Source organism: Pecten maximus, chromosome 3 (assembly GCF_902652985.1).
Source record: "Pecten maximus chromosome 3, xPecMax1.1, whole genome shotgun sequence".
Classification (NCBI taxonomy): Eukaryota; Metazoa; Mollusca; class Bivalvia; order Pectinida; family Pectinidae; genus Pecten; species Pecten maximus.
Window position 1 is genome coordinate 44,980,646 of NC_047017.1, and position 72,089 is coordinate 45,052,734.

The window sequence follows — 72,089 nt, forward strand, 5'->3', positions numbered from 1 at the left end:
CACCAGGGAAGTTCCCAGCAATCAATCTGATCATGATTCGTCCTCCACTATTGCTGTGTTTCCAGTACAAGGCAGCATGTGGCAAGTTTAACACTAATGTTTCTTAAGAAAATGTCGATCACAGAGGGTCTTAGAATCATATTTATATAACATATATAGTTTTGTAAGGGACAGTAGCTATATATGGCGCACATGCATAAAACACAGCAAATCTTCTCTGAACCTCCCAGTGTGTGGTTCCTTCTCCACCTCCGGTGTACGGATATACGCAGTGGTTATGGTTTGATTTCGTGTTCGTTTGAGATTGCCCGGAAGAGAATTTGTTTCACAGATTACCTGGATTATTTAACGGATTTTCCCGGTATACAGAATACAATTAATTTTACATTTTCCCCGGTATACAGAATACATTTAATTTTACAACATTCCCCGGTATACAAAATACAGTTTATTTAACGGATTCCCCGGTATACAGAATGCATTTAATTTTACAGATTCCCCGGTATACAGAACACAGTTTATTTTACTGATTCCCCGGAATACAGAAAACACTTTATTTAATAGATTCACCGGATACAAAATGCATTTTATCAAAGCGATTTGTCGATCCGACATTATCATCCTGTAGCTCTAAAACATCATTTATAAGCAGTTTCATAGGAACTAACCGAACTGATGACAGAATAACCGAACTGATGACAGAATAACCGAACTGATGAGTGACAGAATAACCGAACTGATGAGTGACAGAATAACCGAACTGATGAGTGACAGAATAACCGAACTGATGAGTGACAGAATAACCGAACTGATGACAGAATAACCGAACTGATGACAGAATAACCGTACTGATGACAGAATAACCGAACTGATGAGCGGCGGAATAACCGAACTGATGACAGAATAACCGAACTGATGACAGAATAACCGAACTGATGACAGAATAACCGTACTGATGACAGAATAACCGAACTGATGAGCGACAGAATAACCGAACTGATGACAGAATAACCGAACTGATGACAGAATAACCGAACTGATGAGCGACAGAATAACCGAACTGATGACAGAATAACCGAACTGATGACAGAATAACCGAACTGATGACAGAATAACCGAACTGATGACAGAATAACCGAATCGATGGCAGAAAAACCAAACGTATGAGAGACAGAATAACCGAACTGATGAGCGACAGAATAACCGAACTGATGACAGAATAACCGAACCGATGGCAGAAAAACCAAACGTATGAGAGACAGAATAACAGAACTGATGAGGGGCGGAATAACCGAACTGATGACAGACAGAATAACCGAACTGATGACAGACAGAATAACCGAACTGATGACAGAATAACCGAACTGATGACAGAATAACCGAACTGATGACAGAATAACCGAACTGATGACAGAATAACCGAACTGATGACAGAATAACCGAACTGATGAGGGGCGGAATAACCGAACTGATGAGTGACAGAATAACCGAAGTGATGAGCGGCGGAATAACCAAACTGATGAGCGACAGAATAACCGAACTGATGACAGAATAACCGAACTGATGGCAGAATAACCGAACTGATGACAGAATAACCGAACTGATGACAGAATAACCGAACTGATGACAGAATAACCGAACTGATGACAGAATAACCGTACTGATGACAGAATAACCGAACTGATGACAGAATAACCGAACTGATGACAGAATAACCGAACTGATGACAGACAGAATAACCGAACTGATGACAGAATAACCGAACTGATGAGTGACAGAATAACCGAAGTGATGAGCGGCGGAATAACCAAAATGATGAGCGACAGAATAACCGAACTGATGACAGAATAACCGAACTGATGACAGAATGACAGAATAACCGAACTGATGACAGAATAACCGAACTGATGACAGAATAACCGAACTGATGACAGAATAACCGAACTGATGACAGAATAACCGAACTGATGACAGAATAACCGAACTGGTGACAGAATAACCGAATCGATGGCAGAAAAACCAAACGTATGAGAGACAGAATAACAGAACTGATGAGGGGCGGAATAACCGAACTGATGAGTGACAGAATAACCGAAGTGATGAGCGGCGGAATAACCAAAATGATGAGCGACAGAATAACCGAACTGATGACAGAATAACCGAACTGATGACAGAATGACAGAATAACCGAACTGATGACAGAATAACCGAACTGATGACAGAATAACCGAACTGATGACAGAATAACCGAACTGATGACAGAATAACCGAACTGATGACAGAATAACCGAACTGGTGACAGAATAACCGAATCGATGGCAGAAAAACCAAACGTATGAGAGACAGAATAACAGAACTGATGAGGGGCGGAATAACCGAACTGATGAGTGACAGAATAACCGAAGTGATGAGCGGCGGAATAACCAAACTGATGAGCGACAGAATAACCGAACTGATGACAGAATAACCGAACTGATGACAGAATAACCGAAGTGATGAGAGACAGAATAACCGAACTGATGACAGAATAACAGAACTGATGAGCGGCGGAATAACCGAACTGTAGAGCGACAGAATAATACAGAGGACGCAGATTCATTAACAGGTAAAGGTAATAAAACTACCTTTATGTGGGAGTCTTTCCAGTAACGCGGAGAGTGACGTATATCCACCATATATGTCTAGTTTTGCTGATGTGTTAAAATCTCTACAATATCAGGATAATAGTAGGTCGCTAAAGGATGGAACTGATACTAGGAAGAACAGCCATTTTAAATGTCGAGAGATGTCAACAACGGGAAATTGGCTTAGTTATACCCCGTAAATATACGTAAATCAGGTCCTCGCTTCTAAAACGGTCTTTGATTCCTGGTCGAAATGGAAATAAAACATATTCTTGGCAGAAACACTGGTATAAAGAGAGCATCTTGCGTGAGTTTTCATTTCATAGGAGTTTTATAGTTTCAGAGGCTCGGCGAAATGGGGAAAATCATTACGGATTTCACTGAATATATACATTGTACATAATACTGAAATTAATAAAATATTACGTTGATTGCAATAGGTGTTCCGACACTGATAACAGGGTTGTTATGTTATAGGTGTTCCGACACTGATAACAGGGTAGTTATGTTATAGGTGTTACGACACTGATAACAGGGTTGTTATGTTATAGGTGTTCCGACACTGATAACAGGGTAGTTATGTTATAGGTGTCCCGACACTGATAACAGGGTTGTTATGTTATAGGTGTTCCGACACTGATAACAGGGTAGTTATGTTATAGGTGTTCCGACACTGATAACAGGGTTGTTATGTTATAGGTGTTACGACACTGATAACAGGGTAGTTTTGTTATAGGTGTTCCGACACTAATAACAGGGTAGCTCTGTTATAGGTGTTACGACACTGATAACAGGTTAGTTATGTTATAGGTGTTCCGACACTGATAACAGGGTTGTTATGTTATAGGTGTTCCGACACTGATAACAGGGTAGTTATGTTATAGGTGTTCCGCCACTGATAACAGGGTTGTTATATTATAGGTGTCCCGACACTGATAACAGGGTAGTTATGTTATAGGTGTTCCGACACTGATAACAGGGTAGTAATGTTATATGTGTTCCGACACTGATAACAGGGTTGTTATGTTATAGGTGTTCCGACACTGATAACAGGGTTGTTATGTTATAGGTGTTACGACAATGATAACAGGGTTATTATGTTATAGGTGTTCCGACACTGATAACAGGGTAGTTATGTTATAGGTGTTCCGACACTGATAACATGGTTGTTATGTTATAGGTGTTCCGACACTGATAACAGGGTAGTAATGTTATATGTGTTCCGACACTGATAACAGGGTAGTTATGTTATAGGTGTTCCGACACTGATAACAGGGTAGTTATGTTATAGGTGTTCCGACACTGATAACAGGGTAGTTATGTTATAGGTGTTCCGACACTGCTAACAGGGTTGTTATGTTATAGGTGTTCCGACACTGATAACAGGGTAGTTATGTTATTGGTGTTCCGACACCGATAACAGGGTAGTTATGTTATAGGTGTTCCGACACTCATGACAGGGTAATTATGTTATAGGTGTTCATACACTGATAACAGGGTAGTTATATAGGTGTTCCGACACTGATAACAGGGTTGCTATGTTATAGGTGTTCCGCCACTGCTAACAGGGTTGTTATGTTATAGGTGTTCCGACACTGATAACAGGGTAGTTATGTTATATGTGTTCTGACACTAAAAACAGGGTAGTTATGTTATAGGTGTTCCGACACTGATAACAGGGTTGCTATGTTATAGGTGTTCCGACACTGATAACAGGGTTGCTATGTTATAGGTGTACCGACACTGATGAAAAGGTAGTTTTGTAATGAGTGTGATGAAACAGGGTGGAGAGGGAATTTTACAAGCTGTGTGTTATTACGAGACTGAGAAGGAATATTACAAGCTGTGTGTTATTATGAGGCGGAGAGGGAGTATTACAAGCTGTGTGCTATTATGGAGCGGCGAGGGAATATTACAAGCCCTATGTTATTACGAGGCGACGCGGGAATATTACAAGCTTTGTGTTATTACGAGACTGAGAAGGAATATTACAAGCTGTGTGTTATTATGAGGCGACGAGGGAATATTACCAGCTGTGTGTTATTATGAGACTGAGAAGGAATATAACAAACTGTGTGTTATTATGAGGCGGAGAGGGAGTATTACAAGCTGTGTGTTATTACGAGGCGGCGAGGGAATATTACAAGCTGTGTGTTATGCGGAGCGGCGAGGGAATATTACAAGCTGTGTGTTATTACGAGACTGAGAAGGAATATTACAAGCTGTGTGTTATTACGAGGCGACGAGGGAATATTACAAGCTTTGTGTTATTACGAGACTGAGAAGGAATATTACAAGCTGTGTGTTATTACGAGAATGAGAAGGAATATTACAAGCTGTGTGTTATTATGAGGCGGAGAGGGAGTATTACAAGCTGTGTGTTTTTACGGAGCGGCGAGGGAATATTACAAGCCGTATGTTATTACGAGGCGACGAGGGAATATTACAAGCTTTGTGTTATTACGAGACTGAGAAGGAATATAACAAACTGTGTGTTATTATGAGGCGGAGAGGGAGTATTACAAGCTGTGTGTTATTACGAGGCGGCGAGGGAATATTACAAGCTGTGTGTTACAACGAGGCGACGAGGGAATATTACAAGCTGTGTGTTATTACGAGGCGGCGAGGGAATATTACAAGCTGCGTGTTATTACGAGGCGACGAGGGAATATTACAAGCTGCGTGTTATAGGTGTTCCGACACTGATAACAGGGTAGTTATGTTATAGGTGTTCCGACACTGATAACAGGGTTGTTATGTTATAGGTGTTACGACACTGATAACAGGGTAGTTTTGTTATAGGTGTTCCGACACTAATAACAGGGTAGCTCTGTTATAGGTGTTACGACACTGATAACAGGTTAGTTATGTTATAGGTGTTCCGACACTGATAACAGGGTTGTTATGTTATAGGTGTTCCGACACTGATAACAGGGTAGTTATGTTATAGGTGTTCCGCCACTGATAACAGGGTTGTTATATTATAGGTGTCCCGACACTGATAACAGGGTAGTTATGTTATAGGTGTTCCGACACTGATAACAGGGTAGTAATGTTATATGTGTTCCGACACTGATAACAGGGTTGTTATGTTATAGGTGTTCCGACACTGATAACAGGGTTGTTATGTTATAGGTGTTACGACAATGATAACAGGGTTATTATGTTATAGGTGTTCCGACACTGATAACAGGGTAGTTATGTTATAGGTGTTCCGACACTGATAACATGGTTGTTATGTTATAGGTGTTCCGACACTGATAACAGGGTAGTAATGTTATATGTGTTCCGACACTGATAACAGGGTAGTTATGTTATAGGTGTTCCGACACTGATAACAGGGTAGTTATGTTATAGGTGTTCCGACACTGATAACAGGGTAGTTATGTTATAGGTGTTCCGACACTGATAACAGGGTAGTTATGTTATTGGTGTTCCGACACCGATAACAGGGTAGTTATGTTATAGGTGTTCCGACACTCATGACAGGGTAATTATGTTATAGGTGTTCATACACTGATAACAGGGTAGTTATATAGGTGTTCCGACACTGATAACAGGGTTGCTATGTTATAGGTGTTCCGCCACTGCTAACAGGGTTGTTATGTTATAGGTGTTCCGACACTGATAACAGGGTAGTTATGTTATAGGTGTTCCGACACCGATAACAGGGAAGTTAAGTTATAGGTGTTCCGACACTGATAACAGGGTAGCTCTGTTATATGTGTTCTGACACTAAAAACAGGGTAGTTATGTTATAGGTGTTCCGACACTGATAACAGGGTTGCTATGTTATAGGTGTTCCGACACTGATAACAGGGTAGCTCTGTTATATGTGTTCTGACACTAAAAACAGGGTAGTTATGTTATAGGTGTTCCGACACTGATAACAGGGTTGCTATGTTATAGGTGTTCCGACACTGATAACAGGGTTGCTATGTTATAGGTGTACCGACACTGATGAAAAGGTAGTTTTGTAATGAGTGTGATGAAACAGGGTGGAGAGGGAATTTTACAAGCTGTGTGTTATTACGAGACTGAGAAGGAATATTACAAGCTGTGTGTTATTACGAGACTGAGAAGGAATATTACAAGCTGTGTGTTATTATGAGGCGGAGAGGGAGTATTACAAGCTGTGTGCTATTATGGAGCGGCGAGGGAATATTACAAGCCCTATGTTATTACGAGGCGACGCGGGAATATTACAAGCTTTGTGTTATTACGAGACTGAGAAGGAATATTACAAGCTGTGTGTTATTATGAGGCGACGAGGGAATATTACCAGCTGTGTGTTATTATGAGACTGAGAAGGAATATAACAAACTGTGTGTTATTATGAGGCGGAGAGGGAGTATTACAAGCTGTGTGTTATTACGAGGCGGCGAGGGAATATTACAAGCTGTGTGTTATGCGGAGCGGCGAGGGAATATTACAAGCTGTGTGTTATTACGAGACTGAGAAGGAATATTACAAGCTGTGTGTTATTACGAGAATGAGAAGGAATATTACAAGCTGTGTGTTATTATGAGGCGGAGAGGGAGTATTACAAGCTGTGTGTTTTTACGGAGCGGCGAGGGAATATTACAAGCCGTATGTTATTACGAGGCGACGAGGGAATATTACAAGCTTTGTGTTATTACGAGACTGAGAAGGAATATTACAAGCTGTGTGTTATTACGAGAATGAGAAGGAATATTACAAGCTGTGTGTTATTATGAGGCGGAGAGGGAGTATTACAAGCTGTGTGTTTTTACGGAGCGGCGAGGGAATATTACAAGCCGTATGTTATTACGAGGCGACGAGGGAATATTACAAGCTTTGTGTTATTACGAGACTGAGAAGGAATATAACAAACTGTGTGTTATTATGAGGCGGAGAGGGAGTATTACAAGCTGTGTGTTATTACGAGGCGGCGAGGGAATATTACAAGCTGTGTGTTACAACGAGGCGACGAGGGAATATTACAAGCTGTGTGTTATTACGAGGCGGCGAGGGAATATTACAAGCTGCGTGTTATTACGAGGCGACGAGGGAATATTACAAGCTGCGTGTTATTACGGAGCGGAGAGGGAATATTACAAGCCGTATGTTACTATGAGGCGGAAAGGGAATATTACAAGCTGTGTGTTATTACGAGGCGGCGAGGGAATATTACAAGCCGTATGTAATTACGAGGCGGCGAGGGAATATTACAAGCTGTGTGTTATTACGGAGCGGAAAGGGAATATTACAAGCTGTGTGTTATTACGAGGTGCGAGGGAGTATTACAAGCTGTGTGTTATTACGGAGCGCCGAGGGAATATAACAAGCTCTGTGTTATTACGAGGCGGCGAGGGAATATTACAAGCCGTATGTTATTACGAGGCGACGAGGGAATATTACAAGCTGTGTGTTATTACGGAGCGGAGAGGGAATATTAGAAGCTGTGTGTTATTACGAGGCGGTGAGGGAATATTACAAGCTGTGTGTTATTACGAGGTGGCGAGGAAGTATTACAAGCCGTATGTTATTACGAGGTGGCGAGGGAATATTACAAGCTGTGTGTTATTACGAGGCGGTGAGGGAATATGACAAGGTGTGTGTTATTACGAGGTGGCGAGGGAATATTACAAGCCGTATGTTATTACGAGGCGGCGAGGGATTATCAAAGCTGTGTGGTATTACGAGGCGACGAGGGAATATTACAAGCCGTATGTTATTACGAGGCGGCGAGGGAATATTACAAGCTGTGTGTTATTACGAGGTGGCGAGGGAATATTACAAGCTGTGTGTTATTACGAGGTGGCGAGGGAATATTGCAAGCTGTGTGTTATTACGAGGCGGCGAGGGAATATTACAAGCTGTGTGTTATTACGAGGCGGAGAGGGAATATTACAAGCCGTATGTTATTACGAGACTGAGAAGGAATATTGCAAGCTGTGTGTTATTACGAGACTGAGAAGGAATATTACAAGTTGTGTGTTATTACGAGGCGGAGAGAGAATATTAGAAGCCGTATGTTATTACGAGGCGGCGAGGGAATGTTACAAGCTACATGTTATTTTGAGAAGGTGAGGGAGTGTTACAAGCTGTATGTTATTACGAGGCGGCGAGGGAATATTACAAGCTACATGTTATTTTGAGAAGGTGAGGGAATGTTACACAAGCACTATTTACGAGAACCTTTATATGGTCATGCCATCGATTTATCGTGGCTGGTGCTATCAAACAACAGCAAACTTTAAGAGTCCTCGTGGCTTTTATTTTTATATTTCATTGACACATTTTATGCGACTGTTTTCCTCTTTAATTCTTAAAAACTAATGTTGAGTAGAGCGGCTTGATTCAATATTTTGAATGATTCTCTGTGTGAGCTGATTTGATGTGACAGACGGGCGGAAGTGGGCCCACGATCGAGGAGCCGTGTAGCTCCGCTCGCATCTTGTCAGATAGGATTAATTAATGAAGCCTTGTTAATGAGGTGGTGAAGACAGAAAGTGAAGACTTTTTACCTGTTGAAACCAGCGATAACGCCAAGGATATCAAGTAGTGTAAAAGTTACAAGGATTCGTTATACTTGAAACGAGACATGCGTGGATGCTTTAGAAAGAGCGATATGTGCAGGTCCCCATTTCATTTTATCTGTTTAAAGTAGCTAGCGTAGATACTAGTCTCTTTGACAAATACCGGCATCAAAGGAATAAAATCTGGAACAGATTCCATTCATTATAGGAATGGGCCTGGTAGATATTTCTGGTGCTTTTAAACCACTCCGAGATGCTAACTAAGACAGACATCAATGTACCGTAAAGGCCTCTACATAAATGTATCCACATCATTTTAGTATCACAACGTCGGAGGGTTTCCACACTAAACAGAGATTGTTATGAGAGACCTATAGTGTCTTATATCAATGCACCCTACACCATAGATAATTCACATGATTCACATTTAGGTGTGCACCATTTGTACATTTCATGGAGACAGGGGACAGGCATTGAATATTGATTAGTATAATCAGGGCAAAGCAAACAAATCTCAACCCGAGGGATGATGTACTTGATGGTCTGACCCAAGGGATGAGGTACTTGATGGTCTGACCCGAGGGATGAGGTACTTTATGGTCTGACCCAAGGGATGAGGTACTTGACTGTCTAACCCAAGGGATGAGGTACTTGATTGTCTGACCCAAGGGATGAGGTACTTGACTGTCTAACCCGAGGGATGAGGTACTTTATGGTCTGACCCAAGGGATGAGGTACTTGACTGTCTAACCCAAGGGATGAGGTACTTGATTGTCTAACCCGAGGGATGAGGTACTTGATTGTCTAACCCGAGGGATGAGGTACTTGATTGTCTAACCCGAGGGATGGGGTACTTGATGGTCTAACCCGAGGGATGAGGTACTTGATGGTCTGACCCGAGGGATGAGGTACTTGATGGTCTGACCCGAGGGATGAGGTACTTGATTGTCTAACCCGAGGGATGAGGTACTTGGTGGTCTGACCCGAGGGATGAGGTACTTGATGGTCTGACCCGAGGGATGGGGTACTTGATGGTCTGACCCGAGGGATGAGGTACTTGATGGTCTGACCCGAGGGATGGGGTACTTGATGGTCTAACCCGAGGGATGAGGTACTTGATGGTCTGACCCGAGGGATGAGGTACTTGATGGTCTGACCCGAGGGATGAGGTACTTGATTGTCTTACCCGAGAGATGAGGTACTTGGTGGTCTGACCCGAGGGATGAGGTACTTGATGGTCTGACCCGAGGGATGAGGTACTTGATGGTCTGACCCGAGGGATGAGGTACTTGATGGTCTGACCCGAGGGATGAGGTACTTGATGGTCTAACCCGAGGGATGAGGTACTTGGTGGTCTGACCCGAGGGATGAGGTACTTGGTGGTCTGACCCGAGGGATGAGGTACTTGGTGGTCTGACCCAAGGGATGAGGTACTTGATGGTCTGACCCGAGGGATGAGGTACTTGATGGTCTGACCCGAGGGATGAGGTACTTGATGGTCTGACCCGAGGGATGAGGTACTTGATGGTCTGACCCGAGGGATGAGGTTCATGACTGTCTAACCGGAGGGATGAGGTACTTGATGGTCTGACCCGAGGGATGAGGTACTTGATGGTCTAACCCGAGGGATGAGGTACTTGATGGTCTGACCCGAGGTGTGAGGTACTTGGTGGTCTGACCCGAGGGATGAGGTACTTGATGGTCTGACCCGAGGGATGAGGTACTTGGTGGTCTGATCCAAGGGATGATGTACTTGATGGTCTGACCCAAGGGATGAGGTACTTGATGGTCTGACCCAAGGGATGAGGTACTTGACTGGTCTAACCCGAGGGATGAGGTACTTGATGGTCTAACCCGAGGGATGAGACTCATGACTGTCTAACCCGAGGGATGAGGTACTTGATGGTCTGACCCGAGGGATGAGGTACTTGATGGTCTGACCCGAGGGATGAGGTACTTGATGGTCTAACCCGAGGGATGAGGTACTTGATGGTCTGACCCGAGGGATGGGGTACTTGATGGTCTAACCCGAGGGATGAGGTACTTGATGGTCTGACCCGAGGGATGAGGTACTTGATGGTCTAACCCGAGGGATGGGGTACTTGATGGTCTAACCCGAGGGATGAGGTACTTGATGGTCTGACCCGAGGGATGAGGTACTTGATGGTCTAACCCGAGGGATGAGGTACTTGATGGTCTGACCCAAGGGATGAGGTACTTGGTGGTCTAACCCGAGGGATGAGACTCATGACTGTCTAACCCGAGGGATGAGGTACTTGATGGTCTGACCCAAGGGATGAGGTACTTGATGGTCTAACCCGATGTGTGGTACTTGATGGTCTGACCCGAGGGATGAGGTACTTGGTGGCCTGACCCAAGGGATGATGTACTTGATGGTCTGACCCAAGGGATGAGGTACTTGATGGTCTGACCCAAGGGATGAGATACTTGACTGGTCTAACCCGAGGGATGAGGTACTTGATGGTCTAACCCGAGGGATGAGGTACTTGATGGTCTGACCCGAGGGATGATGTACTTGACTGTCTAACCCGAGGGATGAGGTACTTGATGGTCTAACCCGAGGGATGAGGTACTTGATGGTCTAACCCGAGGGATGAGGTACATGACTGTCTAACCCGAGGGATGAGGTACTTGACTGTCTAACCCGAGGGATGAGGTACTTGACTGTCTAACCCGAGGGATGAGGTACTTGACTGTCTAACCCGAGGGATGAGGTACTTGATGGTCTGACCCGAGGGATGAGGTACTTGATTGTCTAACCCGAGGGATGAGGTACTTGATGGTCTGACCCGAGGGATGAGGTACTTGACTGTCTAACCCGAGGGATGAGGTACTTGACTGTCTAACCCGAGGGATGAGGTACTTGACTGTCTAACCCGAGGGATGAGGTACTTGACTGGTCTAACCCGAGGGATGAGGTACTTGACTGGTCTAACCCGAGGGACGAGGTTCATGACTGTCTAACCCGAGGGACGAGGTTCATGACTGTCTAACCCGAGGGATGAGGTACTTGATGGTCTGACCCGAGGGATGAGGTACTTGATGGTCTGACCCGAGGGATGAGGTACTTGATGGTCTGACCCGAGGGATGAGGTACTTGGTGGTCTGACCCGAGGTGTGAGGTACTTGGTGGTCTGACCCGAGGGATGAGGTACTTGATGGTCTGACCCGAGGGATGAGGTACTTGATGGTCTGACCCGAGGGATGAGGTACTTGGTGGTCTGACCCGAGGGATGAGGTACTTGATGGTCTGACCCGAGGGATGAGGTACTTGGTGGTCTGACCCGAGGGATGAGGTACTTGATGGTCTGACCCGAGGGATGAGGTACTTGATTGTGATCTATCAGTTATTTCCCTTCGTTTCAGTCTGTCAGTGATAAGCTTGGCACTTGACGGTGGTCAATCACGGTCAACGAAAAGTATCAAACCCGGAGTGAGTTCGACTCGTCACAATGTTGGGGAAAATGATCACGTGATGATACAGAAACCACATGGTTATACATACATCACGTGTAATGATACAGATATCACATGGTTATACATACATCACGTGTAATAATACAGAGATCACATGGTTATACATACATCACGTGTAATAATACAGAGATCACATGGTTATACATACATCACGTGTAATAATACAGAGATCACATGGTTATACATACATCACGTGTAATGATACAAAGATGACATGGTTATGCACACAGGAACTTCCGAATCCCTGTGGTTATACATATACCATAGATATCTCAATATTTTAGAGAATCCGGGAGACACCCCGGTAGAGACCCCGGTAGAGACCACGGTAGAGACCCCGGTAGAGACCCCGGTAGAGACCCCGGTAGAGACCCCTGTATAAACCCCGGTAGAGACCACGGTAGAGACACCGGTAGAGACCACGGTAGAGACCCCGGTAGAGACCCCGGTAGAGACCCCGGTAGAGACCCCGGTAGAGACCCCGGTAGAGACCCCGGTAGAGACACCTGTATAAACCCCGGTAGAGACCACGGTAGAGACCCCGGTAGAGACACCGGTAGAGACCACGGTAGAACCCCGGTAGAGACACCGGTAGAGATCCCGGTAGAGACATCGGTAGAGACCCCGGTAGAGAAACCGATAGAGACCCCGGTAGAGAAACCGATAGAGACCCAGGTAGATACCCCGGTAGAGACTCCGGTAGAGACCCCGGTAGAGACCCCGGTAGAGACCCCGGTAGAGACACCGGTAGAGACCCCGGTAGAGACCCCGGTAGAGACCCCGGTAGAGACACCGGTAGAGACCCCGGTAGAGACCCCGGTAGAGACCCCGGTAGAGACCCCGGTAGAGACACCGGTAGAGACCCCGGTAGAGACCCCGGTAGAGACCACGGTAGAACCCCGGTAGAGACCCGGTAGAGACCCCGGTAGAGACCCCGGTAGAGACCCGGTAGAGACCCCGGTAGAGACACCGGTAGAGACCCCGGTAGAGACCCCGGTAGAGACCACGGTAGAGACCCCGGTAGAGACCCCGGTAGAGACCCCGGTAGAGACACCGGTAGAGACACCGGTAGAGACACCGGTAGAGACCCCGGTAGAGACCCCGGTAGAGACCCCGGTAGAGACACCGGTAGAGACACCGGTAGAGACCCCGGTAGAGACCACGGTAGAGACACCGGTAGAGACCCCGGTAGAGACCACGGTAGAAACATCGGTAGAGACCCCGGTAGAGACCCCGGTAGAGACCCCGGTAGAGACCCCGGTAGAGACCCCGGTAGAGACACCGGTAGAGATCCCGGTAGATACCCCGGTAGAGACCCCGGTAGAGACCACGGTAGAAACATCGGTAGAGACCCCGGTAGAGACCCCGGTAGAGACCCCGGTAGAGACACCGGTAGATACCCCGGTAGTTACCATGGTAGAGACACCGGTAGATACCCCGGTAGTTACCATGGTAGAGACCCCGGTAGAGACCCCGGTAGAGACACCGGTAGAGACACCGGTAGAGACCCCGGTAGAGACCACGGTAGAGACCCCGGTAGAGACCCCGGTAGAGACCCCGGTAGAGACACCGGTAGAGATCCCGGTAGATACCCCGGTAGAGACCCCGGTAGAGACCACGGTAGAAACATCGGTAGAGACCCCGGTAGAGACCCCGGTAGAGACCCCGGTAGAGACACCGGTAGAGACCCCGGGAGAGACCCCGGTAGAGACCCCGGTAGAGACACCGGTAGATACCCCGGTAGTTACCATGGTAGAGACACCGGTAGAGACCCCGGTAGAGACCCGGTAGAGACCCCCGGTAGATACCATGGTAGAGACACCGGTAGAGACCCCGGTAGAGACCCCGGTAGAGACCCCCGGTAGAGACCCCGGGAGAGACCCCGGTAGAGACACCGGTAGATACCCCGGTAGTTACCATGGTAGAGACACCGGTAGAGACCCCGGTAGAGGACCCCCGGGAGAGACCCTGTAGAGACCCGGTAGAAGACAACGGTAGATACCCCGGTAGGAGACCCCGGTAGGTACCATGGTAGAGACACCGGTAGAGAACCCGGTAGAGACACCGGTTAGAGACCCCGGTACAAGACCCCGGTAGAGACCACGGTAGAGACCCCGGTAGAGACCCCGGTAGAGACATCACCGGTAGAGACACCGGTAGAGACCCCGGTAAAGAGCCCCGGTAGAGACCCCGGTTAGAGACCACGGTAGAAACATCGGTAGAGACCCCGGTAGAGACCCCGGTAGAGACCCCGGTAGAGACCCCGGTAGAGACACCGGTAGAGACACCGGTAGAGACACCGGTAGAGACACCGGTAGATACCCCGGTAGAGACACCGGTAGAGACCCGGTAGAGACCCCGGTAGATACCATGGTAGAGACCCCGGTAGAGACACCGGTAGATACCCCGGTAGAGACCCCGGTAGAGACCCCGGTAGAGACCACGGTAGAGACCCCGGTAGAGACCCCGGTAGATACCATGGTAGAGACACCGGTAGAGACCCCGGTAGAGACCCCGGTAGAGACCCGGTAGAGACCCCGGTAGATACCATGGTAGAGACCCCGGTAGAGACACCGGTAGATACCCCGGTAGAGACCCCGGTAGAGACCACGGTAGAGACTCCGGTAGAGACCCCGGTAGAGACCACGGTAGAGACACCGGTAGAGACCACGGTAGAGACCCCGGTAGAGACACCGGTAGATACCCCGGTAGAGACCCCGGTAGAGACCCCGGTAGATACCCCGGTAGAGACCCCGGTAGAGACCCCGGTAGAGACCCCGGTAGAGACAATGGTAGAGACAATGGTCGATACTTCGGTAGATATCCCGTTTTTCTTGTATGAATTACAACGTGCTCCAACTGACACATTTGCCGTGTAAAACGAATCGAAAACTACGTTTATCATCTAATCATTCGTCAAAGTTACTAATGGACATTTAGACGGTTTGTAAATAAATAATTTTCCTTTTGTTTGTTTGAAGTTTAATGCCCTAATTAGAGCGAAAGTCCGTTACTACTTGTAAACCTGTATGTATGTAGGTACGCTTCAGGATTGTTCAATAATGCATTCAGTGTTAATAAGCTACAAATCTCTAACTGATTCTCTGCTGGAATGGAATATCGGCAGTTAGTTTATTACTACGAACAAACTTGAGGACAGATGGAATGTATCGGGAGAAGATTATGCCCAGGACTACCTTTTTCAGATTTGATATCACCAGCTAGGGACAATGACATTGAGATTGTCATAATACCCTTAAAGTGACGGGCAGCATGTCGTTGGCGAGGTCACACTTAACCTCACACATGTACAGTGTATTAATATAACAAACTCATGAATATGTTGAACAAATTAACTCCGTCCAGAGAAAGCTAAATAAATACACAAGTCATTGGCTGTAACGCGTTTGATTGGAGTGACGGGCCGTACGTGGTATGGAGTTATTTTACACTACATTGTCAATTTCATGACGTCATATCAATTATTTGACCTACTTGTTTCGATATCATCTTTGATACAAAGTAAGCTAGTGTTGCATAAAATCTGGTGTAAAACCGTGATACAAAATGTATTTAGTTTGAATAAAAAATGTTAATGTGTTATGTTTGTGAGAATCTTTTAGTTTAATATGGTGGCCGATTAGGGCGACCTCGTAATCTCGCGACCTCGCAATCTCGACATCTCGACATAAGTCGAGGTAGCGAGATCGCGAGGTTACGAGGTGGCCCTAACCGGCCACCAACCTTCGATATATACCACATCCTTACCAACCCCTCTCATCTTCTGGTTCCGTACTTTACAAATTTTTTGATACATAAGAACCAGAACATTACTGTCGGCCGACTGTACCACGGCTATTACTATTAAACATTATTGTCGGCCGACTGTACCACGGCTATTACTATTAAACATTACTGTCGACCGACTGTACCACGGCTATTACTATTAAACATTACTGTCGGCCGACTGTACCACGGCTATTACTATTTAACATTACTGTCGGCTGACTGTACCACGGCTATTACTATTAAACATTACTGTCGGCCGACTGTACCACGGCTATTACTATTAAACATTACTGTCGGCCGACTGTACCAGGGCTATTACTATTAAACATTACTGTCGGCCGACTGTACCACGGCTATTACTATTAAACATTACTGTCGGCCGACTGTACCACGGCTATTACTATTAAACATTACTGTCGGCCGACTGTACCACGGCTATTACTATTAAACATTACTGTCGGCCGACTGTACCACGGCTATTACTATTAAACATTACTGTCGGCCGACTGTACCACGGCTATTACTATCAAACATTACTGTCGGCCGACTGTACCAGGGCTATTACTATCAAACATTACTGTCGGCCGACTGTACCACGGCTATTACTATCAAACATTACTGTCGGCCGACTGTACCACGGCTATTACTATTAAACATTACTGTCGGCCGACTGTACCACGGCTATTACTATTAAACATTACTGTCGGCCGACTGTACCACGGCTATTACTATCAAACATTACTGTCGGCCGACTGTACCAGGGCTATTACTATCAAACATTACTGTCGGCCGACTGTACCACGGCTATTACTATCAAACATTACTGTCGACCGACTGTACCACGGCTATTACTATTAAACATTACTGTCGGCCGACTGTACCACGGCTATTACTATTAAACATTACTGTCGGCCGACTGTACCACGGCTATTACTATTAAACATTACTGTCGGCCGACTGTACCACGGCATACATTAACAGACTGTCGCCGACTGTACCACGGCTATTACTATTAAACATTACTGTCGGCCGACTGTACCACGGCTATTACTATTAAACATTACTGTCGGCCGACTGTACCACGGCTATTACTATTAAACATTACTGTCGGCCGACTGTACCACGGCTATTACTATTAAACATTACTGTCGGCCGACTGTACCACGGCTATTACTATTAAACATTACTGTCGGCCGACTGTACCACGGCTATTACTATTAAACATTACTGTCGGCCGACTGTACCAGGGCTATTACTATTAAACATTACTGTCGGCCGACTGTACCAGGGCTATTACTATTAAACATTACTGTCGACCGACTGTACCACGGCTATTACTATTAAACATTACTGTCGGCTGACTGTACCACGGCTATTACTATCAAATAGCTGGTTATTTATATAATATTCACTTAGTACCGATATTGTTTGTGGCTCAATAAAATGTGTTCATACATTGTATATTGAATACTGGGACACAGGGGAGCAGGCGGACACGTGTAGTTGATGTGTATAATATACCACATCGTGATCTCGGGAGGGGGATATAAACGAGTCCAGTGTATAATATACCACATCGTGATCTCGGGAGGGGGATATATACGAGTCCAGTGTATAATATACCACATCGTGATCTCGGGAGGGGGATATAAACGAGTCTAGTGTATAATATACCACGTCGTGATCTCGGGAGGGGGATATAAACGAGTCCAGTGTATAATATACCACGTCGTGATCTCGGGAGGGGGATATATACGAGTCCAGTGTATAATATACCACATCGTGATCTCGGGAGGGGGATATAAACAAGTCGACTGTATAATATACCACATCGTGATCTCGGGAGGGGGATATAAACAAGTCGACTGTATAATATACCACGTCGTGATCTCGGGAGGGGGGAGGGGGATGTATACGAGGCCAGTGTATAATATACCACGTCGTGATCTCGGGAGGGGGGAGGGGGATGTATACGAGGCCAGTGTATAATATACCACGTCGTGATCTCGGGAGGGGATATATGTCAGTGTCAGATTATGTAACATATATGACTGGCAGCGCCTACGCTTTCTTTCTTACTTCTGTGCTTTGTTGCTGACTTGGGTACATTTTTAGATATTTTGTCACATTCTAAAATCCCAAAACTGTCTATGGTATTAAAATGAAAATCGTTAAAAGCGTTTACCTAAGATTTAAAGGTATTCATTACTTTCCGGGGTAAACATCATCTTCATTCTAAACGGTCATTAACTACTTTGTTCGGCTCAGTAGTACGTTATGCCTGCCCCGAGACTTTGTTCGACATTGAATCCGTATAATTCAAACCACGTGTTCGTTCATTAGGTGTTAATGAAATGTGCAGTCTTCTCTCTTGATCTAGACTGATATATCCTTCGTCATCCATTCTACTCCTCCTTCCTCTTTTATATACTAACACCTTGTGGCGCTTCCTCTTCCTAACCCCCCCCCCCCCCCCCCCCCCCCCCTCCCGACCCACATCACTGACTCGTTTACTTGCGTTCCTTTCTTGCCTCATCCTTTGTACAAGCCTTTGCCTATAAACCCCTTTACCCATTCCTTTTACACTTTTACACTATCCTCCTCTGTCCCCTCACCTGTACATGTCTATATCACTATCCTCCTCTGGCCCCTCACCTGTACATGTCTATATCACTATCCTCCTCTGGCCCCTCACCTGTACATGTCTATATCACTATCCTCCTCTGGCCCCTCACCTGTACATGTCTATATCACTATCCTCCTCTGGCCCCTCACCTGTACATGTCTATATCACTATCCTCCTCTGGCCCCTCACCTGTAAATGTCTATATCACTATCCTCCTCTGGCCCCTCACCTGTAAATGTCTATATCACTATCCTCCTCTGTCCCCTCACCTGTACATGTCTATATCACTATCCTCCTCTGTCCCCTCACCTGTACATGTCTATATCACTCTCCTCCTCTAGCCCCCCACCTGTACATGTCTATATCACTATCCTCCTCTGGCCCCCCACCTATATATGTCTATGTCACTATCCTCCCCTGGTCCCTCACCTGTACATGTCTATATCACTCTCCTCCTCTGGCCCCTCACCTGTAAATGTCTATATCACTATCCTCCTCTGGCCCCTCACCTGTAAATGTCTATATCACTATCCTCCTCTAGCCCCCCACCTGTACATGTCTATATCACTATCCTCCTCTGGCCCCCCACCTGTATATGTCTATATCACTATCCTCCTCTAGCCCCTCACCTGTAAATGTCTATATCACTATCCTCCTCTGGCCCCTCACCTGTACATGTCTATATCACTATCCTCCTCTGGCCCCTCACCTGTAAATGTCTATATCACTATCCTCCTCTGGCCCCTCACCTGTACATGTCTATATCACTATCCTCCTCTGGCCCCCCACCTGTACATGTCTATATCACTATCCTCCTCTGGCCCCCCACCTGTACATGTCTATATCACTATCCTCCTCTGGCCCCTCACCTGTACATGTCTATATCACTCTCCTCCTTTAGCCCCCCACCTGTACATGTCTATATCACTATCCTCCTCTGGCCCCTCACTTGTAAATGTCTATATCACTATCCTCCTCTGGCCCCTCACCTGTACATGTCTATATCACTATCCTCCTCTGGCCCCTCACCTGTAAATGTCTATATCACTATCCTCCTCTGGCCCCTCACCTGTACATGTCTATATCACTATCCTCCTCTGGCCCCCCACCTGTACATGTCTATATCACTATCCTCCTCTGGCCCCCCACCTGTACATGTCTATATCACTATCCTCCTCTGGCCCCTCACCTGTACATGTCTATATCACTCTCCTCCTTTAGCCCCCCACCTGTACATGTCTATATCACTATCCTCCTCTGGCCCCTCACCTGTAAATGTCTATATCACTATCCTCCTCTGGCCCCTCACCTGTACATGTCTATATCACTATCCTCCTCTGGCCCCTCACCTGTACATGTCTATATCACTATCCTCCTCTAGCCCCTCACCTGTACATGTCTATATCACTATCCCCCTCTGGCCCCTCACCTGTACATGTCTATATCACTATCCTCCTCTGGCCCCTCACCTGACATGTCTATATCACTATCCTCCTCTGGCCCCTCACTTGTACACATCTATGTCACTATCCTCCTCCGGCCCCTCACGTGTGAATGTCTGTCACTATCCTCTCGTTAATATGCCCCCACCCACATTATTATTTTTTACATCCCAAGTCCCTCTCTCCTCAATCCCTCTTAACTAACCTTCTCCACTCTACCTTCCCCGTCCAGCTCTGCCTTCTTCCTCTCCCCGTCTTCCTCTCCCCGTCCTCCTCTCCACATCTTCCTCTCCCCGTCCTCCTCTCCATCACCCTTTACTCTCCTCCGCTCTCCTAGCTCCCCTCTCGTCTTACCACTTTTTATTACGCCTCTCGAATTTCCCCGCCCCTCTTATTCTCTCCTCCTCTCTCCACGTCCCCCTGTATTCTCCCTGTCCTTTCTTCCCTTCCCCCTCTCGCGTATCCCTTTTCATTACCTCCTTTCTCCTCGTCCCCATCCCCTCTCTCCGCTCCACCTACCCCTCTACTCTCCTCCTCCTTACCCGCCCCTCTCTCTACGTCAACTTCCATTCTCCCCGTCCCACCCTCGTCCCCTCCTCCCTTCTCTACGTCCCTTTCACCTCTACCCGTCCTCTCACTCCTCTTCCCATAACCCTAACGATCCTGACGATGTCGCTATCATTCCTGCCGGTATGTGCTTTAAATTAGATAACATGTATTGTGGTTCACTTCACGCTCACACAAACACAAGAAAACATGATGGTGTAACCGAATTACAAAATGGACCTGTAATAAAGGAAGACATAGATGGAATGAACTTAAAAGGAAATAGGAACTCGGTGTTGCAGGCTCTCCACTTAAAGTGGATAAAATTTGTTCTAAATTGCGCGAGACTACCTCGAATCTATTTCTAATATGATTTTTACGAAGTACCAAATACATGTTAAAATGTAATCGTCCTGGCGTGCTTTACAGGAGCACGGAATATGACCTTCGGGGCCTGAACTAACACTACAGTCAGTCTAGCGATAAAAGCCAATCTTGGATATGCATTGCATGCTGACAAAAAAGCAGGTGGAAATATTTTAAATGTTTGCTTTTATAGAAACAACCAAGGAAATGTAACGCGTTTAATGTGTAAGATTTATGACATCTGGTTTTTTTATGTCCGTCGATTTCGCAGTGGTTCCGCCGTCTAATCTGGGTTTAAAGCCACGTTTAGATTGTGCGGGATATGAAGAGTATCTTGGGGTAGGAAGACTGTTATCATTGATTGAGATCTTTTCCCAGATCAGCTGTAGTCCAGACACTCAAAACACATTCTTTTTTCACTGCCCTTTTTACCAGTGATATATAAGAAATTATCAACGTGACAACACCTGATGCCATCATTACTTAAATCACTCAATTACGTAATGTAACCATAGGTACGTAATGTCACCATGTGTATGTTATGTAACCATAGGTACGTAAGGTAATCATGGGTACGTTATGTAGCCATGGGTATGTAATGTAACTATGGGTACGTAATGTAACTATGGGTACGTAATGTAACCATGGGTACGTAATGTAACCATGGGTACGTAATGTAACCATAGGTACGTAATGTAACCATGGGTATGTAATGTAACCATGGGTACGTAATGTAACCATGGGTACGTAATGTAACCATGGGTATGTAATGTAACCATGGGTACGTAATGTAACCATAGGTACGTTTTGTAACCATAGGTATGTAATGTAACCATAGATACGTAATGTAACCATAGGTACGTTATGTAACCATAGGTATGTAATGTAACCATAGGTACGTAATGTAACCATAGGTACGTTATGTAACCATATATACGTAATGTAACCATGGGTACATTATGTAACCATAGTTATGTAATGTAACCATAGGAACGTAATGTAACCATGGGTACGTAATGTAACAATGGGTACGTAATGTAACCATAGGTACGTAATATAACCATGGGTACGTAATGTAACCATGGGTATGTTATGTAACCATGGGTACGTAATGTAACCATAGGTACGTAATGTAACCATAGGTACGTTATGTAACCATGGGTACGTAATGTAACCATAGGTACGTTATGTAACCATGGGTATGTAATGTAACCATAGGTACGTAATGTAACAATGGGTACGTAATGTAACAATGGGTATGTAATGTAACCATAGGCACGTAATGTAACCATAGGTACGTTATGTAACAATGGGTACGTAATGTAACAATGGGTACGTTATGTAACCATAGGTACGTAATGTAGCAATTGGTATGTTATGTAACCATGGGTACGTAATGTAACCATGGGTACGTTATGTAACCATGGGTACGTAATGTAACCATGGGTATGTAATGTAACCATGGGTACGTGATGTAACCATGGGTATGTTATGTAACCATGGGTATGTTATGTAACCATGGGTACGTGATGTAACCATGGGTACGTAATGTAACAATGGGTACGTTATGTAACAATGGGTACGTTATGTAACAATGGGTACGTTATGTAACCATGGGTATGTTATGTAACAATGGGTACGTAATGTAACAATGGGTACGTTATGTAAGAATTTTACGACATCACTTTTCTTGGTAAAACATTTAGTGTTGATCAATCCGTCAATTTTTTTTCAAACCTGATGCACATGCTCCCTCACCTTTCAGTGTGCAGTTTAAATATTTGACAAGATTTTGTCAGCAAAACATACCAAAATGCTGAAATTGAGTTGAGAAAGCCCTCCAAAATGATAATCTTCGTTGTTGTCCGGAATAACTCCATGACAATCATTCTGATCACTTGATCGATACCGTGTGATTTTGTCTGTTAAGTTTGACGTCAAAGTGTTATTTTTCTCTGATAATTGATCCTATATCTCACGACATATTTTTATATAGGATATCGGTTATCTTGCGTTTGTTTGCTTGCTTCCATAGCTACGTAAAAAGGGAATGACTTCCGGTTACGAAAGTTTCCAATCGCAAGTGGAAAGATGAAAAGAGTTGCCAGCTTATCTGAGCTATCCTAGGTGTCATACTCGAGATCATGGTAGGATCATAAGATCAGGGACGTAGCGTGCAACAATCCGTCGATCACACACGAGATTGACTCATCTACAGAAGGGTTATGATACGGGATCATTAGGCCTCTTTACGCAGTACCGACGGACATTCCTCTAGGGTGGGGTAACTTAATATGAACTTTAAGGCGATTATCTCTTTATTTAAGTGGATTATGTGATTGTTTATGAATGACCATATGTGTTACATAATTGTATGTTGAGGAGTCTTCGCCAATTTGCACAAATTTACTGTAATAGTTATGATTTTTTTTTAAATCCTACAGTATATACCGTTGCATAAAGATACAATTATTTAAATTTATTAAACAATGCCGGCTAAAGCAGAATTCGACACGCACATTCGCTTTGAAGTCATCCATACCATGCATTTACAATACAATTTTTATTTTCTTATAATATACTGTTTTGATTGTAAATATTTGTATATTTATATACAGTGATGTAGTTATAGTGCTACATGTGGTGTTATATAGGGTATACATTAATAAGTATACTATTGTTATACTTCTGACAATGTATCCGTGTATATAATTGTTGAGTGTGATCTGTTGTATTCCCCGCCGTATATATCTATAAAGATCGTGGCTGTACAACAATAACAAATTAACAAACCCGGCTTCCATCAATCAATACCACATTCATTCCCACGTGTATTTTGACATTACGTTCAAATTGCTTTTCAAACGTCTACCAGACACGCTAACACAGCAGGTCTCCCGAGCGTTTGGAAATACAAACACGATTGCCTCCTTACTACAGTCTTACAGCGGTATCATATTGACCCTTGGAGTTCTCCCAGGGGTTCAATAGCCGACTTTTAAAACATATTAATTTCCTTTATCCAATAATGCTTTGAAATCAAGATTGATTTCTCTAAGAAAAATAGGTTATTTATAAGAATATCAGATGAAGGGAGATGGTAATGTGCCGTTTTTATTGTGCAGGTACACGCGGATAGAAAATGATTAGTCAACGAGAGTAGATGTGATGTAAAGCCTAAATGTCCCTGGGAATACGGTAAAAATACACCCAAGGTCAGCTAATGTGCTACGTAATGCGCGCGATCTACTGATTGTATAATCATTTATTGATAGACCTACATATAAGGTATACGGTTGACAAATTATCAATATGTTCATCCTAAGGTAACCGATACTGGCTGCCCGTTACGTCTCCTATGCTATGACAGTAAAAAACTGACTATACAGCTTAATAGAAAATTAATAAGTCCATTTGTTAACATTGACTTAGAAGATTATATGAATTTCGTATTGCAGGTTACCGGGAAAACTCGGCCAAGCATGTAGAGAGCTATACAGTTATTATAAAGTCCGCCGACCGAGAAACAGTCACATAAAATACGTACTAAATCTGTAAAAACCCTAACGATTTATGCAGTATACTGACCAAGATCTTTGACCTCATAGGTCCGGATCCGATATCGACCTAAGTTGACCACAACTGGACTATTCAAAATAAAACTATCCCTCCTTGACCAGATTTATTACCTAGGCGTTTATGATTGACGTTTCCGTATCAGGTGGACTCGCTCTAACCTCACTGAGACCATTATGTAATATCACCACTAAATTAATATTACATCTGGTTGACCTGTTCACCCGAAGTAGATATCTTACGTCCCGCCGATTTGTTATGTAAAAAACGACTTCGAATACATCGTTGATAAATTCATATTAAATAGGCAATTGAGGTTTCTAATAGCCATGAAATATTTGTTTATATAAGTCGTATGGAACTCCCTTTGAACAACTGTCGATATGTTTAATTAGCGTGTTTAAGTAATACTTAATTTACAAGCAACGATTCTTACACTTTCACCTATACATGCGCATTCTGGGTTTTTTTCTAACACACGGTAAACACAACATCGAAGACGGTTGACAAATTGCTCCCTAATACTAGTAATGCATGTTCCGCTGGTGAGCATGTCATATTGCTTTCCATTCTGTCTGGGTGTCGCTTCGGCATGAACTTTAATTCAATCCAGATATTTAATTAAACTGTTATAACTACCGAATTATCAGGAAAAAAATAAGCGGGATTTTTGCCACGAGCAACGGACGTCATATTGGGATGACTTATTACGTCACAGTTTTCATTGGAACATTAATTAATGACATACCAAAAAGATCGAATGTAGGAAAGTCTAAGATTTTTTGTTGAGTTTTCCTCGTATAAGTTTGTACAACAGCAGCATGGAGTATACGATTTCTTTGTCATTACAGAGTATGGGAAGTTTGTTCAGTTTTCCTTCCTTACTGTTGTTAACGATAAGTACACATCTATATGATATGTATCTTGGGCTCATCTTCGTAAGCAGGAAGTCGATACATATTTCTTTGTTTCACGTGTAGATATCCTGAAATTGTTATTATAACAATAGGAACAATAACATGCCATATCGCTTGTCCCACACTGACAACTTCCGGTGGATAAGTACGACGGATTTACAGGCAGGACAATGTAACAATAACTACGCTTCTCTTTGTGCGTGTAAGGTTTTGTTTCCAAACACACGATGTTATACATGACTACAGACATGTATCTTTACTGTATAACCTATAACATGTATCTTTACTGTATAACCTATATATAACACGTATCGTTACTGTATAACCGATAACATGTATCTTTACTGTATAACCTATAACACGTATCTTTACTGTATAACCTATAACACGTATCTTTACTGTATAACCTATAACATGTATCTTTACTGTATAACCTATAACATGTATCTTTACTGTATAACCTATAACATGTATCTTTACTGTCTAACCTATAACACGTATCTTTACTGTATAACCTATAACACGTATCTTTACTGTATAACCTATAACATATATCTTTACTGTATTACATATAACATGTATCTTTACTGTATAACCTATAACATGTATCTTTACTGTATAACCCATAACACGTATCTTTACTGTATAACCTATAACACGTATCTTTACTGTATAACCTATAACACGTATCTTTACTGTATAACCTATAACACGTATCTTTACTGTATAACCTATAACATGTATCTTTACTGTATAACCTATAACACGTATCTTTACTGTATAACCTATAACACGTATCTTTACTGTATAACCTATAACACGTATCTTAACAGTATAACCTATAACAGGTATCTTTACGTTATAACCTATAATATAACACATACAACAACGCGACGTATTTTTATTTATTTATTTATTTATTTATTTACTACCCTTATAAACAGTTCCAGTGGTAAGCCGATCCCAGCGTGTCACTTGCAGCAGTAGGCGACCTCAATCATCCACGCATCATTTCACTGTTGATATGGGTAATGTCAGGACTTCCCACAACGCTTTGCCTGATTGCTTTCAAAATCCGGTAAGAAGAGCGGCTATATTGTCAGAGTTCTGATAACGGCGCTATAAATTATTCATACAGATTCCAACGAGACTGGATACTGGATATGTGGATTACCTGTCGCTAATTCGTGATTTTTCTTGTTTAATAAATTATCAGTTGTTTGTCACACCTGGGACTACTTATTGTTTATCCAGGTAAAATCCAGCACACCTCATTAATATGTATACGTGTATTAAAACAACGTCCAAAGATCATCTTCTAAGTCGACATTTTAATTATTCACTATAGAAGAACGATCGACAAATTATATCTCTCGTCAACATGAATACATTCTGTGTGGTACATATATCCAGACAACCGTTCGATACTCATATTGTAATGTTTAAAAGGCTGTCATAAATGAGTCTCATGTCTACATTATAACGTGTTTTCTAAACATTAAATGACACACAGTAAAACATGGTCTGGTCTGGTCTCGCTGGTCTGGTCTCGCTGGTCCGGTCTCGCTGGTCTGGTCTCGCTGGTTTGGTCCCAAAATTTAGTCAGGTCTGGTCCAAAGATTGGTGTGGTCATTCTCACTAGTCTAGTCTCAAAATCTGACTACTTATTTTTTTTCTCTCTCTCTTCCCAATGGACATAATATCGATAATTGAATATTGAGGCTTCAAGATAAATGTAGATGTAATAAAAGTGTTGTTACCTGTAATGCAAGTGACCCAACATTTCTGTATATAATGACAGGGGCGGGGAGAGAGGAGGGGCCGGTTAGGGTGTGGAGGGAGGGTGGGGGGGGGGGGGGGGGGGGGGGGGGGGGTACAGTACGTCGAGACTAACAGTACCTCTGTCTACATTGTTAATATATTAAATATATCAAGGAAATATAATTCTTGCTCTATGGATACCATCTGTCTGAGGTGGCTACACAGGCACGTAAACAGTGGGTCATTCACACTGCCCAAAGGCAGTACTAAAAGGACAACTGTCTTAGCGGTCATCTGAGGAGTGGTAATGGGGTATGATATGTGTGTCCTCAGAATCACCCGTACCTAAAGGTGAGGGGCATTGGAGCGCCCGGTAGTTTTAAATAGAACTACATAAATATGTAGGAGGTCATCCATTCTGTAGTGATTCAGAAGTGTCCGGGAAATTTGAAACTGACATTGCAGGTTATTAGTAACATGATAAGACTAAATTACGTGTTACAGAAAATCATAAGGTATAATTGACCCGCCTTCTACATATACCTGGCATTCAGATTAAGATTTGGAGTGGTAGAGGTAGATAGTGTAATTTACATAGGGATAACACGTGTGTAAATGGTATCTTTAACTATGATTCAAGAACTTTTTTTAAAGTTTACATGAATAACGTCCTTGTGAATTCAATAAATAAATGAATTAATAAATAGATAAATTTATAAATGTATACTGTATATGAAGTATTATAGATAAGTGATATAAAATGTATTGGATCTCTTTTGTACGGCAGCAAGAAAATGTGTGTTTATATAACACCACACCTTGGAAAAGTCCGTATCATCATCGTATATAGGTGAATATTAATTAACAATAATCGATTAATAATATAAAAGTCTGGGCCCCAGTTTCTGCGTGCATCGTGTAATTACTCAGAGGCGAAGTCTACTACTTGTGTACATAGAACATGTGTTATATAGTCATCCCACATCTCTTATAGTCGTACCACATCTCTTATCGTCGTACCACATCTCTGATTAGCACCAGGAAATTCTTTAATTTATATAAATATTTGTTCGATATAAGGAACAAAACTTACTAAGTGGTCAAGTACCATATGGACACGCTACAATACATTTTGTGAGACATTTATATTTAAACTACAATCGACATACGGGTAAGAAGCCCGCGTAGCTCAGTCGGTAGAGCATCAGACTTTTAATCTGAGGGTCTAGGGTTCGAGTCCCTACGTGGGCGGATATATTTTTTCCTTTTTTTTTTTTTTATCTAATGGTTATTATTCAAACTGATACTTATATACAAAATCGAATGGTTTTCAAAATTGGTAAAATTTTAAAATATATATATAGTAATGTCCGGAATATGCTTCCTTCCGTTCTGTTGTCAAATGATAATATAATGCTAATGGCTACATTACACACGAATCTGTAAATGTAAAATTGAAGTAATTTCCCTCATTCAGAATAATAAAAAAGATAATTAGTTTGTGTTCGAGAAAGCCACATACACACAGGAATTTAGTATAAGATACCAGATACAAGAAACTTTACAAATTTATAGTTGAATATCTAGAACAAGAACATCAGCTTCAAGAGCTATATCGACAAACAGAGGATTAAACCTGTACAATTAAACGCAACATCATCACAGTCGGCAAGCAAATTTAACTAAAATTTATACAAAGTGATCACTTAAGAAAAAGACAAAGATAATTATCAAATAAATTTCATATGACATAATTGAATAATTAGCATATGATACGTGTGGACATTTATAAAACAATTTTGTAGTAAGATGATCACAGAAATTATCCAGTTACACAATATAATAAAAGTCCAGTTACAAGTGTATCTGGTAGCGTGATAAATCATGCCAAGGGCCCAGCTTCTGTGTTGGTCACTTCCACTGTGTACTCGGTACGATTGATCACGTGTGCACGTCCACTGTGTACTCGGTACGATTGATCACGTGTGCACGTCTAATGTGTAATCGGTACGATTGACCACGTGTGCACGTCCACTGTGTACTCGGTACGATTGATCACGTGTGCACGTCTAATGTGTAATCGGTACGATTGACCACGTGTGCACGTCCACTGTGTACTCGGTACGATTGATCACGTGTGCACGTCCACTGTGTACTCGGTACGATTGATCACGTGTGCACGTCCACTGTGTACTCGGTACGATTGATCACGTGGTCACGTCCACTGTGTACTCGGTACGATTGACCACGTGTGCACGTCTACTGTGTACTCGGTACGATTGATCACGTGTGCACGTCTAATGTGTAATCGGTACGATTGATCACGTGTGCACGTCCACTGTGTAATCGGTACGATTGACCACGTGTGCGCGTCTACTGTGTAATCGGTACGATTGATAGAGATTACAGACATAATTAACTAAAATATTCTATTAAAACAAAATTGAAAAATAAAAGTAACATAGAAAAATATCACATTACATCCAGCTGGTAGTTTAGTTACATAAGGGTACAAACATAGAAAGTTTTACATCTGAGGCCATCCCACACATGGGGCCGCCTGCGGACCTCTCTGTAGTTTTCAGTACCTGAAGGACCCGGGCTGTAGCTTGTGGTGTTGACCCTTGACAAATCAACAGTTCAGTCTCTTCTCCTGTAACATTATAGGCTGTGGTGCTATCTTTAATAAGATCCTGTATAAAATCAGATGTCATTCACAATTTTTAAAAATTTCACATGCCATAATTGGCATTAATTTTATTCTTCTAATATATAAAAAGTAGCATTCGACATTAAAAGTAATTGTTCCAAATTGATGGTTTAATCATTAAAAAACAAAACGAAGGCCTCTTTCCTAGACCTTCTCTATCTTTTAGGTTGACATCTAAATACAAAAATGCCATACCAAGGGACAATAATCAAAATTACTTGTAGATAAAACAAAGGATTTGTAATTGAGCATTCTTGTGTCTTTTGTTTAAAAGATATCCCAATCTTTTCAGGACTGCAAGCTGTCTTGAGGCCTTTCTACACAGTTCAGACGAATGTTTATCAAATTTCAGTAAATTATCTATTTCTACAAATAAAAACTTGACATTTTGTTTACATAAGATTTTCGTGCCGGCAATGTTAAAATGATTGAGGCCCCTCTTACCTAAGCATATCGCCTGAAACTTGTCTGGATTGGCTTTTATCCCATTGCTATTAAACCAACCGATTAAAATTGTGGTCTCTTGCTCTAAGATATCTTTCAACAAAATAAAATATATCATTAATAACTAGCGGACCCAGTATATACCCACGTGGAATCCCCTTCATGAAGAATGTCCATTCTGAAAGGTTCGTCCACTGTCTGACCTGCTGCTTCCTTATCCCAAGATAGCTGACCGCGCCATCCATCAAACCATATGATGACAGCTTCCTAAGTAATATACATATATATGTTTAAAGAAAAAACAATAGATACAAAATCTGTATCATACAATGGTTCATTTTAACATCTTCAGGTCAATCCAAATAAAGCCTCACATGCTACAGACTGGGAGTAGATCCGGAACCCATATCATCCTTACCAGTAGATCCGGAGCCCACACAATCCTTACCAGTAGATCCGGAGCCCACACTATCCTTATCAGTAGATCAGGACCCCACACCATCCCTACCAGTAGATCCGGACCCCACACCATCCTTACCAGTAGATCCGGAGCCCACACCACCCTTACCACTAGATCCGGACCCCACACCATCCTTACCAGTAGATCCGGACCCCACACCATCCCTACCAGTAGATCCGGACCCCACACCATCCTTACCAGTAGATCCGGAGCCCACACCACCCTTACCACTAGATCCGGACCCCACACCATCCTTACCAGTAGATCCGGAGCCCACACCACCCTTACCACTAGATCCGGACCCCACACCATCCTTACCAGTAGATCCGGACCCCACACCATCCCTACCAGTAGATCCGGACCCCACACCATCCTTACCAGTAGATCCGGACCCCACACCATCCTTACCAGTAGATCCGGACCACACACCATCCCTACCAGTAGATCCGGACCCCACACCATCCCTACCAGTAGATCCGGACCCCACACCATCCTTACCAGTAGATCCGGACCCCACACCATCCTTACCAGTAGATCCGGACCACACACCATCCTTACCAGTAGATCCGGACCACACACCATCCCTACCAGTAGATCCGGACCCCACACCATCCTTACCAGTAGATCCGGAGCCCACACCATCCCTACCAGTAGATCCCGAACCCACACTATCCTTACCAGTAGATCCGGAGCCCACACCATCCTTACCAGTAGATCCGGACCCACACCATCCTTACCAGTAGATCGGGAGCCCACACTATCATTACCAGTAGATCCGGAGCCAACACTATCCCTACCAGTAGATCCGGAGCCCACACTATCATTACCAGTGGATCCGGAACCCACACCATCCTTACAAGTAGATCCGGACCCCACACCATCCTTACCAGTAGATCCGGAGCCAACACTATCCCTACCAGTAGATCCGGAGCCCACACCACCCTTACCAGTAGATCCGGACCCCACACCATCCCTACCAGTAGATCCGGACCCCACACCACCCTTACCAGTAGATCCGGACCCCACACCATCCCTACCAGTAGATCCGGACCCCACACCATCCTTACCAGTAGATCCGGAGCCCACATCATCCCTACCAGTAGACCCGGACCCCACACCACCCTTACCAGTAGATCCGGACGCCACACCATCCCTACCAGTAGATCCGGACCCCACACCATCCTTACCAGTAGATCCGGAGCCCACATCATCCCTACCAGTAGATCCGGACTCCACATCATCCCTACCAGTAGATATGAGCCCACACCATCCTTACCAGTAGATCCGGACCCCACACCATCCTTACCAGTAGTTCCGGACCCCACACCATCCTTACCAGTAGATCCGGACCCAACACCATCCCTACCAGTAGATCCGGACCCCACACCATCCTTACCAGTAGATCCGGACCCCACACCATCCTCACCAGTAGATCCAGAGCCCACACCATCCTTACCAGTAGATCCGGACCCCACACCATCCTTACCAGTAGATCCGGACCCCACACCATCCTTACCAGTAGATCCGGAGCCCACACCATCCTCACCAGTAGATCCGGAGCCCACACCACCCTTACCAGTAGATGCGGATACCACACCATCCCTACCAGCAGATCCGGAGCCCACACCATCCTCACCAGTAGATCCGGAGCCCACACCACCCTTACCAGTAGATCCGGATACCACACCATGCCTACCAGCAGATCCGGACCCCACACCATCCCTACCAGTAGATCCGGACCCCACACCATCCCTACCAGTAGATCCGGACCCCACACCATCCTTACCAGTAGATCCAGAGCCCACACCATCCTTACCAGTAGATCCGGAGCCCACACCATCCTTACCAGTAGATCCGGAGCCCACACCATCCTTACCAGTAGATCCGGACCCCACACCATCCTTACCAGTAGATCCGGAGCCCACACCATCCTTACCAGTAAATCCGGACCCCACACCACCCTTACCAGTAGATCCGGACCCCACACCATCCTTACCAGTAGATCCGGAGCCCACACCATCCCTACCAGTAGATCCCGAACCCACACTATCCTTATCAGTAGATCCGGAGCCCACACCATCCTTACCAGTAGATCCGGACCCACACCATCCTTACCAGTAGATCGGGAGCCCACACTATCATTACCAGTAGATCCGGAGCCAACACTATCCCTACCAGTAGATCCGGAGCCCACACTATCATTACCAGTGGATCCGGAACCCACACCATCCTTACAAGTAGATCCGGACCCCACACCATCCTTACCAGTAGATCTGGAGCCAACACTATCCCTACCAGTAGATCCGGAGCCCACACCACCCTTACCAGTAGATCCGGACCCCACACCATCCCTACCAGTAGATCCGGACCCCACACCACCCTTACCAGTAGATCCGGACCCCACACCATCCCTACCAGTAGATCCGGACCCCACACCATCCTTACCAGTAGATCCGGAGCCCACATCATCCCTACCAGTAGACCCGGACCCCACACCACCCTTACCAGTAGATCCGGACGCCACACCATCCCTACCAGTAGATCCGGACCCCACACCATCCTTACCAGTAGATCCGGAGCCCACATCATCCCTACCAGTAGATCCGGACTCCACATCATCCCTACCAGTAGATATGAGCCCACACCATCCTTACCAGTAGATCCGGACCCCACACCATCCTTACCAGTAGTTCCGGACCCCACACCATCCTTACCAGTAGATCCGGACCCAACACCATCCCTACCAGTAGATCCGGACCCCACACCATCCTTACCAGTAGATCCGGACCCCACACCATCCTCACCAGTAGATCCAGAGCCCACACCATCCTTACCAGTAGATCCGGACCCCACACCATCTTTACCAGTAGATCCGGACCCCACACCATCCTTACCAGTAGATCCGGAGCCCACACCATCCTCACCAGTAGATCCGGAGCCCACACCACCCTTACCAGTAGATCCGGATACCACACCATCCCTACCAGCAGATCCGGAGCCCACACCATCCTCACCAGTAGATCCGGAGCCCACACCACCCTTACCAGTAGATCCGGATACCACACCATGCCTACCAGCAGATCCGGACCCCACACCATCCCTACCAGTAGATCCGGACCCCACACCATCCCTACCAGTAGATCCGGACCCCACACCATCCTTACCAGTAGATCCAGAGCCCACACCATCCTTACCAGTAGATCCGGAGCCCACACCATCCTTACCAGTAGATCCGGAGCCCACACCATCCTTACCAGTAGATCCGGACCCCACACCATCCTTACCAGTAGATCCGGAGCCCACACCATCTTTACCAGTAAATCCGGACCCCACACCACCCTTACCAGTAGATCCGGAGCCCACACCATCCTTACCAGTAGATCCGGACCCCACACCATCCTTACCAGTAGATCCGGACCCCACACCATCCTTACCAGTAGATCCGGAGCCCACACCATCCTTACCAGTAGATCCGGACCACACACCATCCTTACCAGTAGATCCGGACCACACACCATCCCTACCAGTAGATCCGGACCCCACACCATCCTTACCAGTAGATCCGGAGCCCACACCATCCCTACCAGTAGATCCCGAACCCACACTATCCTTACCAGTAGATCCGGAGCCCACACCATCCTTACCAGTAGATCCAGACCCCACACCATCCTTACCAGTAGATCCGGAGCCCACACTATCATTACCAGTAGATCCGGAGCCAACACTATCCCTACCAGTAGATCCGGAGCCCACACTATCATTACCAGTGGATCCGGAACCCACACCATCCTTACAAGTAGATCCGGACCCCACACCATCCTTACCAGTAGATCCGGAGCCAACACTATCCCTACCAGTAGATCCGGAGCCCACACCACCCTTACCAGTAGATCCGGACCCCACACCATCCCTACCAGTAGATCCGGACCCCACACCACCCTTACCAGTAGATCCGGACCCCACACCATCCCTACCAGTAGATCCGGACCCCACACCATCCTTACCAGTAGATCCGGAGCCCACATCATCCCTACCAGTAGACCCGGACCCCACACCACCCTTACCAGTAGATCCGGACGCCACACCATCCCTACCAGTAGATCCGGACCCCACACCATCCTTACCAGTGGATCCGGAGCCCACATCATCCCTACCAGTAGATCCGGACTCCACATCATCCCTACCAGTAGATATGAGCCCACACCATCCTTACCAGTAGATCCGGACCCCACACCATCCTTACCAGTAGTTCCGGACCCCACACCATCCTTACCAGTAGATCCGGACCCAACACCATCCCTACCAGTAGATCCGGACCCCACACCATCCTTACCAGTAGATCCGGACCCCACACCATCCTCACCAGTAGATCCAGAGCCCACACCATCCTTACCAGTAGATCCGGACCCCACACCATCTTTACCAGTAGATCCGGACCCCACACCATCCTTACCAGTAGATCCGGAGCCCACACCATCCTCACCAGTAGATCCGGAGCCCACACCACCCTTACCAGTAGATCCGGATACCACACCATGCCTACCAGCAGATCCGGACCCCACACCATCCCTACCAGTAGATCCGGACCCCAGACCATCCCTACCAGTAGATCCGGACCCCACACCATCCTTACCAGTAGATCCAGAGCCCACACCATCCTTACCAGTAGATCCGGAGCCCACACCATCCTTACCAGTAGATCCGGAGCCCCCACCATCCTTACCAGTAGATCCGGACCCCACACCATCCTTACCAGTAGATCCGGAGCCCACACCATCCTTACCAGTAGATCCGGACCCCACACCACCCTTACCAGTAGATCCGGAGCCCACACCACCCTACCAGTAGATCCGGAGCCCACACCATCCTTACCAGTAGATCCGGACCCCACACCAACCCTACCAGTAGATCCGGACCCCACATCATCCTTACCAGTAGTTCCGGACCCCACACCATCCTTACCAGTAGTTCCGGACCCCATACCATCCTTACCAGTAGATCCGGACCCCTCACCATCCTTACCAGTAGATCCGGAGCCCACACCATCCTTACCAGTAGATCCGGAGCCCACACCATCCTCACCAGTAGATCCAGAGCCCACACCATCCTTACCAGTAGATCCGGACCCCACACCACCCTTACCAGTAGATCCGGACCCACACCATCCTTACCAGTAGATCCGGACCCCACACCATCCTTACCAGTAGATCCGGACCCCACACCATCCTTACCAGTAGATCCGGAGCCCACCCCATCCTTACCAGTAGATCCGGACCCCACACCATCCTTACCAGTAGATCCGGACCCCACACCATCCTCACCAGTAGATCAGGACCCCACGCCACCCTTACCAGTAGATCAGGACCCCACACCATCCTTACCAGTAGATCCGGACCCCACACCACCCTTACCAGTATATCAGGACCCCACACCATCCTTACCAGTAGATCCGGAGCCCACACCATCCTTACCAGTAGATCCGGAACCCACACCATCCCTACCAGTAGATTCGGACCCCACACCATCCTTACCAGTAGATCCGGACCACACACCATCCTTACCAGTAGATCCGGAACCCACACCATCCCTACCAGTAGATTCGGACCACACACCATCCTTACCAGTAGATCCGGACCACACACCATCCCTACCAGTAGATCCGGAGCCCACACCATCCCTACCAGTAGATCCAGAGCCCACACCATCCTTACCAGTAGATCCGGACCCCACACCACCCTTACCAGTAGATCCGGACCCACACCATCCTTACCAGTAGATCCGGACCCCACACCATCCTTACCAGTAGATCCGGACCCCACACCATCCTTACCAGTAGATCCGGAGCCCACCCCATCCTTACCAGTAGATCCGGATCCCACACCATCCTTACCAGTAGATCCGGACCCCACACCATCCTCACCAGTAGATCAGGACCCCACACCACCCTTACCAGTAGATCAGGACCCCACACCATCCTTACCAGTAGATCCGGACCCCACACCACCCTTACCAGTAGATCCGGACCACACACCATCCCTACCAGTAGATCCGGAGCCCACACCATCCCTACCAGTAGATCCGGACCCCACACCATCCTTACCAGTAGATCCGGAGCCAACACCATCCTTACCAGTAGATCCGGACCCCACACCATCCTTACCAGTAGATCCGGACCACACACCATCCCTACCAGTAGATCCGGACCCCACACCATCCTTACCAGTAGATCCGGAACCCACACCATCCCTACCAGTAGATCCGGACCACACACCATCCCTACCAGTAGATCCGGACCCCACACCATCCTTACCAGTAGATCCGGACCACACACCATCCTTACCAGTAGATCCGGAGCCCACACCATCCTTACCAGTAGATCCGGAACCCACACCATCCCTACCAGTAGATCCGGAACCCACACCATCCCTACCAGTAGAAACTCAACTTTACATCGTTGGGAGAAAAGCATACAGATTAGTGGTGGTCTGACAGTGTGATAGCTGGATAAGTGGTGGTCTGACAGTGTGATAGCTGGATAAGTGGCGGCCTGACAGTGTGATAGCCGGGTTAGTGGTTGTCTGACAGTGTGATAGCCGGATTAGTGTTGGACTGATAGTGTAATAGCCGGATTAGTAGTGGCCTTTTTGCCAAATAGCCGGATTAGTGGTGGTCTGACAGTGTGATAGCTGGATTAGTGGTGGTCTGACAGTGTGATAGCTGGATTAGTGGCGGCCTGACAGTGTTATAGCTGGATACGTGGTGGTCTGACAGTGTGATAGCTGGATTAGTGGTGGTCTATCAGTGTGATAGCTGGATTAGTGGTGATCTGACAGTGTGATAGCCGGATTAGTGGCGGCCTGATAGTGAGATAGCCGGATTAGTGTTGGACTGATAGTGTAAAAGCCGGATTAGTGGTGGTCTGACAGTGTGATAGCTGGATTAGTGGTGGTCTGACAGTGTGATAGCTGGATTAGTAGTGGTCTGACAGTGTGATAGCCGGATTAGTAGTGGTCTGACAGTGTTATAGCCGGATTAGTGTTGGACTGATAGTATGATAGCCGGATTAGTGGTGGTCTGACAGTGCGATAGCCGGATTAGTGTTGGACTGATAGTGTAATAGCCGGATTAGTGGTGGCCTTATAGTGTGATAGCTGGATTAGTGGTTGTCTGACAGTGTGATAGCTGGATTAGTGGTTGTCTGATAGTGTGATAGCCGGATTAGTGTTGGACTGAGAGTGTTATAGCCGGATTAGTGTTGGACTGATAGTGTAATAGCCGGATTAGAGATGGTCTGACAGTGTTATAGCCGGATTAGTGTTGGACTGACAGTGTTATAGCCGGATTAGTGTTGGACTGACAGTGTTATAGCCGGATTAGTGTTGGACTGATAGTGTAATAGCCGGATTAGAGATGGACTGACAGTGTTATAGCCGGATTAGTGTTGGACTGATAGTGTAATAGCCGGATTAGTGGTGGCCTTATAGTGTGATAGCTGGATTAGTGGTTGTCTGACAGTGTGATAGCTGGATTAGTGGTTGTCTGATAGTGTGATAGCCGGATTAGTGTTGGACTGACACTGTAATAGCCGGATTAGTGTTGGACTGATAGTGTGATAGCCGGATTAGTGTTTGACTGACAGTATAATAGCCGGATTAGTGTTGGACTGATAGTGTAATAGCCGGATTAGTGTTTGACTGACAGTATAATAGCCGGATTAGTGGTGGTCTGAGAGTGTAATAGCCGGATTAGTGTTTGACTGACAGTATAATAGCCGGATTAGTAGTGGCCTTATTGTGAAATAGCCGGATTAGTGGTGGTCTGACAGTGTGATAGCCGGATTAGTGTTGGACAGATAGTGTAATAGCCGGATTAGTGGTGGCCTTGTAGTGAGATAGCCGGATTAGTGGCGGCCTGATAGTGTAATAGCCGGATTATTGGTGGCCTTGTAGTGAGATAGCCGGATTAGTGTTGGACTGATAGTTTAATAGCCGGATTAGTGTTGGACTGACAGTATAATAGCCGGGTTAGTGTTGGACTGATAGTATAATAGCCGGATTAGTGGTGGCCTTATAGTGAGATAGCCGGATTAGTGTTGGACTGATAGTATAATAGCCGGATTAGTGGTGGTCTGACAGTGTGATAGCCGGATTAGTGTTGGACTGATAGTGTAATAGCCGGATTAGTGGTGGCCTGATAGCGTGATAGTCGGATTAGACTGCTGAAACAAAGGGATTGTAGCGAGCCCAGTGGTAGTTTGTGACGTAGTGGGCCCAGTGGTAGTTTGTGACGTAGCTGGCCCAGTGGTAGTTTGTGACGTAGTGGGCCCAGTGGTAGTTGTGACGTAGCGGGCCCAGTGGTAGTTTGTGACGTAGCGGGCCCAGTGGTAGTTTGTGAAGTAGAACGCCGAGTGATAGTTTGCGAACTGTGGTCAGTACACTGACCAATACACTGACCAATGTGTTACCACTGTTCGGCGTGGTCACTGTGTGGAACAATGATATACCTTTTGATGGTTTCAGGAATGGAGGACTCTGTTGACATTACGATGTGTTAACAAGATACAAATGTCAATCATTGGTCACACAGTGTGTGGAGAATATTAAATCTTTTGTATATATTTACTCGTATACAAAAATAAGCAATACGCTTCCATGATTTACATTTAGATGGGAAAATAGCGTCAAATACCGATCGTTTTTGTTAATTTGCGATTTGGTATCATACTTAATGAAAAACACAAGGTAATAAAAGTACACTTGTCTGCTCACGTGTTCACAACAAGTGTAGATATAACAGGCGGCGATACGTTCTACATCCAGTGTACTGTGTGTAATGATCCTTGCTGTATTACTATACTGATATACTGATATTTTAATTGCAATAACTGAAACATTTTGTGATTTTCATGACAGTTATTTATTTGTTCCTTACAGTTGTGGTGTTTGAATGATCTTGTTTCAAAAACACAAGAAGATCCCAGCAAGGTCTCGTCTGACTCTCGTCCCTATTACCTTCTCACAAGGGATACAGTACCGGCGTTTCATTGGCATGGTTAGACAGTACTGTCCTAGAACTGATTAAAGTTTGACAAGTCTCTCAACCCCCACGGCCCAACTAAAACGACGTCGAATATGACGAGAACTTTAATTAATATTGATCTTATACTGAATGGAGACATTAATCGTAGAAAAAATGACAATACAAGTATTGCAATAATAGTTCAATTGTACATACAATGTAGATCTCACAGGTAAATCTCACAGGTTCGAATAGTTACGTTCCCTTAACTTTCGCTCTTCTCGGTCTTTCAACTGTCCTCTTTATCTAACGAGATATATATCATGATGGATGAAAAGATAATATGTATTACCTGTATACTTTGATATTATTTACCTACTGTCTATTACTTAATTATTGGGTTGTGTTAACTACAAAATATTTTTTTTCATTACTGCATACACATGTTTTAATTCATCCGAAACATGAACTAATACACTTATCCATACTGATTATACTATATGGGTCGGCATTATCCACGAAGACGGGCAAGTGGAAACAGATTTTAACAGAAAGGAAGGAATGTGAAGGAGAAAGTGTAACAAGGTCCGTGATATAATATCGACAGTAGATAAATGAAGGCGTGTGCTCGGTGATTAGTAAGTCCGTCTGCGTGGTAAATGATCACCCACGTGGCTAACAATCTAGATGGAAACAACTTAATATGTCGAACAATAAAACTGATGTTTTTTCGATAAATCTCCCTCCATTCTTTGTCTCCTCTCTTTGACCACAAGTCTTTCTTGTTATATATATATATATTTAAGTAACTCTAACGTTGCATGATATGTTTTGCATTTCTATGATTAATATCGAACAGAACTTTTAATAAGTTGACAAAACTCGTCACGTGTCAAGTTAGTTTGCAATATTTGTTATTTGCAATAAAATGCATGTATGTTTAAATCAGACATAAGAATAAGGCAATATAATCGTGACGTCATAAAACCTAAGACTCTTGTTATCAATCGTTCCCAGAATACATTGTTGTCCCCTCTATAATACCGTAATGCATTCTGGGAGAGATTGTGTTGTTATTACAGATCAAAAATAAATCAGTGCAAACATTTTTATGTCAGACACAAAAATGCAATGGGTTCAATGACTTATCCAAACGTCAGGTAAATGATAATTCATTGTGACAGTAACAAGAATTTCACATAAGTATGCTATATCCCCGGTACAGTACGACTGACACTACTAAGACAGGTATTGTAAGTATACTATATCCCCGGTACAGTAGGACTGACACTACTAAGACAGGTATGGTAAGTATACTATATCCCCGGTACAGTAGGACTGACACTACTAAGATAGGTATGGTAAGTATACTATATCCCCGGTACAGTAAGACTGACACTACTAAGACAGGTATTGTAAGTATACTATATCCCCGGTACAGTAGGACTGACACTACTAAGACAGATATTGTAAGTATACTATATCCCCGGTACAGTAGATGTGACACTACTAAGACAGGTATTGTAAGTATACTATATCCCCGGTACAGTAGGACTGACACTACTAAGACAGGTATTGTAAGTATACTATATCCCCGGTACAGTAGGACTGACACTACTAAGACAGGTATTGTAAGTATGCTATATCCCCGGTACAGTAGGACTGACACTACTAAGACAGGTATTGTAAGTATACTATATCCCCGGTACAGTAGGACTGACACTACTAAGACAGGTATTGTAAGTATACTATATCCCCGGTACAGTAGGACTGACACTACTAAGACAGGTATTGTACGTATGCTATATCCCCGGTACAGTAGATGTGACACTACTAAGACAGGTATTGTAAGTATACTATATCCCCGGTACAGTAGAAGTGACACTACTAAGACAGGTATTGTAAGTATACTATATCCCCGGTACAGTAGGACTGACACTACTAAGACAGGTATTGTAAGTATACTATATCCCCGGTACAGTATGACTGACACTACTAAGACAGGTATTGTAAGTATACTATATCCCCGGTACAGTAGGACTGACACTACTAAGACAGGTATTGTAAGTATACTATATCCCCGGTACAGTAGGACTGACACTACTAAGACAGGTATTGTAAGTATACTATATCCCCGGTACAGTAGGACTAACACTACTAAGACAGGTATTGTAAGTATGCTATATCCCCGGTACAGTAGGACTGACACTACTAAGACAGGTATTGTAAGTATGCTATATCCCCGGTACAGTAGGACTGACACTACTAAGACAGGTATTGTAAGTATACTATATCCCCGGTACAGTAGGACTGACACTACTAAGACAGGTATTGTAAGTATACTATATCCCCGGTACAGTAGGACTAACACTACTAAGACAGGTATTGTAAGTATGCTATATCCCCGGTACAGTAGGACTGACACTACTAAGACAGGTATTGTAAGTATGCTATATCCCCGGTACAGTAGGACTGACACTACTAAGACAGGTATTGTAAGTATACTATATCCCCGGTACAGTAGGACTGACACTACTAAGACAGGTATTGTAAGTATACTATATCCCCGGTACAGTAGATGTGACACTACTAAGACAGGTATTGTAAGTATACTATATCCCCGGTACAGTAGGACTGACACTACTAAGACAGGTATTGTAAGTATGCTATATCCCCGGTACAGTAGGACTGACACTACTAAGACAGGTATTGTAAGTATGCTATATCCCCGGTACAGTAGGACTGACACTACTAAGACAGGTATTGTAAGTATACTATATCCCCGGTACAGTAGATGTGACACTACTAAGACAGGTATTGTAAGTATGCTATATCCCCGGTACAGTACGACTGACACTACTAAGACAGGTATTGTAAGTATACTATATCCCCGGTACAGTAGGACTGACACTACTAAGACAGGTATTGTAAGTATGCTATATCCCCGGTACAGTAGGACTGACACTACTAAGACAGGTATTGTAAGTATACTATATCCCCGGTACAGTAGGACTGACACTACTAAGACAGGTATTGTAAGTATACTATATCCCCGGTACAGTAGGACTGACACTACTAAGACAGGTATTGTAAGTATACTATATCCCCGGTACAGTAGGACTGACACTACTAAGACAGGTATTGTAAGTATGCTATATATATATACCAAGACATTTTTTCCCCTATTTATAGTTTCAAAGACCTCAGCCTTTGACTTCAGACCTGTACAGCAATCCGATATAAACGCTTTGAGTTGGCCTTAGGGATTGTTGTGTGCAGTTGGCATCCGGTCTAAAAAGCATTGTATATAAGAACTCTTTGTACTAAATGCAGCTTGAGCTTGATAGGCCATAGGAAACTTCAGTTGACCACGGAAACCTTTGGACGACGAAGGTCACATGCTTCTTAAGGCGGCAAAACAAAGATATTTGTTGACCTTAGGTTATGAAAATTTGTTATACTGTAATTAAACAGAATAACTCGTTGCTGCATTTCGAGGAATATGTCACTTTTATGTAGTTTGTGTCAATATAAGCAGTTCAGGAGTTATGTGACCTTCTAGTGTCCAGCTTGATCAGAAAACTACTTCCTTTTCAACTCCTTGGGATTAAAATGCAAAGCAGTTCATTCAAAATCTGGACATTTAAGATAGGTAAAGACGTTTATAGACAATGAAATGACACCTAACAACGAATACGATGTTGATAAGAATACATGCGTGATGTGTTAAGGATAAGCGCATCAGACTTTTCTAGTCAGTCCAGCTGTGCCAATCAATAGCGCTATATGTCTCGACAAGTTGATATAGATGACCTTGACCTTCAGCTATATGAAGTGAACCACCAGAAGTCACATATCGACAGTTTTACTGTGTAACACGCCAGATCTTTTATAACGCTTACTACAAAATTATAAAGTGTACACTTTTTTTTTTTTTTTTTATATATAGTTTTTTTGTTATATGCGAATGTGTGTCCATTTAAATGAGTGTAAAAGAGAGAAAAACATGTTTAATGGAAAAATATAATTTCTGCAAGCTGAAAGTCGAAAACAAATATATATTCTCAGTTCTGAGTGCAAAATAAAAAAAAAAAAAAATTTAAAAAAAAAGTGTACACACTCATCCAATCTTATTCACGATATACGCTTGATCACAGTCTGTGACGAGTTTGAGAACTATTAAAATCCCTGTACTCTAATGCTATAACGGATGTCATTCTCTATCGTAACTCTTATTCGGTATGGAAATAGATTCCTAAGCTATTCAATCATTCAACTATGTGAACACAATTAGCTCACAAAACGCCAGTAATTATCTTGTTTCGGATTCTCGGCTGCATGGATCGTTTTCCCTCATCGAACTGTTCTCCGGTTGGACTTTCGTGTGTATCGAACAATCCTTTTCTGCTGGAAATTAAGTGTTTTACCAGTCCTTGATGTCGCGTATCGAACGGACCTGGCACCAAATGGCCACGGCCTTGTAACAGATAGGGAATGGAGATAACAACAGCTGCGACTCAATCCATCAATGGGCTAGAGCTGTATTCACGTTGAAGTATAAAACAAATCGATGTCTGATTGTAGGCTTGTTCCTAGAGTGGCGTAACCCGGGCCCATAATGACCAATGCTGTCTGACTTTCCGCCACTGAACCTCGCTCGGGCCGTAATAATCGGTGGCCCCCCCAGACCCAGGTCCCTCCCCCTGTCAGGAGGACGTCGTTATGATGCTATCATTGTATAATACATGAAAATATACATTCTAGATGTCCTTTTTTTTTGTCCACTCAAAAGGTGGGTGTTACAAAAAACCCTCGCGTCTACCATCAAATTCCCTCCAAGCGTTTCCATGTTGAGTGACGGATTTGAGTTGACTTGTGATGAGATATCTATAATTTACATTTCCATGGGGTGATACTTTTCCCTTCATTGCCTTATGTATGTAGTTGACCTACATCGGTGACGTTTTGCGATTCGTCCTTCTTTGACCTGTATATAATGACTGCGTTTGGCCACCAGAAATTCTCGTGTGACGTCCCCTATCCAATGAATTATACACAATTCTTTGAGAAATGTTGTTATGGAACAAAAGGCGACGGGCCGAACGGACGAATGGTCAATATTGACATTGGCTGGCGTGCTTTGCAATAGCCAAATTGATAGGTGGCACCTTATGGCTACATATCCTGAAGCCTGTTTAGGGATTTCTTGTCTATCTGGAGTTTGGTATTGACGGATCTGTTCTGGTTGTCTGGAAATATATACTTTTATCGTATCTTTGTACTTTTACCGGTCTTAGTCTACAAGTAAATGGTATTAAGTGTACTCTGCAATGCTATCTCTCCAGTAAACATTTTAGTACTTCCGTGAAACGAGATTTCGCGGAAATACACGAACACTGTCATTGATCCGTCTTGTGGACATTCCATATGTTAACAGTAGAATTTATTATTTTTTCTTCCAATGACAATTTACATAGTTAAACTAAGGAAAGAGTTAAAGGACAAAGCCAGAGAGAAAGCTATTGTTACATATTGCTTTGAATAAATAAAAGCATGAAGTAACAAGGAGGGACACCCACCATTCTTGTTTAAATTTGACAGTATGACAAGAATACTGGTGTCTAAGTGACAGGGCGTGACCTTGAGAGAACAGCTCAAGGTCAACGGTCCATCCGTCACGGATATCGGATCTCTTCACTAGGTCACCGGGACAAGTTTGGTCATTGACCAAACGGTCATTGAGTTCTCCTTTTATATTCGTAATTTATCAGAAAGTGCTCATCTTTACGGTGTATTAGACATATATCTCACGGAGTAGGTCGTCCCAGTAATTTAAAATCTCAAGAGCACAACCTCGGGATATTGCTAGCTGAACATGCCTATTTAATCAATGGAACGCCGTCTTCCGCCAGGAGCTCCACTACAATGTAGTTATATATCAAAGTCTAATGATCTGTCTCACGCACATTCACTGTCTTACACGGCCATACAAAAGCAACGTCACTTCCGGAACGTGTCTACTTACATGACTGTTGTCTACAACACAAGTCATTCTTATTCATGCTACAAGTGAAGTGTAGACATGTCACAAAATGTCACACCTGTAGACCTGTCACAAAATCTCGCACCTTTAGACCTGTCACAAAATCTCGCACCTTTAGACCTGTCACAAAATCTCGCACCTGTAGACCTGTCACAAAATCTCACCTGTAGACCTGTCACAAAATCTCACACTTGTAGACCTGTCACGAAATCTCACACCTGTAGACCTGTCACAAAATCTCGCACCTGTAGACCTGTCACAAAATCTCACCTGTAGACCTGTCACAAAATCTCACACTTGTAGACCTGTCACGAAATCTCACACCTGTAGACCTGTCACAAAATCTCACCTGTAGACCTGTCACAAAATCTCACACCTGTATATCTGTCATTAAGTCTCGCACCTGTACGTCTGTCACAAAATCTCGCACCTTTAGACCTGTCACAAAATCTCGCACCTGTAGACCTGTCACAAAATCTCACCTGTAGACCTGTCACAAAATAACAAACTTGTACACCTGTCACAAAATCTCACACTTGTACACCTGTCACAAAATCTCACACCTGTAGACCTGTCACAAAATCTCAAACTTGTAGACCTGTCACAAAGTCTCACACTTGTAGATCTGTCACAAAATCTCATCTGTAGAACTGTCACAAAATCTCACCTGTAGACCTGTCATAAAATCTCACCTGTAGACCTGTCACAAAATCTCACCTGTAGACCTGTCACAAAATCTCGCACCTGTATACCTGTCATTAAATCTCACACCTGTAGACCTGTCACAAAATCTCGCACCTGTAGTCCTGTCAAAAAAAAACACGCACCTGTAGACCTGTCACAAAATCTCACACTTGTAGACCTGTCACAAAATCTCGCACCTGTAGACCTGTCACAAAATCTCACCTGTAGACCTGTCACAAAATCTCGCACCTGTAGACCTGTCACAAAGTCTCACACCTGTAGACCTGTCACAAAATCTCGCACCTGTAGACCTGTCACAAAATCTCACACTTGTAGACCTGTCACAAAATCTCACACTTGTAGATCTGTCACAAAATCTCACCTGTAGACCTGTCACAAAATTTCGCAATGGAAGACCTGTCACAAAATCTCGCACCTGTAGACCTGTCACACAATCTCACACTTGTAGACCAGTCACAAAATCTCACCTGTAGACCTGTCACAAAATCTCGCACCTGTAGAAAATGTACCATCACATGGTTTTTCATCATTAACAGAAATCAGTCGCTTTTCAGTTAATGATATTCTTTTAACCACTAACCAAATAGAGTGGTATTTATATCATAGCTATGGCAGGATGATGATCTGGACTACAGCTGTAATCTTTTCCGTGTCCTGTTAAACATCTTTCCTGAGTCTGTATTGACAGACACACTATCCTGTTCCACTTCTAACCTCTATGTAAATGGGCCTTGTTTTATACAGCTACCTCCTTAATTTGGGTAGTTAAAGGTGGGTAATTTAAGAAAGGGCAGCTCACTGTGAAAGAGCTGTAACATTTCAGTAAGATAACACTACAAATCAAGCCGGAAGGAAAACACCACTGGGATTTGTGTGCCTCTTTGTGTCATGCAAAGGCTTAGTAAGTATTGATCCTAAATGTCTGATTGGTCGTAAACAAAGTCGTTAGCATTTCTTTTTCATAAAACCAGGTCAAGTCAAGTCCGTCGTCAGTTGACCCGGAACTTTATATGAACATCTCGGACTCAATTATCGGAATTGAATTTCTGTTGGAAACACTTTTTCAATGAGTTTAAAACAATGTTGATTTCAGATATATGATTTCTAAATATGGAACCCGCTTGAGTAACATATATAGCGATATAGTCCTACATCAGATACCTTTTGATGAAGCTACAGCCTAGAGTTGTCTGTCCTTACCGTTTATTAGCATCCGCCGTTTCCGATTCCTAGTTAATTTGCAACTGACCTGTCCACAATGGCCGGACAGGCACATTTAGCATTTGTATACATGTATTGTGTCCGTTCCGAGATCCTCGTCGTTTGTGTCCGGCTTGTCTCGCGTCCTTACATTGGTTTTGTTTTCCGGTTTGTTTTCTGCGTGTTGCCATGTTGCCGACTCACATTACATGTCGACTATAACGTTTGTTACAGTTTGTTGTCCGGAATCCCTCTCGTCATTTCCCTGCCAATTTTAAGTCATAGTAAGGTCAGACAGATAGAAGTATGTGTTCCTGGATCCGAGTAGACAGCAATTAATGTGAGCACAAGACCACTAGCTGCTGTCCAACCAGGACATTGTGGTTCGGCATTCCTGGCAGTTTGATAAGTTGACCGGTGATCACGCTGTTCGTCCATTTATCAATGGAACAATCTCAGCTTCAGCTTCGTTTTTGACAAATTTACTTTTCTCAATAACACATAATCGCCAGGGATGTTGAACGTGTTTCAAATATTATTTCTCATAAAATATTAAGCTAAACCCTTGTCCGTATTCTACATGATTTATAAACGAATCTCTGACGTGGTAGTCAGCGGTTGAAATATGAGGATATTAGCTAGTGATATCAGTCTTACATCAGAACACGTACTGCGTACATTCGTCAAACCGAATGTATTGAACGTCTTTCAAGTTCACCAACTCAAAGTATCAAGGTCAATATTGAAATGGGGAGCTACACGCTATTTTCCCTTCCCTGTTTAAACAAAACGTATTGGGGTAAACTGATTATTTGGTTATTTCAATACTGCCGCTGTTACTGTTACTTCTTAACCAACACTATCTTTTATTTCAAACATTCAACCGTAACTCTATGCCAACCCGTGGCATTCTGTTAACGGTGACCTGGTGTCAATCTTGACATCGTATGAACAGCGACTTTGTGTGAACCTTGACATCGTATGTACCGTGACTTTGTGTGAATCTTGACATCGTATGAATCGTGACTTTGCGTGAACCTTGACATCGTATGAACCGGGACTGTGTATGAACCTTGACATCGTATGAACCGTGACTTTGGATGAACCTTGACATCGTATGAACCGTGACTTTGGATGAACCTTGACATCGTATGAACCGTGACTTTGCGTGAACCTTGACATCGTATGAACCGTGACTTTGCGTGAACCTTGACATCGTATGAATCGTGACTTTGCGTGAACCTTGACATCGTATGAACCGTGACTTTGGATGAACCTTGACATCGTATGAACCGTGACTTTGTGTGAACCTTGACATCGTATGAACCGTGACTTTGCGTGAACCTTGACATCGTATGAACCGTGACTTTGGATGAACCTTGACATCGTATGAACCGTGACTTTGTGTGAACCTTGACATCGTATGAACCGGAACTTTGTATAAACCTTGACATCGTATGAACCGTAACTTTGCGTAAACCTTGACATCGTATGAACCGTGACTTTGGATGAACCTTGACATCGTATGAACCGTGACTTTGTGTGAACCTTGACATCGTATGAACCGTGGACTTTGTGTGAACCTTGACATCGTATGAACAGTAACTTTGCGTGAACCTTGACATCGTATGAACCGTGACTTTGTATGAACCCTGACATCGTATGAACCGTGACTTTGGATGAACCTTGACATCGTATGAACCGTGACTTTGTGTGAACCTTGACATCGTATGAACCGGAACTTTGTATAAACCTTGACATCGTATGAACCGTGACTTTGTGTCAACCTTGACATCGTATGAACCGTGGCTTTGTGTGAACCTTGACATCGTATGAACCGTAACTTTGCGTGAACCTTGACATCGTATGAACCGTGACTTTGTATGAACTTTGACATCGTATGAACCGTGGCTTTGTGTCAACCTTGACATCGTATGAACCGTGGCTTTGTGTGAACCTTGACATCGTATGAATCGTGAAATTGCGTGAACCTTGACATCGTATGAACCGTGACTTTTGATGAACCTTGAAATCGTATGAACCGTGACGTTGTGTGAACCTTAACATCGTATGAACCGTGACTTTGTGTGAACCTTGACATCGTATGAACCGTGACTTTGGATGAACCTTGACATCGTATGAACCGTGACTTTGTGTGAACCTTGACATCGTATTAACCGTGACTTTGTGCGAACCTTGACATCGTATGAACCGTAACTTTGTGTGAACCTTGACATCGTATGAACCGTGACCTTGTGTGAACCTTGACATCGTATGAACCGAACCTTTGTATGAACCTTGACATCGTATGAACCGTGACTTTGTGTGAACCTTGACATCGTATGAACCGTGACCTTTGTATGAACATTGACATCGAATGAACCGAGACTTTGTGTGAACCTTGACATCTTATGAACCGAGACCTTGTATGAACATTGACATCTTATGAACCGTGACCTTGTGTGAACCTTGACATCGTATAAACCGTGACCTTGTGTGAACATTGACCTCGTATGAACCGTGACTTTGTATGAACTACAGTATTTATCAGTGGTTTCCGATATCGTTTGCCTACAGTAAAGATAGCAATCCCCAAGAGCATGTTGTATAGAATCGCCATTACATACACACGAAAACAGGTCTCCTTAATTAATGTTTTCCTTCCACATTCCCTCGCTTTATTACTATCTCGTGTTGTCTTGCTCTTCGTTACCAGTTTTAACGTGAATAGAGAAAAAAACGAGGTAAATCGAGTCGATCTGGATTGATTGTTGTTGGATTAGAAATAGCGACAAAGGGTTGGCTCATGTTACGTGATTAACACGGCTTTCCGTCGGGTAACGAGGCAAATGAAGTCTGTCACTGCTACTACCAATAGTTGAAACAGCGATCGGTAACGTTTTTTCTGAAATAGGGTCATGTCTTTCTTTCTGTTTTTGAGAAGAAAAATCAATTGTTTCCATTAGAAGAGAGGGAATCTTACAAAGGTCCCCTGTGGAGGTCCTAATTTACTCATGTCTAATGAGATCTCGTGACGGCCGAGAGGATGGGGGACCGGTTAAATCACATATCACTGTGGATATCGTGGATCGGAGAAACGTCTGGTCGTACCATGGAGGCTCCATGGAGCTCCGAAGGATGTGAAATAATATAATCTCTACTGCCAAGGACACACTTGGCAGGTGTGGTCCACGGTTACCCAGCACGACTTAAATAAACCTTGTCATCCTTCCAGGCCCGCAAACATTAGCAAAGCGTTAGATATGTAATATAAATATTTCTACACCTACATGTAAAATAACGTGACCTTGTCATCCTTCCAGGCCCGGAAACATTAGCAAACAGTTAGATATGTAATATAAATATTTCTACACCTACATGTAAAATAACGTGACCTTGTCATCCTTCCAGGCCCGCAAACATTAGCAAAGAGTTAGATATGTAATATAAATATTTCTACACCTACATGTAAAATAACGTGACCTTGTCATCCTTCCAGGCCCGGAAACATTAGCAAACAGTTAGATATGTAATATAAATATTTCTACACCTACATGTAAAATAACGTGACCTTGTCATCCTTCCAGGCCCGCAAACATTAGCAAAGCGTTAGATATGTAATATAAATATTTCTACAACTACATGTAAAATAACGTGACCTTGTCATCCTTCCAGGCCCGCAAACATTAGCAAACAGTTAGATATGTAATATAAATATTTCTACACCTACATGTAAAATAACGTGACCTTTTCATCCTTCCAGGCCCGCAAACATTAGCAAAGAGTTAGATATGTAATATAAATATTTCTACACCTACATGTAAAATAACGTGACCTTGTCATCCTTCCAGGCCCGGAAACATTAGCAAACAGTTAGATATGTAATATAAATATTTCTACACCTACATGTAAAATAACGTGACCTTGTCATCCTTCCAGGCCCGCAAACATTAGCAAAGCGTAAGCTATGTAGTTTAAATATTTCTAGACCTACATGTAATATAAATATTTCTAGACCTACATGTAATATAGATATTTCTAGACCTACATGTAATATAAATATTTCTAGACCTACATGTAATGAAGATATTTCTAGACCTACATGTAATATAAATATTTCTAGACCTACATGTAATATAGATATTTCTAGAACTACATGTAATATAAATATTTCTAGACCTACATGTAATATAGATATTTCTAGACCTACATGTAATATAAATATTTCTAGACCTACATGTAATGAAGATATTTCTAGACCTACATGTAATATAAATATTTCTAGACCTACATGTAATATAGATATTTCTAGACCTACATGTAATATAGATATTTCTAGACCTACATGTAATATAGATATTTCTAGACCTACATGTAATATAAATATTTCTAGACCTACATGTAATAAAGATATTTCTAGACCTACATGTAATATAGATATTTCTAGACCTACATGTAATATAGATATTTCTAGACCTACATGTAATATAGATATTTCTAGACCTACATGTAATATTGATATTTCTAGACCTACATGTAATATAGATATTTCTAGACCTACATGTAATATAGATATTTCTAGACCTACATGTAATATAGATATTTCTAGACCTTCATGTAATATGACGTGACCTTTCCCCGTCTAGTTGATTTAATTTTGTCAGGTTTTCCTAAAATAGACAAGGTAGTGGACGTGAGTAGTTTGACGCGTCATAGACGCGGGGTTGTGGATTTTAAGGCTCAACATTGATTCTTACTTGTGCCAATAATCATTATGGCTACAAACTTGACACTTCAACACTTATGTGCTGTCACGACGAGGTCATCGGATACCATCCTCGTCCACTCACCCATCTATGTACTTTACAATGCGAAGTCCTAGGAAACGAGACACTGACCGGAAGTAATTACGATAGAGACTTCGTAATTTGGAAACGACATTATATGACCACAATAGCCTAGTTATATATACATATAATAAACTTTTACACTTTAACTTATATTACCATAACTAGACCAAATACACATAGGTCGAAATAAAAAAAAATACCTCGATAATATGTCACAGATAAGCTATGGATTAAGAGGCACAAGAAACGAAAAATCTAACTAAAAAATAATGCTCGGCTCAAAATAAAAAGGAAGAGAGACATGGTGTGTGACCACTTTAACACGAGTTTTGGATAAATTTGAACATTACATGGCATCCTCTGGTTTAATATAATGGAACACGTTGGTTCACTCATCGGTAGGACACAGGATCAACTCACCCCAAGTAAACATCCTATACTAGTGGCTGATCCTTAGCCTGGACGATTTTTGTACCCTAGGAAGCTGAGACTGTCGGGGACTGTTGTATTGCTATTGAACAACCTTGTCTACCCCAGTTGACCTTAAAACCATGCGGTGGGCCTCTCAGTGAGGTAGCCACTAGCTACTACAGAGATATCCCACTAGCTATTCATAGTGCGATAAACCCAGAAAACAAGTTCGGTAAGTAACGTTGATTTGCAAACAATCTTTTCAAGTACAAAATTGCCGTAATCGGGTGTCCTTTCCGCTATCGCTATGATTAGCCAGTCCCCCGATCCGAATTTGATGACTAACGTCACATATGTACTGTTATTAAGTCCATTGATATGCCACAGAGTAATTATCACAATGACTGGGTTTGTATATATGGTATCCGACATACTTTTACTTTGATATGCATGGAATTTCAATCAACAGTTCCAGATTTCTGATATCATATCCTAAACGTCTGACTATTGCTGTAATCCGGAAATCTATACATAACCGGGCATGTATTGTGTGATGTAAGTAATAGAAGCGGTCTGCCGAGTCATATGTAATTAAACATACTACATGCATGTGTCATCACAGGACAATTATACTTGGTCGACGCCCCCATAACTGTCTGATCCTCGGTAAAATAATGCCAATTATATGTTGATACGATATCTTCATCCTCGCCATCAAATCGAAGTACTTTAAACAATTTAACACGTCTTTTCCTTTAGAATGAGTCATTGGTACTATTTCTGTGGTATCCACAGCGTACTGGGAGAGGTGCGAGTAAGATCGTCACTGTTTTTTGACTTTGTTAATTACTTGATCGTGCCAGCAAATAGCTACGTTGTACTAATGGCATGTTACAAACGGAATATACCAATGAATGTTTTCATTAAGCAAAGATTCCAAATCTATCAAACCTAATTCAAGACCAGCCAACTTTGGTCGTTTGAACCGGCGACACGTGAGCTGGATACTTGAGTTCGACACCATACGTAGAATCTCCGATATCTCAGCATCCTAATATCTGATGTTGACCTCAACAGTTCCTTTACCGTGGTGACATACTCTCCTCTCGACAAAGTCATCCCTCCCTGATTCTGTTTAAGTACTATTAAACTGGAGCCTGTGTGAGGCGAAGTATTTTATCACAGATGATTATTACCCGATATTAACCACATACTATGGATCAATATGGACCCTGTATCCATGTATAAGTATTTACAGCTCAGTGTTTTGATTGATAGATATTTTATGTGATTTTACCGTAATTTATTTGTAAATGTATACTTGATTGGAAAATCTTGCATGTGATTTGCAAAGATAATGTGTGATTGGTAAATATTATAGGCGATTGCTAAGATTAGGCATTTTCATAGGGACTTGGCACGACGTCGCAACCCATAAGTCGTGCCATGTCCACGTGGACATTGGTAAATTGTGTGTGTGACTTAAAAATATTGTATGTGATTTGTAAATATTGTATGAATATGATGTAAATATGTTTGGTATCGCGTGTTGGTAAATTGTGTAGTGGTGATTATCATGTGTAACTGGAAAAGATCGTGTGATAGGTAAATAGCGTGCCTTGTTAAAAAACACGTGCCGCTTCAGTTCTAAGGCGGATATGGCAGATAATGTCAACCTGTTGTTTTCCCAGTTCAGCAGCAGAACACAGATTATAGGTACTGCTTAAAGGGGTGATGTAATATATACATGTTAACGCGACGTCGACTTAACGCGTATTGATTTACTTTCTACAATATATTCCTTTGTGTACACGAGTAGACAGATAAAACACCGCAGTTGCTAAAATATCAAACACATCCATGTATAAAAATAATACCGAGAGCATAAACGTTCTCCATAGGGTTACACGTCAAAACTATCACTGTCTACTGGCAATCGTTGACAGTGTGTCATTTCACGTAACCCCGAATAAGAGTATGCATGTAGCGGCCCGTGCCATGTACACCAGACAAGTGGGTTTCTGGTTCATCACAACCCTGAACCATGTACAATACATTGCAGTCATGTTCCATGTACATTAAACTACAGTCCTGTACTATGTATATTACACTACAACCCTGTACCATGTATATTATGCTATAGCCCTGTACCATGTACATTACACTACAGTCCTGTACCATGTATATTACACTATAGCCCTGTACCATGTACATTACACTATAGCCCTGTACCATGTACATTACACTATAGCCCTGTATCATGTACATTAAACCACAGCCCTGTACCATGTATATTATACTACAGCCATGTACCATGTACATTACACTATAGCCCTGTACAATGTACATTGCACTACAGCACTGTACCATGTACATTACACTATAGCACTGTACCATGTACATTACACTACAGCACTGTACCACGTACATTACACCACAGCCCTGTACCATGTACATTTCACTATAGCCCTGTACCATGTACATTACACTACAGCCCTGTACCATGTACATTACACTACAGCCCTGTACCATGTATATTACACTATAGCACTGTACCATGTAACTTACACCACAGCCCTGTACCATGTACATTACACCACAGCCCTGTACCATGTACATTACACTATAGCCCTGTACCATGTAAATCAAACTGCAGTCCTGTACCATGTACATTGCACTACAGCCCTGTACCATGTACATTACACTACAGCCCTGAACCATGTATATTACACTACAGCCCTGTACCATGTATATTACACTACAGTCCTGTACCATGTACATAACACCACAGCCCTGTACCATGTATATTATACTACAGCCATGTACCATGTACATTACACTATATCCCTGTACCATGTACATTACACTATAGCCCTGTACCATGTACATTACACTATAGCCCTGTACCATGTACATTACACTATAGCCCTGTACCATGTACATTACACTATAGCCCTGTACCATGTACATTACACTATAGCCCTGTACCATGTACACTACACTATAGCCCTGTACCATGTATATTATACTACAGCCCTGTACCATGTAAACTAAACTATAGTCCGGTACATTACACCACAACCCTGTACCATGTATATTACACTACAATCCTGTACCATGTACATTACACTACAGCCCTGTACCATGTATATTACACTACAGCCCTGTACCATGTATATTACACTACAATCCTGTACCATGTACATCACACTACAGCACTGTACCATGTACATTACACCACAGCCCTGTACCATGTAAACTACACTACAGCCCTGTACCATGTACATTACACTATAGCCCTGTAATATGTACATTGCACTACAGCCCTGTACCATGTACATTACAATACAGCCCTGTACCATGTATATTACACTATAGCCCTGTACCATGTACATTACACTACAGCCCTGTACCATGTATATTACACTACAGTCCTGTACCATGTACATTACACTATAGCCCTGTACCATGTACATTACACTACAGTCCTGTACCATGTACATTACACTACAGCCCTGTACCATGTACATTACACTACAGCCCTGTACCATGTACATTACACTATAGCCCTGTACCATGTACATTACACTACAGCCCTGTACCATGTATATTACACTACAGTCCTGTACCATGTACATTACACTACAGCCCTGTACCATGTACATTACACTACAGCCCTGTACCATGTACATTACACTACAGCCCTGTACCATGTACATTATATACACTATAGCCCTGTACCATGTACATTATATACACTATAGCCCTGTACCATGTACATTATATACACTATAGCCCTGTGCACTGTATATTACACTACAGCTCTATACCATGTATATTACACTATAGCCCTGTACATTACACTATATTTACATTCTGTGTTGCATTTGTCTATATGTCGTTAGTAAACCAAATTGTACCTCCTACAATTTACAGTGATTCGGTCAGTGTATGAATACAGCTCCAGGTGTTGTACGTTAAACAATGGCCGCCAGTTACTTTCGGCCTAGAGAGTTTTGGAATGCTAGCATTTATTTACAGAAGTCACAACGAAAAATAAAGCAATGTCACAAGTTATGAGAGTATTATTTTATAATTAGAAAAATGTAGTCAACACGAAATTACTATAAGTGCCATTCTTGATCGAAACGAAATATGATCAAATTGTCAATGTCGTCACACTCACAGGGGCTCGTTCCGAATTTTCAGAAATGCAAGACACGACAACAATAAAAGTGTTTATAAAAAAAAATCTTGTATACATATCGGGGGTATCGACATGGTTTCCGGTTGTGTATGTGTAAGCCTACTGGATTTTAGTTTTGTGGTTATTCACTGATGTCAAAGGCCTACCTTACAAAATCGAGCCCCTGTGAAGTTAAAAATCGTCTGCTAAGTTAACGACACTGAGTTGACCGGTTAGACTGGAATCTGTTCCGAACGAAATATCATTGGAACCGTTTTCCCCTACTGTCAAGACGACTTTCATTTAGAATTTAAGAGCTGATATTGTTCTAAAAATAACGTATTTCCGAGGAATCGAGTCTGTCCTGAGCAATGCCCGTTCAACGCCGCGTCACTTCTAAATGATAACTGTATATCATTGAGCAGAAAAAACGGTTTCGATTTTAAACAATCAGAAATTATGCAATTGTGAACAATTTGACGATAACGGTTATGAAATAAATCATAAAGTCAAATGTGTATAAAAACAATATTATGTGTTTGCTATTAATAACGTCATCAGGGACTATATTATTCCTTCTGGAAATTTCGGCTGTTTCGGTATTTGAACTTGATGACGTCAATGATAGAGTAAGCGGCAAATTTAAACGCGTCATAACCTACAGTAAATAAAAAAAAAATTATGAATGTAAATGTAAGCATTGAACTGTTACCAAATGGTAGTATACAGTCGATATGAATACAATTTGGGTGACCGATAAATATTTCATGTCGCCCAACGGGCGACATTCTATTTATCTGTCACCCAAATTGTATTCATATCGACTGTATACTACCATTTGGTAACAGTTCAATGCTTAAATAGCCCTGTACCATGTACATTACACTATAACCCTGCACATTACACTATAGCCCTGTACCATGTACATATGTACATTGCGCTGCAGTCCTGTATGCATGTGATTGAAATGAAAATGTACAACCTTTAACTTTGATGAACACGTGTCCAATGCTCTTGTAATCTATACACTTAGAACGGTGGTCATGGTTCAATGTCGCATACATATGGACCATGGCCCTGTGTCCTGTCCGTAGAATCATATTTAACGCAGCCCTGTGCCTTTTGCATTTCTGATCAGCACGTTGTTTACGGTCCGATGTCATGCGAAGCAAACTTGACGAGCATGCATCAACACCAGAATCACTTGTCTATTTCTAGGATTTAAGAGAAAGATATATTCCACTGCGGAAAAAAATCCTCCTGACACCCGGAAGTTTGTCTCGGGAGCCGTTGATCGAGTCGTGCAAATTTGTTGCTCGGAACTCCTTTTCGAAAATACCTTCTAATAAATGAATAGATGCCGTATTACTACATGTAGTGAGCGCTCTGCCGGAAGTAACGTGATTGATTTCAACAGAACGTGTGCATCTCGTATTCGAGGCCATAAAAGTAATAATATGAGTAAATAATGGAGGAAACAGAGCCGGATAGTTCTGGAATTTGATTTTTTTTTTCAAAAAGACACATGACATGATATTACCGGGATTTTTTTGCTGTGACAAATAGCGTTATACTGCTATATATATAGTTTTACATGTTACATAATGCGTTACAATTAGCTATATTTTGAACTATCGCACGGCTAAAATGACTATTGTACGGTCACGTGCGAACTATTGAACACCTGTGACGTTTCGGAATTTCGTCCTACCCTTTCAAGCGTCTAAGTCACTCAGATGTCAACACTGCCGACGACAGTCATGGTGACTTCTAGACCTAAAGGAAAGTCGAGATGGCAGTGATTATAACTGTGTTTTAGTGATTATGTAATAAAACAAATATGTCATAGGTGTCTGTGCAATAGTCCAGAATATTTAACACTCGGTACTGGTAATCGACCGATGTACTATTGCACTCGGCCTTCGGTTCGGTCGATTACCAGTACCTCGTGTAAAATAAAATGGAATATTACACAGACACCCATGATATATTTATATAATATGAACTGTTATATATATCTTTTTTTTAAATATTGTTAGATAAACATTTATACATACTGTTATATATACTGTAATACATATATTTCACAAGCATGACAGAATATCGATATAATTATTGTCATACAAGTGAAATATATGTCAACGGGAAACCATTCATTTTCCTTTTTATCGCATCTTTATCCTTAAAACAAAATTAAAAACATTGAAAAATTAATAGTGTCAAAAAGTGCGGGAATCAGTAACAAATCATGACGTCTTCTTTGTGTGACTTTACTCCGTGTCAACTTGACGGCGCCATTTTGAAAGGACTGATCAGCGCAATTTTAACGTTTTCTGCTGTTATCAGAGAATCTGTGCATGAAAAGTTCAAGTGACTATTTTGTCAAAATTTGTCTGAATATTTCAAAAATACAGCAAAATAACCCATCATTCTCTCTTCGCCTCGATTGGAAAAATCGGCAAGTTTCAATGAGGTGAATACAAAGGTTCGTCTGATTGGTCAAAAACGAAAAACTTATATTTGTACTGCTTATCGCTGCAGTGAAAATACTAGTTTTATCAGTTTGATACATTTCTATATTTCACTGGCAAAAACGTTTATACTGCTATATATACTGCCGGCCTCATCACAATCTACACAACATTAGTCAGTCGCCATAGTAATAAACCTGCAACAAATCGAAGTTATTGATTTTAGATTGCTTATTGCTTAAATGTTAAAAGGTAAAAGGCAAATGTTTTATGAAATTTCCGAGTGTTCATAAAGTTTTCCGCTGTTTTGGATTTCTTTAAAAAGGATTACAAATGTGAAGTTTGTAACGGTTTTTGGAGCGGCCTGTTTCCTTCTATCACGAAATCCTACACATATGTACATATATCATATTACGTCATTCCCGTAGTTGTCTCCGAAAAAAATGTAACGTATCGAAATAACACCTAACGCCAATCCGAAGAAAAAAACGACACCGACGTGTAGAGGTATTTGGTTTTATTTTCTGCTGAAGCTTTTAATAGTCATCAACATATCATTTGAATCTATAAAGCAACGATAAATGTACCGGAAACCATGCTTAAATATCGTTATTCCCGAGTTGATATATATATATATATATTGTCCAAGTTACACTAAGGTAAAAGTATTGTTGGACAGGAAACCAAGGACGGTACAGCCATCCCGGCCTGCTAACATTTACCTTATAGACAGTACAGCCACCCCGGCCTGCTAACAATTACCTTATAGACAGTACAGCCACCCCGGCCTGCTAACAATTACCTTATAGACAGTACAGCCACCCCGGCCTGATAACATTTACCTTATAGACAGTACAGCCACCCCGGCCTGCTAACAATTACCTTATAGACGGTACAGCCATCCCGGCCTGTTAACAATTACCTTATAGACAGTACAGCCACCCCGGCCTGCTAACAATTACCTTATAGACAGTACAGCCATCCCGGCCTGTTAACATTTACCTTATAGACAGTACAGCCACCCCGGCCTGATAACAATTACCTTATAGACGGTACAGCCATCCCGGCCTGATAACAATTACCTTATAGACAGTACAGCCACCCCGGCCTGCTAACAATTACCTTATAGACAGTACAGCCATCCCGGCCTGATAACATTTACCTTATAGACAGTACAGCCACCCCGGCCTGCGAACAATTACCTTATAGACGGTACAGCCATCCCGGCCTACTAACAATTACCTTATAGACGGTACAGCCATCCCGGCCTGCTAATAATGACCTTATAGACAGTACAGCCATCCCGGCCTACTAACATTACCTTATAGACAGTACAGCCATCCCGGCCTGCTAACAATTACCTTATAGACAGTACAGCCATCCCGGCCTGCTAACAATTACCTTATAGACAGTACAACCATCCCGGCCTACTAACATTTACCTTATAGACGGTACAGCCATCCCGGCCTACTAACAATTACCTTATAGACAGTACAGCCACCCCGGCCTGCTAACATTACCTTATAGACAGTACAGCCACCCCGGCCTGCTAACAATTACCTTATAGACGGTACAGCCACCCCGGCCTGCTAACAATTACCTTATAGACAGTACAGCCACCCCGGCCGGATAACATTTACCTTATAGACAGTACAGCCATCCCGGCCTGCTAACAATTACCTTATAGACAGTACAGCCATCCCGGCCCACTAACAATTACCTTATAGACGGTACAGCCACCCCGGCCTGCTAACAATTACCTTATAGACGGTACAGCCACCCCGGCCTGCTAACAGTTACCTTATAGACAGTACAGCCACCCCGGCCTGCTAACAGTTACCTTATAGACAGTACAGCCATCCCGGCCTGATAACAATTACCTTATAGACAGTACAGCCATCCCGGCCTGTTAACAATTACCTTATAGACAGTACAGCCACCCCGGCCTGCTAACAATTACCTTATAGACAGTACAGCCACCCCGGCCTGCTAATAATTACCTTATAGACAGTACAGCCACCCCGGCCTGATAACAATTACCTTATAGACAGTACAGCCATCCTGGCCTGTTAACATTTACCTTATAGACGGTACAGCCATCCCGGCCTGTTAACATTTACCTTATAGACAGTACAGCCACACCGGCCTGCTAACATTAACCTTATAGACAGTACAGCCACCCCGGCCTACTAACAATTACCTTATAGACAGTACAGCCATCCCGGCCTGATAACAATTACCTTATAGACAGTACAGCCATCCCGGCCTGATAACAATTACCTTATAGACGGTACAGCCACCCCGGCCTGCTAACAATAACCTTATAGACAGTACAGCCATCCCGGCCTGATAACAATTACCTTATAGACAGCCACCCCGGCCAACTAACAATGACCCAATTAATGAAGTCCCTATTAACCCCTTTATGTACCCCATTTCAATTGACCTTGATATTTTACATGATTAACAACTGTATGTGTTAGTGACTGGGAATGCTATAGTCAGTGTAGCTATAGAGACAAGTAAATCATGACCTAGCGATACACATATCTCCCAAAATCGATTTCATAAGTCTCTGATAGATCACAGTGGGGTCAAGCCAGCGTCCAGCAAGTAGTTAGTGAAACTGATCAGGAGTATACTGCAATGTGACACGTGGTATCCATATTTCAATCTTCTAATCTTTGTTGTCGCCTTTCATACCGTAATACGTCATAATGCCCAATTTCAAGATCCCCTCATGCATAATTATGCACGTGATTGCTGTTCATTGTCATCGGTTAAATCTAGTGCGTTGTTTTAAGTGTGCACGTCCTGTTGTGTTAGGGAACGTGTTATATTGCGTGTCAGTTTCCATGCCGATCAAAATCCCACGACCATCAGACAAATGGTGGCCACATATGTAAGGGAAAATTCACGTGACATAAACTATACGTACCTCGGATTGCCATACATCTAACCGGATTACCTAGGAACAGAGGAACACGCGACATAACGTCCTACACTTTATATAAACCAAGGTGACATTACTGGATATTTAATGAGTTTATCTTTTCTCTTAGGCGTCGGGTTTTTAAAACTTTATTCATGGTTTTTTTTACACGTCCAAAGTTTTATTTTCTCTCAAATATGCCACAAGGGATACGTCACATATACAGCCGTCAGTTTCGTTTGTCTGGTACATATGTTTGAATGGACTAATGTATAATTTAGAAATATTATTTTCGAGTGTAGTGGTGCCAATGTATTAATGATGATTGCTTTTGAACGAATTGAATGGGTGCTGGAGTTGGGGGTTTATAGACATTGAGATGGGGCCTCGGTGTAGATACTTACCACACTGTCCCCTGTGTAGATACCTGATTGCTTTTGAACGAATTGAATGGGTGCTGGAGTTGGGGGTTTATAGACATTGTGATGGGGCCTTGGTGTGTATACTTACCACACTGTCCTCGGTGTAGATACTTACCACACTGTCCTCGGTGTAGATACTTACCACACTGTCCTCGGTGTAGATACTTACCACACTGTCCCCTGTGTAGATACCTACCACACTGTCCCCTGTGTAGATACTTACCACACTGACCTCGGTGTAGATACCTACCACACTGTCCCCTGTGTAGATACCTACCACACTGTCCCCTGTGTAGATACCTACCACACTGTCCCCTGTGTAGATACCTACCACACTGTCCCCTTTGTAGATACTTACCACACTGACCTCGGTGTAGATACTTATTACACTGTCCTCGGTGTAGATACTTACCACACTGTCCTCGGTGTAGATACTTACCACACTGTCCTCGGTGTAGATACTTACCACACTGTCCTCGGTGTAGATACTTACCACACTGTCCTCGGTGTAGATACTTACCACACTGTCCTCGGTGTAGATACTTACCACACTGTCCTCGGTGTAGATACTTACCACACTGTCCTCGGTGTAGATACTTACCACACTGTCCTCTGTGTAGATACTTACCACACTGTCCTCGGTGTAGATACTTACCACACTGTCCTCGGTGTAGATACTTACCACACTGTCCTCGGTGTAGATACTTACCACACTGTCCTCGGTGTAGATACTTACCACACTGTCCTCTGTGTAGATACTTACCACACTGTCCTCGGTGTAGATACTTACCACACTGTCCTCGGTGTAGATACTTACCACACTGTCCTCGGTGTAGATACTTACCACACTGTCCTCGGTGTAGATACTTACCACACTGTCCTCGGTGTAGATACTTACCACACTGTCCTCGGTGTAGGATACTTACCACACTGTCCTCGGTGTAGATACTTACCACACTGTCCTCGGTGTAGATACTTACCACACTGTCCTCGGTGTAGATACTTACCACACTGTCCTCGGTGTAGATATTTACCACACTGTCCTCGGTGTAGATACTTACCACACTGTCCTCGGTGTAGATACTTACCACACTGTCCTCGGTGTAGATACTTACCACACTGTCCTCGGTGTAGATACTTACCACACTGTCCTCGGTGTAGATACTTACCACACTGTCCTCGGTGTAGATACTTATCACACTGTCCTCGGTGTAGATACTTACCACACTGTCCTCGGTGTAGATACTTATCACACTGTCCTCGGTGTAGATACTTACCACACTGTCCTCGGTGTAGATACTTACCACACTGTCCTCGGTGTAGATACTTACCACACTGTCCTCGGTGTAGATACTGACAACACTGTCCTCGGTGTAGATACTTACCACACTGTCCTCGGTGTAGATACTTACCACACTGTCCTCGGTGTAGATACTTACCACACTGTCCTCGGTGTAGATACTTATCACACTGTCCTCGGTGTAGATACTTACCACACTGTCCTCGGTGTAGATACTTACCACACTGTCCTCGGTGTAGATACTTACCACACTGTCCTCGGTGTAGATACTTACCACACTGTCCTCGGTGTAGATACTGACAACACTGTCCTCGGTGTAGATACTGACAACACTGTCCTCGGTGTAGATACTTACCACACTGTCCTCGGTGTAGATACTTACCACACTGTCCTCGGTGTAGATACTTACCACACAGTCCTCGGTGTAGATACTAACCACACTGTCCTCGGTGTAGATACTTACCACACTGTCCTCGGTGTAGATACTTACCACACTGTCCTCGGTGTAGATACTACTTACCACACTGTCCTCGGTGTAGATACTTACCACACTGTCTTCGATGTAAAGATATACTTTCCGCATAAAGCACTGACGTTTTGGTAGTTCTGTTATCCACTGCATGTGCTTTTTTCCCAAACTACTTTTTCAACTTCCGTAACTATATCCTGGCAATATCTCGATTTTGGCCTTATGATGGTCTGTGGTAAGTCTACACCAAAACAAAGAATGTTACAGTTCCATTTCCAGACCGAGACTTACTACTCCCGTGTGTGGCGTTCTGCTTTAGAATGATTGGTATAATGCGGTTGGGTGTAATGTTACCTTGTGGTATTTCAGTGTGATAACACTATAGGGGTAGAAATATAAAAAAAAAAGGATCAACTAGCCCTAAGGGTTAATAGAACAGTATAATCTAAAATCTACTAGCCCTGCTGTAGATGGAGGGGTCTTTGGTCTGGGACGATTGTAGTCCGATACCTGCAGAGCAGCAGCAGGCGGCAGATATAGAATCCTGGAGTATTTTGAGATTGGAACTAAGTATGGCTGTTTAAGAATTATTGTTTTAGCCAATAATTGGGTTTTAATCAATAGTTTGTAATATTAAGGACGTGTAGAAACAAGTCTAACGGACCAGCCCAGAGTAAGGTCTACTGGTCCAAATCTAAAAAGTCCCGGGTCGAAATACCTACAGACAGTACCCAGTAATATATACATCACCTACTTGTGTACGAGATCCTTAAACGAAATTGACTTGTTAACGTGAAGCTGATATACTTTTGAAAGTTTTTCTTTAATTCATTCACTTAAATTTGTACTCAAACATAAATATCTTATCTCTTCAAGATTTTCATTACATCGTTTTTGTAATCAACTGAAGATTTTTGTATCTAACATGAATACCACGCTCAGCTGATGGAAATGCACTGCCTGCTCTCCTACACGAATAGTGCACGCCAGATAGTGTCAAAGGTGTGTATCTCAGCACCTCTAATAGACAATAGTGATCCCAATACACATCCCGCTCACATCAAACTCTACAGCCTCACCGAGTATCACTTGAATGCAGTCCCAGAAAATCTGAGGAACAAAATGCATGTGTTATATGCTAAATGCTCCGTTAAAGTATTTGCGCGCTTTCCCCCTGCATTCGCAGTTGATGTGCCAAGTACACAACTTTTTGTGCGTTTGTGCGTGTGTGTGTGTTTGTGTGTGCTTGTGTGTGTTTGTGTGTGCTTGTGTGTGTTTGTGTGTGCTTGTGAAATGTCTCGGTAATATTTAGATACGATCTAATTAAAATTAGGTCTCTCATTCCACGTCATACTCTGTACTCGTGTAACCTAGGACACGGAATTACATGTAAGATATGATTTCAAACAGATTGATCAAGATGCACGTCAAATTTTCACAACAAGTATTTCTAAGCCAAACAATGTCATCGACACATCATTGTTCTTAATTGTCTCATATGAAAAATCAAATTAAAAACTCTGTGGAGAAACAAATATTTACTGAAGTGTTTAGATCATCAATATATTTGCATTAACTCTCTTTAAACCTTACATCTTTGATAATTCACTTTAATTCAAATCGAACTTTATTAGCTCTATATAAATTACAAATGTAGTTTGGTGGCTCAACAATATGTCTATTAAAATAACTTTATTTTTTCAAAAGTGACCTCATTAACGTGTGGAATTTCCTCGTGCTATTTAGTCATTTTTAAGAGTCGAAATGGCCAATAAATTTAATAAATTTAAAATTACAAAGTCTTAAAATGATTTTACTGAAGACTTGGTAATCAACCATCAAGGATAACACACGTCCCCACCAATAATACATACACATGAGGTATAGTACACGTCCCCACCAATAATACACACACATGAGGTATAAATAACACACGTCCCCACCAATGATACACACACATGAGGTATAGTACACGTCCCCACCAATAATACATACACATGAGGTATAACACACGTCACCACCAATAATACACACACATGAGGTATAGTACACGTCCCCATCAATAATACATACACATGAGGTATAACACACGTCCCCACCAATAATACATACACATGAGGTACACGTCCCCACCAATAATACATACACATGAGGTATAGTACACGTCCCCACCAATAATACATACACATGAGGTACACGTCCCCACCAATAATACATACACATGAGGTATAGTACACGTCCCCACCAATAATACATACACATGAGGTATAACACACGTCCCCACCAATAATACATACACATGAGGTATAGTACACGTCCCCACCAATAATAAATACACATGATATATAGTACACGTCCCCACCAATAATACATACACATGAGGTATAACACACGTCACCACCAATAATACATACACATGAGGTATAGTACACGTCCCCACCAATAATACATACACATGAGGTACACGTCCCCACCAATAATACATACACATGAGGTATAACACACGTCCCCACCAATAATACATACACATGAGGTATAACACACGTCCCCACCAATAATACACACACATGAGGTATAGTACACGTCCCCACCAATAATACATACACATGAGGTATAACACACGTCCCCACCAATAATACATACACATGAGGTATAGTACACGTCCCCACCAATAATACACACACATGAGGTATAACACACGTCACCACCAATAATACATACACATGATATATAGTACACGTCCCCACCAATAATACATACACATGAGGTATAGTACACGTCCCCACCAATAATACATACACATGAGGTATAACACACGTCCCCACCAATAATACATACACATGAGGTACACGTCCCCACCAATAATACATACACATGATATATAGTACACGTCCCCACCAATAATACATACACATGAGGTATAGTACACGTCCCCACCAATAACACATACACATGAGGTATAACACACGTCCCCACCAATAATACATACACATGAGGTATAGTACACGTCCCCACCAATAATACATACACATGAGGTACACGTCCCCACCAATAATACATACACATGAGGTATAACACACGTCCCCACCAATAATACATACACATGAGGTATAGTACACGTCCCCACCAATAATACATACACATGAGGTACACGTCCCCACCAATAATACATACACATGAGGTATAACACAAGTCCCCACCAATAATACATACACATGAGGTATAGTACACGTCCCCACCAATAATACATACACATGAGGTATAACACACGTCCCCACCAATAATACATACACATGATGTACACGTCCCCACCAATAATACATACACATGAGGTATAGTACACGTCCCCACCAATAATACATACACATGAGGTATAACACACGTCACCACCAATAATACACACACATGAGGTATAGTACACGTCCCCATCAATAATACATACACATGAGGTATAACACACGTCCCCACCAATAATACATACACATGAGGTACACGTCCCCACCAATAATACATACACATGAGGTATAGTACACGTCCCCACCAATAATACATACACATGAGGTACACGTCCCCACCAATAATACATACACATGAGGTATAGTACACGTCCCCACCAATAATACATACACATGAGGTATAGTACACGTCACCACCAATAATACATACACATGAGGTATAACACACGTCACCACCAATAATACATACACATGAGGTATAACACACGTCCCCACCAATAATACATACACATGAGGTATAGTACACGTCCCCACCAATAATACATACACATGATATATAGTACACGTCCCCACCAATAATACATACACATGAGGTATAACACACGTCCTCACCAATAATACATACACATGAGGTATAACACACGTCCCCACCAATAATACACACACATGAGGTATAGTACACGTCCCCACCAATAATACATACACATGAGGTATAGTACACGTCCCCACCAATAATACATACACATGAGGTATAACACACGTCCCCACCAATAATACATACACATGAGGTATAGTACACGTCCCCACCAATAATACATACACATGAGGTACACGTCCCCACCAATGATACATACACATGAGGTACACGTCCCCACCAATAATACATACACATGAGGTATAACACACGTCCCCACCAATAATACATACACATGAGGTATAGTACACGTCCCCACCAATAATACATACACATGAGGTATAGTACACGTCCCCACCAATAATACATACACGTGATATATAATACACGTCCCCACCAATAATACATACACATGAGGTATAACACACGTCCCCACCAATAATACATACACATGAGGTATAGTACACGTCCCCATCAATAATACATACACATGAGGTATAGTACACGTCCCCACCAATAATACATACACATGAGGTATAGTACACGTCCCCACCAATAATACATACACGTGATATATAATACACGTCCCCACCAATAATACATACACATGAGGTATAACACACGTCCCCACCAATAATACATACACATGAGGTATAGTACACGTCCCCATCAATAATACATACACATGAGGTATAGTACACGTCCCCACCAATAATACATACACATGAGGTATAGTACACGTCCCCACCAATAATACACACACATGAGGTACACGTCCCCACCAATAATACATACACATGAGGTACACGTCCCCACCAATAATACATACACATGAGGTATAACACACGTCCCCACCAATAATACATACACATGAGGTATAGTACACGTCCCCACCAATAATACATACACATGAGGTATAACACACGTCCCCACCAATAATACATACACATGAGGTATAACACACGTCCCCACCAATAATACATACACATGAGGTATAGTACACGTCCCCACCAATAATACATACACATGAGGTATAGTACACGTCCCCACCAATAATACATACACATGAGGTATAGTACACGTCCCCACCAATAATACATACACATGAGGTACACGTCCCCACCAATAATACATACACACGAGGTATAGTACACGTCCCCACCAATAATACATACACATGAGGTATAACACACGTCCCCACCAATAATACACACACATGAGGTATAGTACACGTCCCCACCAATAATACATACACATGAGGTATAGTACACGTCCCCACCAATAATACATACACATGAGGTATAGTACACGTCCCCACCAATAATACATACACATGAGGTATAACACACGTCCTCACCAATAATACATACACATGAGGTATAACACACGTCCCCACCAATAATACATACACATGAGGTATAGTACACGTCACCACCAATAATACATACACATGAGGTACACGTCCCCACCAATAATACATACACATGAGGTATAACACACGTCCCCACCAATAATACATACACATGAGGTACACGTCCCGACCAATAATACATACACATGAGGTATAGTACACGTCCCCACCAATAATACATACACATGAGGTATAGTACACGTCCCCACCAATAATACATACACATGAGGTATAGTACACGTCCCCACCAATAATACATACACATGAGGTATAGTACACGTCCCCACCAATAATACACACACATGAGGTATAGTACATGTCCCCACCAATAATACATACACATGAGGTACACGTCCCCACCAATAATACATACACACGAGGTATAGTACACGTCCCCACCAATAATACATACACATGAGGTATAACACACGTCACCACCAATAATACATACACACGAGGTATAGTACACGTCCCCACCAATAATACATACACATGAGGTATAACACACGTCCCCACCAATAATACACACACATGAGGTATAGTACATGTCCCCACCAATAATACATACACATGAGGTACACGTCCCCACCAATAATACATACACACGAGGTATAGTACACGTCCCCACCAATAATACATACACATGAGGTATAACACACGTCACCACCAATAATACATACACACGAGGTATAGTACACGTCCCCACCAATAATACACACACATGAGGTACACGTCCCCACCAATAATACATACACATGAGGTACACGTCCCCACCAATAATACATACACATGATATATAGTACACATCCCCACCAATAATACATACACACGAGGTATAGTACACGTCCCCACCAATAATACATACACATGAGGTATAGTACACGTCCCCACCAATAATACATACACATGAGGTATAGTACACGTCCCCACCAATAATACATACACATGAGGTATAGTACACGTCCCCACCAATAATACATACACATGAGGTATACGTCCCCACCAATAATACATACACATGAGGTATAGTACACGTCCCCACCAATAATACACACACATGAGGTATAGTACATGTCCCCACCAATAATACATACACATGAGGTACACGTCCCCACCAATAATACATACACACGAGGTATAGTACACGTCCCCACCAATAATACATACACATGAGGTATAACACACGTCACCACCAATAATACATACACACGAGGTATAGTACACGTCCCCACCAATAATACATACACATGATATATAGTACACATCCCCACCAATAATACATACACACGAGGTATAGTACACGTCCCCACCAATAATACATACACATGAGGTATAGTACACGTCCCCACCAATAATACATACACATGAGGTATACGTCCCCACCAATAATACACACACATGAGGTATAGTACACGTCCCCACCAATAATACATACACATGAGGTATAGTACACGTCCCCACCAATAATACATACACATGAGGTATACGTCCCCACCAATAATACACACACATGAGGTATAGTACACGTCCCCACCAATA

The 72,089-nt window shown here is 43.0% G+C and overlaps 1 protein-coding gene and 1 non-coding gene across 2 annotated transcripts; both read left to right on the forward strand.

Moving 5' to 3' along the window:
• Positions 1–14,038: 14,038 nt before the first annotated feature.
• On the forward strand, positions 14,039–35,481 carry LOC117322777 (cell surface glycoprotein 1-like). The gene is made up of 4 exons (XM_033877716.1): positions 14,039–14,353; positions 14,811–14,974; positions 33,381–34,458; positions 34,891–35,481. The coding sequence occupies exons 1-4, from the start codon at positions 14,039–14,041 to the stop codon at positions 35,479–35,481; spliced, it is 2,148 nt and encodes a 715-aa protein (XP_033733607.1).
• Positions 28,827–28,899, forward strand: Trnak-uuu. The gene has a single exon. It is a non-coding gene; the product is annotated as a tRNA-Lys (tRNA).
• Positions 35,482–72,089: the final 36,608 nt, after the last annotated feature.

What these genes read in the sequence shown, in the direction of transcription:
- LOC117322777 (XM_033877716.1), top strand. Translation starts at nt 14,039, where the DNA reads ATGGTAGAGACACCGGTAGATACCCCGGTAGTTACCATGGTAGAGACC. An exon ending in AGACCCCGGTAGAGACACCG is followed by an intron (nt 14,354 to 14,810) that starts GTAGATACCCCG and finishes GAGCCCCGGTAG; the next exon opens with AGACCCCGGTTAGAGACCAC. An exon ending in AGCCCACACCATCCTTACCA is followed by an intron (nt 34,459 to 34,890) that starts GTAGATCCGGAG and finishes GTAGATCCGGAG; the next exon opens with CCCACACCATCCTTACCAGT.